The following is a 72,089-nucleotide window of genomic DNA, read 5'->3' as shown; positions in this document are numbered from 1 at the left end:
TCTTGTTTGGTGGATTCTGGATTGGATGATTGAAGTCTGATAAATAAAGACATATTGTCAACAATTGATTTATTAACAATTGATTCATTTAACAAGCAGCCTCAGTAGTGTGTGGAAGAACCGAACACAGCCAAACAGCCTCTCCTCCTCATGCTGTCACCAGCCTGCTCAAACTCTCCTGAGAGGTCGTCCACCCCGTCGTGACTTGAATTCTGAATTGAGCCGTCCCTTATAGATACTATCTCTTCACGTATGATGCACACACACACAATTTTGAATTGCGCCGGCACGTTTTCGGTACAGCAGAACAAATATCAGAAAACATAAAATATGTTTTGTTTTTTTATATTTTTTATTATTATTAAACTGTGAATAATGTATTCACTCAAATAAATACAAAATATAATAAAATAAACATTAAGGTGCAGCATTTCGATGAACTGAAATAATCTGTATTTGAACTGTACTGTACTAGTACCTAGGCAGCCAGTTTGACATTATGACTTGTTTGTCATTGTATTTTCATGTTTTTTTTAAAGAAAAATGTACTTGTCCACATTGCTTGCAGAACGTTCATGTTCTACATTTTTAAACGTTATATTCGTTCGGTACACACGTGTACCGAACCGAAAGGCCTGTACTGATTAATTTCGGCATGGGTACATTTACCGTTACACCCCAAGTGGCATGCCATTCTTCAACCAGCATTTTTTGATTAAGATTTATTGCCAAGAAGCATTGCTACCACAAAGAAATAATCTACCAAACACAAATGTCCTTACTTTTTGTGTTAAGTTTATATACAAAAATACCAAGTGGTGGACGCTATATTCATTATTGTTTATGAATGATGCATTGATCAAAAGTACCTCTATACGAATCAAAATTATAATCGAATATTACTGTTTACTTCAGCTTTAAGTGTCCTCTGTTCTCTAAACATTTACCTGTACTTTCATGGCTGACGAAAAGCTGCACTCGACACCCTTGAGATGAAGACATATTTTCATTATGATGATAGTGATGGCATGCCTCAAATCTTTGTTGGCAGTTAGTCAAGGCGGATTAGAAGTAACACCTGCAGTTCCTCTGTTTATTTAGTCTTCATACTTTTGAATGTCATATTTCAAGTCCTTGTCTTTAAAGCACCGGACACTGTTGTTGCAAGGAAGCAGTGCACTCAACTAAAATGACCTCAATATTAGATTATTGTAGGCTACATCTAGACTAGAGAAACCCAACAACCACTGTAGATGAGTCAACAAATATAAAAGCAAGTCAAATGGTCATATGTTGGGAGTTTGCGGTGGGAGATAAACCTGAAAACAATTCTAGCTAGACTTTACAGGAGCCACAGTTTCCTTTTCCGTGTCCTGGATGCTTTTTATTGCTTGAGTTTTAGCCAAGTGAGTTGCGGTCAGAGTTTTGTAGCATGTTTCAAGACAATGAAAATGCCTCAGCTGTTGTGCTATTTGTTTCTGTGAGAAAATCAACTGCTATTCATGATTTATAGATATAAGAAACATGACATATACACTTCAGTGTTTAATGGCACCATAGATTATTGTGAATCAATACTCATACATCGCAATGCTAATCCTTTGACAAACAAAGTGTGTTGACTACTGACCGTTTTTGAGGACCTCAGAGGGTAAGAATATAAAATCGTCCATAATGTCTCATGTTTAAAAATCACAAACGTCATTCAGATTCCTTATTGTTAAAACATTCAGTCTACCACGGAAAATACACTGATTATAAAAGAACTCTGATTTGCTGGCTTGCATTGAAATCAGGTCACTCCCTGGGGTCTTGTCAATACTAATTAAAAAGAGAGGATACTGTCACGCTAACTGCACAGAATGAACCACTGTGGTATCAGGGGGCTGTGCTAACATATACGGCAGTTCATTTGTCCTACTGTATATTTAAAACATTTATTTATCTTTTAGGACATTTGTAAAATAAGTGTCATTACAAACTTGAACTAAAAACGTGTTTTCCAAAGTATTCAGGTCATACAAATATGTTATGATTACTCGTGAAAGTGGAATAAAAAAAGCGAAATAATGACTTCTGATGTATGTGAACTCATTCGCTAAATACTATCCCTTGCAGTCCATCTCTCTGTTTTGCTGTGAACTATAACTCATCAATCTAACTCACTATTAACCTGTTCTTATGATCCTACTTTGAATACTTCACTTTTTGTGTTTTCATTTTTTTTTGCCCCAACCATTTGGTAGAGAGTGGCTTATCCCTTTAGATGAAGTCATGTAAATTAACATTTAAGCCAACGGTTTTAGTTTTAATATTTTTTTTACCAAATCTGATTGGCTTTCTCCCAAGCGGTGATACTTGTCAAACTGTAGAGTAAATTGGAGTTTTGAGGACTTAAAGTAAGCTGTATTTGCCATTTTTATAGTGCCACTATTTATATTAGTAAAATAAAAAACACAGGAATTGAGTTACTGTGACTTTAATAATTAAAGTAGATATATTTAGTTGACAGAAATGGCAAACTATTACTGTACTATGAGTCAAGAATTCCACATGTCATTATTGTTTCTTTTCTTTTTTTCACCACATGAATCATCTTGCTGGGCTCCAGTGGACCTATTGACACTACTGGATGTGCTTGTTTCCACTTTCCACTCTGTCAAATAATGTGCTAACTGCTAGGCTAAATCAGATTGAGCAATAATCAATAATGTTTTTCAGGAATCAAATAACCGAACAATTTGATTATTATTCAATATTATCAATACTAAACTTTAATAGCTGTTGTTCAATTTAGCAGTATTATTATCTTAAAAGCCATCATCTTCTCAAAAAAAGTGACATCCTTCGAACAGATAGTTTTATTAGTGTTCACTTGGATGAAGTAGTCTTGTTCAACAACTTCCTGACAGGGTCTGAGATCTTGCAGGGCCTCCTTTGGCTTCTTTGTTGTTTAAAGACTCCTGGAGACAAGAGGAACATGTTTATATCCGTTATATAATGAATCAGGTTGCCACAGTCAGACAAAGAGATATACATTGATAGCCTGGTAAATGTCTACAGTGGGCAAGAAAACCTTCTGTCCATGACTTGGTAGAAAAACATTACCTTTTATTAAAAGCTTTACAATATTAGTTAACTTTATCATATCGACAAACGTTTGCAGTCTATTAACTGCAGTGTATTCCTCAAGAGGAATACATTACTAAATCAAGTAGGGATTTTAGATAACTTCCTCCATCCTAAATATTCTAACTAATTTATCAGGGTAAAAAATAGTTTTAAAAAAGCCTTAATATCAATAAACAATGTATTATTGCTTTATAATTATCAATCATTAATGAGATCAACTTTTGGGTTGTTAGTTTGGGGAAAATCCATTGATTGGTGTTCATCCTTTTCCAGCAAGCGTTTAGAAGTGTTCAAATCTGGATCAGTCTGTATCAGATCCGTTGCAGCCCCTTTTTTAGAGATTTGGGTATGGAGGAAAATAAAGAGGGTTGTGTTTTCTGACACTTGGTGAGTTCCCTGGAACACCGGGGACACATATTCATGTATAAAAGACGTACAAAAGTGCATTTTGCATGATAGGTCACCTTTAACATTTCTCTAAATTAGAATGTATTTATTTAGGCTAAAAGTGTTGTGCAGACCTAATACATTTCATTTAGTTTTCCATTTTTATAGCTGAAGACTTGATGAGAAAGTGAGTAATAATTACCAGTCTACCCGTAATAATTTACATCATTACGGAAATTGTTAATAATTGAGAGGATAAACACCACCAGTCAAGATAGTTTAACACAACCTGGTAACCCAAATAAAGAGAAACTATCCAGTAATGCATCAGAATTGTCTCACGCTTCATCTTCCCGTGTGACATTCTCATCCTACAACAACCTGAATCCTAAGATTGTTTTTATAATGAGGTTTATTTTGGCCTCGGCCACCTTTCTAAAAACGTGCTTACATTTCTGCCTTTGACTGCACTAGTTTATTAGCTCTTAAGGCCCTGACACACCAAGCAGTCACCAGAGAACTCGCCGAAACCAGCGCCGACTGTTGCGTCGCCGTGTTCTCCTGCGTCTTGGCCATGTGTCACACTGGAACACACCGCAAAGACTTCAGCCGAGCACGTATGAACTGCGCATGCGTGAGCGGCAATAACTCTCCTTACCAGCAGGCGGCGGTAGTGTGTATTCGTCATTCAAAAGAGGCAACAACCGGAAAACAGAGAAGAAGAACAGACTGCGTGATGTAAACAAACAACAAATAGCGTGTGCGTTCCATTTTCACTCTCGTCCATCGAAAAGATGTTTCGTACGGTAATGGAGCTATCAGCCATTGGAGTGTTGCTTGTGGAAGACATTCTCAAGCAACCGTTTCGCTTCTCATGCCCTGATTCGCTAGCTGAACAGCCAATCAGGGTGATTTCTTTTTCCGACTGCTTGTGGCCAACGCACGGCCGATTCAACATGTTGAATCGGCCGTGCGTCAGCCATGAAAGGCCAAATAAGGCGTGTCATGGCCGACGGTGCGGGACACACCAAATTGAGTTTGGGCGACAGGGCACGCTTCGTCGTCCGACTAACGAAAACGGCCGAATTCGGCCTGGTGTGTCAGGGCCTTTAAAGTACAATTCTGGTGTTGTATGTAAAGTTATAAATTACAGTTGTTCTTTGCCAAAATAAACATCTGCAATACAATCGCAATGCCCTTGCAGAATAAACTCTGCTACTGCTGGCTCCAGCCATGGATGATTTATTGGAACAGCACTCAGAGCTTAGCATCATCTAGTCAAATATTGCTAATTTCAACCAAAACATGCAGAATTGTTATTGTTGGACTCACAATGTACTGATGAGCCAAAAATGCAGGCGAGACGTCTGTTCAAAACACATTTTATACTGATGGACTGTCAGTGGTTTCCCTGGTAACCAAATATTTAAAGAAAATACAGACATCAGCCTTCAGGGCTATCTGATTGACAAAAGGACTTTGACGAGAAAGGACTGACTGGATTACAAGTGAAAAGAAGTCTGGTGTAAATAGAGAATATTAGCCTAAATGATGCATTCTGGTCTCCAGTTGTTCCCAGTATCTAGTCATCAGTGAAATCAGGCCCGTTTTCTTATTGGCCTTTGGTGACTGCTGGAGTTACATATTACTAATGCATCAACATGCACACTGCCTTACCAAAATTGAAACATTTGAACATGTCAGAATTTGTTAGATGACATTTTGCTTTGTCAAACTTACAGTCATGAAGTGACATGATACTGTGAATTTTCAAACATTTTATGTTGACTAGGCAGCATAGTTTTCTTTTGAAAAGCCGTAACCATTGCATGTTTGTTAAATCAAAACAGTTATTGTGTCTTAATTGATCAATAAAATTATGACTAAGCTGTTGGTGCATTTTGAAGCCTCTTAAGTATTACTGTAGCTGCAGTGATGGAGAAATGGAGTCTCAACCGGTTAACAGGGGCGCTGCACCCTCATTCCAAAACGCTCGATTTCCCCTTTATATTTAAAAGTGATGCCAGAAAACCATATTTCTGTTTGTCAAAAATTGTATAAACTCCAAAAATATGAAACTCGTGTCAAATAGACCGTCAGATGGCAGAGACAGCTTTGTTTTTACAGAGCTCTGAATAAATAGGGGATCGATGTCCGTCGGTCTGCCGATGGACGAGTGGCAGTCAGCAGGCTTACACTTAAACTGGGATTTCTGAATTGGATTGTTTCTTTTACTGTCCTTTTTTCTATGGAGGAAGTAAAGTAACCGTAACTCTAGTTTGATTTGTTGTTTGAGGTGCAATTATGACTATGCAGCTTTTAGGCAAGAAGAAACCATTATTTTTTGAAATTTTGTCCGGAAGTGTGACGTTAGTGGCCTCATACTATATTTTTCTAGAAAAAACCCTGGGGTAGTATTTTGGGCAATTTTATATATACAGTCTCTGATTTTGGGCCTGATAAACACATCTGTCTCGTGACTAATGCATGGAAATACAGTTCAAATAGTCCATGTATTCCTTGTAGAAATATGAAGTAAAGTAATGATACTCTGAGGAAACATTTAACACTCAGATTCAGAGAAAGACAGGAAAACTGGTCAAAGTTTCCTGACACACTTATAAACTGTCTTTCTCTACATAACCCCAGAAGTGGAATCACAACCAACATTTCCAGTGAAAGAGCGGGGGCTGTTGTTTTGGTCCTTGAGGTTACATAAGGGTCTATCACTGTCGAACCAGCATGGAGGATTTACTAATGTTTTGTGTTGTTTTCTTAGGACCAGAAATATAAATCAGTCGGTAAAAGATACGTTTTCAAATAATTCCTTTGAGGCTGACTCGTAAGGACATGGATCAAAGGCACCAATAAGAGGGTATCCATGTCTGTTTTACTTCCGACCTGCTCACAACACGAACACAGAATATTTACAACAGAATTCCTTGAACACAAGTCCTATAACTTCGCTTCAGAGAAACATGAGTTATGTGTTCTCATACTGTGCAGGTTGTAAATAAACCTAAGGTCAGCTGGTGTTGTAAAACATTTTTGCTTTCAATTATTTTGCCATTAATCATTTAAACTCAACCCAACCCTTTATTAGCTGATTTTCGAAGAAAACTAAGTATAAATGTTTCAAGGAAGGTTTTTTATTGTTTCCAGTTAAAATTCATAATTTGAAATTCAGGTTATTCATTTCATGACTAATGCAATGCAAGATGATGCTTAGTCATGGTGGCAGCAATATGCTACTGTAATAATGAAACCATAATTGAATCAAAAATGTGATGACATGTCTATTATAGCTAAATAGATTTAGTAAATGCCATTCAAAAGAAACAAGGCAAATACATGTTCTGTGTGTAGCATTTCAGATTTAATGAAGATGAAATCAAATCAATTTAAATGCTCTTGTTCACTGACCAGCCCTGAATTGGGTCTTAACCTTTCATGTGTAATGTGTTTTAAGCGCTTTGAGCACCAGGAAAAGCGCTTTATAAATGTAATGTAGTATTATGATTATTATGATTATTATTCTTATTATTCTTATTATTCTTATTATTCTTATTATTCTTATTATTATTCTTATTATTATTATTATTAGTATGTGTATATTTGACAACCTGCAAAAACAGATTTCAAAACGAGTAAACGGATAAAGTGAATTCCCTATTCTTTAAAAGTTGTTGCCGTTAACTCATGGAGACAGTAGATTATACAGAAGAGTAGACACATTTTGTAGTAAAACTTCCATCCAAGTGCAGGACAGCAGCGTTCAGACGGCGGTCCCAGACGAGCACGCCAGCTCTAATCCCTCTCTGTCTGGAAGCACTGACCTCTTTTGTGCAGTTGATGGCTTATTACCGGTATTGATTTTGGCTCCTTTATTTTGACAGACTTCCTGCAGTGAGGCAGATGCACATATCAGCTACTGTTGGCTACACCATCAAACGCTACACATTTGTTCCGCTTAAGATCAATTAATTGTTTACTTCAATATCTTTTTTTGCTTTTTGCTACTGAATGCTCCGGCTTTATGAATTATGAGTGATGGTTTTGGATTTAACTCTACACTTGTTTTGGGCTTTTTGTTGTCACCTATTGATGGTGGATTCTTCTACAGGACCCATTTCATCTCCTGCAGTTGTTTCGGAGTTAACAAGGGGCACACGTTTTAAACTGTAAGTGCTAAGAAATGATCGGCTGTTTGCTTATGTTTTGGTCTAATTTAGCACATGTTAAATTCTCATTTCTCACCATTGATCTGGGACAATAAATGTGGTCAGTGCTGTGTCAAAAAAGATGTACCAACTAGAAAGTGTATGGATATCCCCAGTCTAACTAGGTACATATTAATCAAATCTGATATTAAGTATAGAACATGGTATTCTTTTTCAGTTCTGTTCCTCTACGATTGACAACAAAAGTTACTAGCTGATATGAATCACCTCATATATTTGGATATATTTTTTTAAATGATGCCATCTAGCAGTATATAAAGTCATTTGAAATGAGTACCTCCCTTAATAGCTGCAACAGTGATAGTAATAGTAAGTGATAGTGATCAGTAATACGTACCTACATGTTGATGGATCACTTATCATAATACATTACTGTATCGTATATTCTAAACTGTACCATCTTTTTTTCAACATGACTTCTGTATTAAAGTCAAATATTAACTGACACTACTGTTTGCTTTTGGATAGTTGGAAACTTGAGTTTTTCAGTATAATATCCTCAAAGTGGATGTAAACATTCTTGTAACATTTATTATTTTATCTACAGTATACACTTGACTTTTTAAATTCAGTTCCGAACAAAAAACATAAGGAAAAGAGCCAATATCCATTCTCTATGTCCAGTCAAATAATAACATTTTTACAACTTTTTTAAGTTTCTAAAAGTATCAAATGAAAGGGACAAGTAGCCCACAGCTGTAATGAAACTTTGACTTTTGTTTAGAAGTTGTTGAAAACAGCAGCTGGCTGACTTGTCAGCACATCTGGTTTAAAGCAACGACATCCACAGTTGAGGACCTCGCTCTGCTGAGCTTTGCCCCATCACTCTCACTGTTTGAGAGGTTTGTGTTTTCCTCACCATGGTTCTAGAGACAGCAGTCACGTTCTCCTGGAGATTCATTGCAGTTTGAGGCAAACGGAAACTGATTCTAAAAACAACCCGTAAAGTATAGTGGGTTTGAATCTCAAATACTCATAGGGACATATGCCAGTTTAAAATGATGACACCTGTACAGAACGACAACTTGTGGACTGTTATTAATTGTGATTAATTGTTATGGAAAATATAGTCTTCTAGTATTCTCTGAGTATGAGACGGGGAATGCATTTTCAACTGTAAAATAAGCGAGTAAAAAAGTTTAAAAAAAGTTACAAAAGTAAAAAAGCTGCAACTAACAATTATTTTCATTTCAAGGATTTGGTTAGGGATGCTCCGATCGCCAATTTGGGGCCATTTGCCGGAATCAGTATCGGCCAATACCGATCGCCGATCCGATCGAGTGGGTGGGGGCTATGGGGATCTTTCATTTAAAGTGATGTTTAAAACTCAGTTTGTACATATTTCCTGGACTGGCTACTTTGTACAGACAAAGTTAATAATAATTGTAATATCCCAGTTATAAACGACATGAATCAAAGATGTGTTGCTGTATTTTAGTGGTAAAAAAATGTATTCATCATCATAATTATTCTATATATACATTTTACACAGTGCCTGTAAACCGGAGGAGAACGCTGGCATTTCTCCTCCTACTTGAAAGACTACGGAGGGATAGGGTCTGCAAAATTAGTTTATTTTGGCGATGGGCCGGATGCTCTGACCGTTCCACTTCCTGCCCGGCGCTAGGCAACGCCTCGCGTCGAAAAATAGACTTGAATCCTATTTTGAGAGGAGCCAAGTGCCGAGACGCTTCTGGGACGCTTCTGAGCCTTAAAGCGGCGCGTCTGGTGGAATAGTACTCATTGACTAGAGTGGCCGCGATCTCTGCGAACGGCGCGGCCGTAACGCGACGTTGCCGTAACGCGACGTTGCCGTAACGCAACGCGGCCGTAACGCAACGCAGACGGACCCGGTGGAATCTAGGAGTTAGTGTGTGTTTCGCTCCGCTCACCGGGACGTCACAGCGGGTGGAGCTGCAGGATTTCTGCTTCACATAAGTTGCATACCGCTATTTTACTGTCTTTTTCGGACATCTTAAAATACTGCCAGACCGGTGAAGCCATTTTGGCGAGCTTGTTTTGCCACGCACAGAGAAAAGTGTCATGTATTTTACGTCCTGTAATCGGCTCTCCCGATCAGCATTTATAGAGAGCACCGATCGATTGGCAGAGAGTGAATATCGGCCGATATCGATCGGCGGCCGATCAATCGGAGCATCCCTAGATTTGGTGATTACATTTCTGATTGTTTGGTCAATAAAGTGTGAGGATATGGTGCAAACACAGTTTCTCAGTGAAGAGCAACACATCTTTATTTCATTAACTAATCTTATGAAAATCAATAGTCACTTCCTGAAACCAGCTACTTATTGTGCAAAAATTCACTATCACCTATGTTTCAGTTAATCCATCCCTGGGGCAGCTGAAGCCTCAACGGCTCCTTTCTGATTGATCAGTTAAAGGTCCCATGACATGCTTTTCCGGTTATTACCCGTCCCCTTGTGTGTTATGTAGCTTTTTCTGCATGTAAACGGTCTGCAAGTCACAAACCCTCATAGTACACCCTGTAGCGAGTAAGACTCTAACACAGAAAATACCTGTCTATGCTGCCCCAGAACGCCTCGTTGGAGATTTCTCTTTTTCCATTTTTTTCTTCCTGAGTAAAGTCACGTGACAATACCCAGGTCCAAATGGACCAATCCGTTGAGCTCCTCACACACACACACACACACACACACACACACACACACACACACACACACACACACACACACATACACTCACTCAGCCGTATCTTTTCTCAGCCGCGGCTTCGTGGATCTCCACTCAGAGTTCGCCACACACTCACAGCCTGGCTGTGAGCGGTGTCTCGCTGTCTCGCAGACCCCACGCAGCAACCAGGAAACAACACCAGTAATGCAGCTCGCACTGTCCGCTCATCGAGCCTCAAAGGGCGGAGCAGTGAGCCCCGCAATGTCCCGCCAACAAGGCACCCAGACCCCACGCAGCATTCTCAACTGGTGTCCTTTTCTGGTTGCTAACAAACGCCATTGTAACACATAAACACACATCAGAGCACAGTGGGCTCATAGGGAGGGGGGGGGGGGGGGGGGGGGGGGTGGCAGGAGCTCCAACAAGGCGTGTTGGACAGAGAGTGAATACACATACTATACAGAGATGCTGTATGAGAAACCAATGTGAGTTTGGAACATTGAACAATGTAAATGTATTTTAGTAGACCTCTACAATGGAATTCTGATCAGTAGAAATGACCATGACAAGTTCAAGTTTTAAGCAGGATATTCATGGGAAAATCATCCTAAGAGTAACATCAACGGAAATGTCTTACCTCCCACATCTGATGGTAGCAGTGTAGTCATGGTAACTGCAGATTGTTTTGGGTGGCTTGGGCGAGGTCTTTTGATGAGGTGGGAAACCCCTTCAGTGAATTGACTCATTTTATTTTTCCAATAATTAATTTCTCTCAAAGCTTAGTGTTTGATCTTCTTTTTGCTCTCCCGTTTCAACTCTTTGTAAAGCGTCACTTCATCCATATTACAAAATACATATTCAACCCCAATTTCTAACTATTTCCCATGCTTTCAGTCCAGCAAAAGAAATGCTCATCCCTTCCATAACATTTGGTTGGAGACATAAATCCCAGAGACAAATGGCTCCAAAGCTCAACAAATCATACAGAACTTATATGCATGGTTTCATACCAGTAGGGATAATTTAAGATAATGTTTATTTTTGCAATTTGGTTGACCTGACCCTTTTATCAAATGTATGCTGCTTAAGCCAGCTTCCTGGCAATCCTCTGGTATTGCTGAAAAGAGGACTATATTAATATGTGAAATGGATCAAAGATGTTGATTGGCGTGCATAAGTGAAGTAGTCAATGAAACAGTCTGACAACAGGTTTGTCAAACATAAAAGTTAACACCACAACACATGTTGGGTGTCTGTGTTGTGTTAAACACTTTTTCATGTTTTGGACAGTTTTGAAGAGAACAAAGATTTCTCAATCGAGTTACAGATCTCTTCCCCAAGGGCTTAAAACCAATAAACATGTGACTTCATATTTGGAAGAACTTTACTCGTGTTCAGCAGACTCGGTGGTTTGTTGCTTGCCACAGTCTATGGCATATTCACTTTGTGGTTGACTGCATTTCCATCCTTGCAACAAGGCTTGGTTTGGCCCTGAGAAGTGTTTACATTGGAACGTCAATGTTTTTGAAACCTCAAGGGATAAGTTTACATCTTTTCTGAAGAGATTATTTACAAACAGCTTGTAATTTTAAGTAAAAATTCAGCTGGAGGTGATATGAAGCCTCAGCAATCACATTAGGCAAAGCATGTTGGTTTCCTGGACAGTGACACCTTGCTCCTTGGTCCAATACAAATAGGAGTTTATGGCCATGCTAGTGACTGAGCAGCGAGACATGCGTATGGCAGAATTCTGAAACCTACTGGCAGCACTAGAGTAAAAAGTCAGAAGACCACTAAAGGTATTGTAGGAGCCTTGGTGGCGGAAGTTTAGCTGCACCGGGTGTATAAAAGGGATCATAGGTGACAGGAAAGGACACAGGAGGAACGGACCGTCCACACAGCGGCGTGCGTTGACGCTTGGCGGTGGGCGTGTCTGAAGCTTGGGAATTTTTTGCGACCAACAACCAATCACACGAATCTCCCGCCCCCGACATACAAAGCAATAGCAATGTTAAAACGAAGTAAACTGGATATAAACTCCCCAAACAGGCGAAAACCTACCAGTTTCACCCACTGTCTCTGCCACCTCCGCTGTGTGGACGGGCCAGAAGAGCACACCGATTCCACCAGCCCAGGAGATGCTCACCACAACTATTGACTGTAATTAAACCTTGGTATGTAAACGCTAAATAAAACATCATGCTAAACTGGAGCAAAAGACCGGAAAATCATCAGTTTGTGTCTGCTTCTGGATCACTCCAAACCCTCCTCTGAAGTAATGGCAAAAAATTGCCATTACAGGTATTATAATTTATCCCGGGGTGGAAATCATTGGGCCCACAAAAATGTTATGGCGATATCAACAGTTAGTAGGCTTTGTCCTCGGAGCATCATAAACATATGAACACAATCTCATCTCATTCCACTTAATGGTTGTTGAGATATTTCTGTCTGGTCTCACCAACATTGCTATAACTTTTTTTTTTCATTCTACATGCATTTCTAAAAGAACATACTTCATTAGCATTGGTTTTGACTGGGTAGTTTGACCTACATCTCTCACATTGGAATAGTTTGAGAAAATGATCTCTGCACTGCCAATATGGGCAGCAGGAATATTGACAGCTAGTTATAACTTTTTTATGTAAAATAAAAATGTGAACCTATCTTTAAACGGTTTTCTTGCTTATTGTTATGACTAAATTGATATAAAGTTTTGATTACATTCCATTTGCCTGTGAGTAAGAAGTCCAATAGACACATGGCATGGCGATGTTTAACTTAACGTAGACATGTTTATCCAGTAGTTTGATCTGAACTAACATTTTCAGATAAGCATGACATCAACTCTCCTCTGAGGCTGCGTGCAGAAGTTTACAGCAGACACTTCTTGATAACTCTTGGACTTCTCTGTTTGAACTGAACTGTCAACACAACACACTTTTCGTAACGTCGACATGTTTATCCAGTAGTTTGACCAGCACTGAACTAGTGTTTCCAGTGACCAGATAAGCATGACATCACTTTGCTCTTCCCGGGTGTGTGCACAATCAGAAAGTGTGTTTTAGATCACAGAGCAGCCGCTTCTTGATAAACTCTTAGACTTTTTAGTTTGAGCTGACCTGTCAACGGAAATCCATCTTCATCTTAAATCATTCTTCTCACTTTAATGGTAAATCAGTCTGCTGGAAATGGTTTTAAGGTGTCTGTTTGGTATTTAGTCTTAAGTACAATAAATACAGCTCTTCAAGATAAAGATCTCTTCTGCAAACAAAACTATTTGAAATCTTAATCCTGTTTGAAACCAAAACATTGTAGTCTTTTTTTCTACTTTCCAGATTTAGAATGACTTATGAGGAACAAATATTGTTAACATATTTTCTATTGACCTCACCAACTCTTTCCTGCAAATGATGCTGACTGTGCTGTATTGAAGTGGTAAAAATTTGGTACAAATTGTGCATTTGTAACTACGATAGAGCTTTCTGGATATTTGCATGAGGTTGTTATGGAAACACACTCTGCTGATAGGCAACTTGTTTTCTTTTTCTCCCTTTTCTGAGTTTGTCTGCAACACTTTTGTAAATGACATGACCTCATATAGTAAATATTTGGTTGTACCCTGTGTTTCCTTCCACATTTTATACAAATAGAATCATGAGCAAAAAATGTTGATGGCTTTCACGCATCAACAGCGCTGAAGAGAGATCGTCAAAGTGACCCTTAGCAAGACAATGATCCCCTCAGCGCTCCTTGAAGCCAGGTTGGCACCCTGCATGGCAGCCTCTGACATCAGTGTGTAACTTATTGTATAATTGGGTGATTTTGGCATGTCGTGTGTGCAAAGCGCTTTGAGTGTTTTGTAGACTCCAAAAGCACTATAAAAATGCAGTCCATTTACCATTTCATTTCTCCTTTAGTTGACTTTAGACTGCAGCTTCCTCTGTGGTACCCTTTAGTCTAAGATCCTGAAAGAAGTGTATGAGCTGATGCATTGATATAATTCAGTCTTTGTTGCAGAATTGAATTACTTTAGTGACACCTGGATGCTCAAGCCCCCAGAAAGAGCTCCAGGCCTTGAAGCCCATCTAAACCGGCAAATTACAACTTCCGGGTCTGAATAGGGATGCCAATGGCCATACAAATATTTTTTTTCTTTTTACATACCTCGGTAGAGAGGCATCTGGAAATCAGCAGATATCTTTTTTAGGTAAATCCACTTCCCAGTTTGAACACGTAAAGTTATTTGTGTTTATGTTTATGTGAACGAGCCCAAGGCACTAACTTAATAGGCCAATAGATGCGGAAAATCATCGGAAGAGCCGGGTGACTTTATTACTCTGCATTTAAGGCCTCTTCAGATTAAGGTGCCATTAAGCAACTTTTATAGTAGTAAACAGGGCCGGGGCCTGCTTTTAACGACGTATACAGTTCAGGAATTGACCAATTATTGGCCACAGTATTCAGCATTTTTATAATGTAGTGAGGAACCAACAACACTTTCATCAGGGAAACCATGGACAGATCAGAAGAGAGGCTCAAACCCTGTACACATTTACAGTATAGAAGTCAGACCTGCTTAGTGTAGCTGAAGAAACACTGATGCCAAGTTGTTATAAATAAGTAGACAAGTTTAATCTTTGGTGACTTCAGTGTGCATATTTGTATAATGGATTAGCAGCTGGGAGTGTTATTGTCAGGGCTATGGTGTTGGGGGTGCAGATGATGTGTGAAGTTGACGGCTTTACTGCAGATGGAGGGCCACTGCAAAACATCTTCTCCATGTAACGCTAGCCACATTGTACACATGTTCGGTTTCCATTGTTAATCCCACAGATGAGCCAAATTTCATTCATCTCATCCGACGGAACATCTCATTTATGAATACCCAACCTGCTTTTATCAGACATGAAAGGATCTCAAAAAGATAATGATCAGTTGCAGACAACTCTGTTCTTCCTGTCATCTGCAGAGAAACGGTGTGCTGTGCTGCCTCAATGTGCCCTGACAGCTAGTTTGAAATATACTGTATCTCTCTACATTGTGTATTTATTTTAAGCTAGCTGTACACTTAATGCCCTCTATGGAGGTCAGAATTCTCTCACATCAGATACATAATTGACCTCTGTCTGTTCTAGTGTTGTCACAATACCAACATTTTGGTTTCGATACCAAGTCAAGAATTGCGATTCCGATTCTTTTTCGATACTTTTCTTAAAAAAAGGGAAACAGTCTTAAATGTAATTATTGTGCTTTATTTCACACCAGAACCATAACACAAACTTTTAAACAATGAGAACAATAAATAAAGAAATGACAATAATTCGTATTAAATAAAATTAAGCATCATCTCAAACAACTTTTTTGTCAAAATAGATTTGTATATTAAACAACAGAAATGACATTCAACACAATGAGGTCTCCGACAAAAAATAAAACATAGCCCTACTGTTTAGCAGCATAACTGGCTTGATTATGTCCCTACTCAGACTAAACCTTAGTCCTAGGGTGGCAGGCTGGTTTTCATTTTTTATTCAGCCAGTTATTGAGAACAATAAATAAAATAAATGACAAGAATTCGTATTAAAAAATTAAGCATCATGTCTAACAACTTTTGGCTCCCTTGGTTTGCAGGGATCTAAAACATTTCGTACAGACAGGCCTCGTGGTGTCCGTAGGCTTGCCCTCACTGTAGGGCTGCTCGATTATGGCAAAAATCATAATCTCGATTATTTGGGTCAATAATTGATATTACGATTATTAAAAACGATTATCCATTTAATTTACTATCCAAAATTTGAACAGTATGTTTTTAACAGTTGATTACCCTGAACTTGAAGTATAACTCAACTGAAAAAACTATTTAAAAAAAAAGTAATTTGAAAAAAAAGTAATAATAATTAAAAAATAATCGTTTTATTTCGATTACGTTGTTTTCGTAATCGTTGCAAGCCATAATCGTAAATGCGATTAAGATGCGATTAATTGAGCAGCCCTACCTGACTGTCAGAGATATCGCTAAAATACTTCCAAATTTAGCTTCTGGTGTCTTTTTTGTCAACAAGCCGAGGCGCAGCGGCAGTTGCACTCCCACTTGCAGCCATGCTTCTCGTTTTCTCACATGCTCTGGCAGCTAGCGCGTGCACGAGAGAGGGGAGGTACTTAGAGTGTGCTTGAGATGGGAGGGACTGCAGGCATGGCTGCAGTGCAGGGGGTGGAAGCAGAGCGCTGAACACACACGGCTCTTATTAAAACGGCGCTTTCTCACCGGAGTACTTTCCCCCGTCATTCTTAAAGTACCGATACTGATGAAACGGAGGAATCGTAACATTTTTAACAGCAGGGTATCGCGGTACCTTTCAAGTATCGGTACACCGTGCAACACTAGTCTGTTCCCAGTTGACTATGATACCCTTGTAAGTGCTGCCATATTCTACTCCACTTAGTCATAGCTAGAGTTGTACCAAAATATACAAATAAAAAATACTGTTTTCCTGGGAAATTACCCTGATATAAGGAAAGGGTATCATAATAACTTTTTTGTAATAATTTTAAGAATTTTTATAGACTAGCCACAGAGGTTTTTTCAAGCCTATTGCTCAAACAGAAGAAAAACGACAGACCTCACAGTGATAGACGTCACAGCAGGAGTGAGAACGATCACTTTATGTTCCCACACAGTTTCCATATATGATGTCCAAGGGGAGACCACAGAGTTCCTGCAGCTGTGTGCATGAAAGCGCTGAGTAGCTGCTAACTAAGGCCAGACTGAGTAGCCTCTGTGAACAGCGGCCATCTCCCACCGCGGGAGAATGTCAGCTGAATGGAATGAGGCAGGCCTGGAAGCCGGGGAGTCCCAGCAGCTCAGCAGAGAGTACCCGTGTTATAACTTATCAGGAAGCGTTTTCAGCCGTGTGCCATACCTTTTGGAGAGACTATAACTTTGTTTGGATTCAAAATATTAAGCATCCAAAAGAATAGAATCAACAGTGCAGATATAAACTAAAGAGTAGTCAACAACTTCTGTTGAACCAAAGAAAGTTTTCTATTGTTTTAGGATGCAAAGAATTGTGTTCTAGGCTATTCAATACTGCATTTTGGAGGATGATACTGATATTACTTTGGATTAAAAACAAATTTGATATTGATACTTGCAGTCCTAGGATATTTTCACTTCAAGAGCTTAATCATAATGATACAAATGTGATATTCATGTTAAAAACTGCTTTAGAGACACACTTTATGTTTTTGCAACTGTGCAAGTTGTAAGAAATTTAATGTAACAGTTTGCAAGTTTATATCCTGCATGTAAACATTTTACGACTTTAAAAATAAATATTTCCTCATAATGTAAATTGTGGGACTTTCAGAAAGTTTTTACTGATGGCAATTAGAAATATACACCAATTATCCTGTTGAGCCCCACGGCCCCGCGGGCGGGGGCAAAAACGCAACATCTGCAAGAAACAGTGTCTGAGAGCTTCTTAACATTGAACAAACTATGAATGTGTCATACCCACCTAACGGGAAGAAACTCAGCTAACTGACGATATGAACAATTTTTACCAAAACAAAACACAAGGTTAATACCAAGCCTCTGAACGCACTTACCACAGAATTCAAGGTAGAAATACTTTATTACTTATCGGATCTGCAAAAACAAGATATCAGATTAAAGCTGAGATTCACACACAGATAGAGGTATAAGTATCATCACTGTGCGACCAAAACTCAGGGCAGCGAAGGCAAAACCAGACAACACACAGCGTAGCTTTACTGAGCCAAAACGGCAAATATGTCTTACCTTTGCTGTTTTTCTGATCAAAGGTTGTGTTCAATGGCATTGAAAGAAGAAAAACGCTGTTGAAGGTTAATCCAATGTGTCTGTGTCACTTTGAAATAATTACTGATAATCCATCATTCAATTTTTGTCAAAAACTGAGATTTCATATTAGCTGCTATTAGCTGTTATTAGAGCTACAACCCAGCTTCCGGTTTTGGGCAAACTGCGTACGCATCACTGTCACTCCTCAATGGTAATGTTTAGATGGATTTTTAGGAAGTTCCCCTCGATTCTATTGGCTCTAACGGTTCAAAAGAGGTGCCAATCATCAAAATCGACCGAGGGGGGCCAGAGATACTTTTTTGTTTTTGGACGCACACTACAATTTACATTTTTTTTCCATTTCTGGATATTGATCGACGGGCCACCGCTCTACCTCCTGAGCTACAGCCGCCCCCTACCACAGCCACTCGATGATTCATCTTTATTGAAGAAAGATTAAAAAATACTTGCTACCTACAACTTTCTCCAATCTTTTCATAGTGAACTATTAGATAGTGCTATTTCTTTAAGAGAAAAATACAGCGTGCATCAAGGGCAGTCATTGCTTTGCTTGCAAGGGTCTCAAGCCAAAAAGCAAAATAAAACTTGTTTACTGCATTCAAATATATTTAAATATTTCTTCAACTGTCTGTTATTTAAAAGTTGGAAGCTGAATTGTTTCATAGAAATGTTATACAGAGCTTTAGCAGGATTGCGATTGGCATGAATGTCATCAACACCCGAGAGGGGATTACGTTCTAATGCAGTGATGTAAACAACAACAGAGCCTTAGCATGAGTATTTTACATGATATCTGAGTCAACACGTTTACAGCTGCTTTCTGCTGTCTGTCGGCACTTTGCTGATGTATTTTGGAACAATGTGTATTGCTTGAAAGCCTAAGAAGATTTGTTGAGGGGGAAATGTTTCCACTGTCTTCTTTAGTTGGCACACTTCAGTGTTATTTTGAGAAAAGTATTGTGCACATAGTAGTTGGAATAAGCTAGACATGCCATTGTCTGCAAAACACATCAAAGAGGAGCTATGAGAATGTACTTTGTCATTGGTTGTATTAAAGATTATAAAGTTATTTATAGTTGGGTAATGATAAAGTCAAAGGAAATTAGTTTAATTTAAACTTCTGACTGCGGCAGATTATATCTACCGTCAAATGTTCTCTTTTCATTTCAGGACACTCTTTGTGTTGTTAATAACCCCTCAACATCTTCACTTTACAACACTGAGTGCATTGGAGCATGCAGTAATGACAAAAGACTCTCGATGCAGTCAATGCATGTCTTTATCTTTCTTTGTGTGTTTTTAATTGACAGCGATAATTTCTCTCCCACCTGAAAAAGACAATTAACTTTAGAAATTGGATTTAGTTGACGAGAAACGATTCCTTTTGAAGTTCGGCAGTGTTTTACATCTGTTTAGGTGTTAAGTAATGATAAGGTTATCTTAACAAGTTTATGTGAAATTGCCTATCTAATATGAATTTAGACTGATTTATTTGCCACGACTTTGGTCTAAAACTAAATGTCTCTACAAACACAGCAGGAGCCCAAGACAATTATAAAACTTGTCATTATTTCAGTACTGTTCAATTGGTTTTATTTTCCTAATTGGTTATCAACCGTTAGTGCCAAAGCAGTAGGCTATAATATATTAATTACTGCTGTATAGGCTACAACCACTACATAAACTCAACAAAGCTAGCGTTAGCTGGCTAACTAACGTTATTTTGCCGCTAAACTGCACGATATAAAACGGCGGTCTTCATAGCGGATTTAATCCTCAATCACAATAATAATATTTAAAGTAATACTGGGGAAGTAATGGGCAAAACTTGATTGACGCGCCATGTCAGCGGACTGGTAGCGACACGGACCGTTAACCCCGCAGTCATCCGGTTCGACCTGACCCGAGCCTCGTCGTTCTGATAGCTCCGCCCCTTCGCTCCAACCCCCCTCCCTCCCCCCACATCTACAGGTGAAAATTATTTTTGCGACACATTTATCACAAGAAGTGTAGCAAAGGTCAAGGCCGCAGATTCCTCGATTTATACTGCCACAGAGCAGATTCGTGAAGTTGTAATGACTGATTTGAGAGGTTGTATTAACCAAGTTGCAGTTGTAATGGAAAATATATTTTAAAAATATATATCTTTCTGCAAGTGAACATTTCATCACTAAGTTAATTTTTTTTCTATAAACTACAAAACATTTTTTTTCCTTCTGTGACTTCAAATTTGGTTCACAGATACGTGGATGTTTTATACAAGTGTAAATGTATGCACACAAGCTCGGATTTTTTTCTGCAAGTGCTCACATCAGGTTTTACACGCTCTCGCATTTTGCACCATATCTACCTTCATACCTATCCTGCTAGTTTGCGCAGCTTAGCACAGCCAACATGTGACTGGTTGGCCATTTGAAAGGTCAGCAGCAATCCAGGTCAAGTTGACATAATTTGAACCTTGAGTGCCGCTTGAGTGTCGCTTGGCAACAACCACTGATGTTTAGGTCATGGGTTAATGCCTGGTCATTTTCAGAAGATATAAACATGCTGTCCATAAATCCAGGATAGTCACCTAGCATTGTCATTGCGAAAAAGTTAGCGTGATGACATTAACATTTAGCTCAAGCACTACTCTGCTAAAGTGCAGAGTTGTGCTTAAGTGCTAGTTTAAATCTTATTTTAAATTCACAAAAAGTAAACATTTATTGAATCACCACTAGAGGTAGCTTTAGAGAAGTGTGTAGATGTTTCTATACCGATATGATTGTGCTACATTTATAATGCAGCTAGATGTTAGGCTTATCTAATACATTGATGATATAAGTTGTATGTGCCTGAAAGCAGCTCTGTATTCCTTCTCATCACTATATTAACTGTTGTGATGAATGACTGATCACTTATCTTATTAGTAATATCTGGCCCTGTGGTTGATTAGGCTCTCAAACTCAACCCTGCCAAACACAGCTGTTAACAAAGAGCCACATTCAGTAGAGATCATTCACCAATGTCACTATAATCCTTAAACTAATGCCCGGGAGTGCAGATCCTCTAATCTGTAAAGCGCAGAAGCTCATTAGAGCTACCACACGGAGACAACAAAGGGATCTCCGTGCAGAGTTTGCCGTCCGTGCTTTTGGTTAAAGCTGCACAATCAGCAGCTCTCAGCAGATGTGCTGGCATCCTCCGGAGGGAGCAGAGAGGGATTTGTGATGCCTTCAGAGCCATATTAGTTCATGTTTGTGTGAGCTGTGACATCTCTGGTCTGCTTAGTGTCTGCACATGGCCTTTAGCTGACTCAGAGTCAGACTGATGACGATGTAGCACCACATATGAGGATGCATTGCGCTCCATCTTTCTTTCGTTTCTCGGTATGTACCACAGTTATTTTGTCAATTTACAGTAATGTATTCAGTTAAATAACTTGTAAACAAAAGCTTTCTATCAATGTTGACCTTAAATAACAGGCAGTTTTTGACGACCAGCTGTTATCATGACACAAACGGTTGGCAGTTTTTACAAGTGACGTGTAAATGCCATTGGGTACCATGAGTTAAAGTGGGTTGTTAAAAACGAATGAGGTCTTCAAAGAATGCGTTGCTGTGTTTATGATTACTAAGCGCTTGTTGATAATAAATCAGATGACCTCTGCTGAATGCCAAAATATAAAAGTCTGAACAAACAGATATAACACAATAAGATTTTGATCTTTAAACATGGTCTCTATTAGAAACCATACAAGGCGAACGCAAGTTCTTAATGGCCTCCTTTGTGTGTGATAACACTATTTTAACTTCCATATAATACTGTTCCTTATTCCTTCTTTCTTGTAGTATTGTACTCTTCAACTAGAAAAGATCAGACAGTAGCCTACAGTTACCTCCTATCTTAGAGCATCTTGCAAAACACACCCTATAATTGTAGAGCAGCATAATTAAACATCAAGTAAGTTACCATGTAAATATTCCACAGTAATCCATGTATACATGAAAAAAGGACTCTTTCATTGTAGGTGTCTTTTCGGAAATGTTTGGAAACTCCCTGACAGTCATGTTGCAATTTATTTTTTTAAATGTTCCATTCGTAACATTAAAACATAGTATTTTGTGCAAACCCAAAACAATATAAAGGTCCAGGTTAGGCAATTATTATCCGTGATTAAAACTATATTTTCCTGACCTCATTGTTTATTTGAGGTGAACAGTGGAGCCTGAACTACCCATAACATATTGAGCTCTATGATTAAAACCCTGTTCAAAGGTCAGACTGGAGACACTTTGTTTTTCTTTATGCCAGTTCAGTCTGTTAAGATTATAGAGAACTCGACCAAGTAGCAGCCAGAACAACTAGATGGATTGGATGACTTGGCAATCCTTTCTAAGAAAGACTGCCACTCTTTAAACTACCAATGAATGTTTAGTCTTTAGAGGCTACAATTATTTTCACTGCATAAAAGGAGAAAACTTAATTTGATGTATTAAAACCTGTTTATCTAAAATGGTTTAGAATGGCTCAGTGGGAGAGTCCTTTGACATTTCCTTTACAACCACCATGAAGTAGACATTTTTTGTTCTGAGTCAAATGTATTGACAACTATTGGATGGATTGGCTGGCCATTTGGTACAAACATTCATATAAAACGTGCAACACCCTCATCTGAGTCCTACTAGAAGGTGGAAAGCGGCGCATAATAATAATAATAATAATAATAATAATAAGACCTACAAATAAAGAACAGACATCACATCAAAGACAACAGACATATTTTCCAATGGAGGACCAGAGTACATACACTTCTTCACATTCCGCTTCATATAGTCCCATCTTTCTTAGTTTATACAATTTCTTTAACTGAAAAATACATATGCAATCTTTAGATCCTTCTGTTGAAAATTCCACAATTTCACACCAACCACCGAAATACACATTTGTTTTAGAGTAGTCCTCGCATAAGGATGCTTAAGATTAAATGTCCTTCTGTGGTCTTCCTTGTCTGATCCAAAAACACACAACTGTTGTAAATATACTGGTAACATTCTGCTTTTTGCCCTGAGCATTACTAATAATGTCTGCAGCTCAGCTATGTCTTTGAGTTTCAAGAGTCCTGACTTAAAACACAGTCAGTTGGTGTGTTCTCTTGAATCAGCTTTATGTATTATTCTTACTGCCCTTTTCTGTAATATTGACAATGGCTTTATGTTGATCATATACGTGTTACCCCACACTTCTATACAGTAAATATATGTTTTGGTATTGTTGTGTTTTTGTTTTATTTTATTTCCGTTAACTGTCAAGTGGGAAATAAGTATTTTTTTGTGTTTCTCTTATTATCCTAAGATACCGTTATGTTTGGCTGTGAATACGTTTGTCTGTGAAAAAGAAATATGAAGGACAGACCATCTATTTCTATATTAAAGGTGCTAAACATCAGCATGTGAACAGAATCATAGTGAGCGGCCTTGCTTGGCTGTAATTGTAATTGTTGTTGGTAGCAGACGTGGTTGCTTAAATGTCAGACATTCTTCAGATTGCCTTGTTGTAATCATAACTTCCATTTTGTTTATACTGTAGCTGCTATAGCAAAACCTTCCAAATGTTCTGTGTTTTTGCCTGAACCACATGGGTTGCGTAGTATGCGTGGAACACATGTGAAGTCTTAAATTAAAAGTGGCCACCGTGTGACCTACTGTATTTACTCTGGTCCATACACCATATTCTCATTCTTCAGGGCTCCCCTTCGGACCACATCCCTGGGGTCTTCTGGAGCCGAGTAGAATATTTGAATTGGATGAATGGTGACAGATTTTACGAGTGCACCTTCTGCCTCTGTGAGGTACTTGGACTCTGTTTCTAACATGCATACATTTCCTGTTTTGCTTCACAACATCTTGAAAAACAGACACTTGTTGTCCTTGCGTCTTGTGGCTTTGTTTACCTGACCCGACCATCCTCCAATGAAATGTGACAAATCTGCTTAGCTCTGTTGTGCCGTTAGATTAGTCAGGATGTATTGTTTAAGTTTGAGGCTCCTCCTTTTTGTGAGCTCATAAAAAAACAAGGCGAAAGCAACATTTCCGATTGGACTTTGTTTATTTTGCTTTAATAATACCAACGTGCAAGTCAAGTCTTAGATGCGCTATTTACTGCTTGATTTTTTGTTTTGAAAGGTACTATGACAAACAATTATACGTTAGATTATTAGATGTGATAAGGAGTAAAGTCACAAGGTGACATTAAGGTTGAATAACGTTTTAGTTGATGAACCGTTTAAATCGTTTTGTTTTACCAAAACTCTTCTCAAATCTGAGGATTAAACAAAGAAAAAGCATCAGCAGATTCATTGATAATAACAATAAATATTCGTTGCCTTATCTGAATTATTTGACTCAATCTACTGGGGTTTTACTCTAGTTTTCACAACATACTACACACCAGCATGTCTTGAACATGTAAACCAGTCTCACAGAATCACTTTAAAGATTTAAACCTCATCCTGATCTAATCATATTAAGATTAAACTGTGTGGCCACTGCGTCCGTATGGTGACATGTTGCCTGTTTCCCCTGCTGAGCTTCAAGTAGTCCTGCAGGTTTAAACTCAGGATTGGCCACAACTGAATCACATACTCCCTTACAGCTTGCCTTCCTTTGAATCCAAGATGTCTGGTTCATAATGTGTCTGTTTCCTGGTCATCCCTGCTGGCAAATGTATGAGACATGAACTGTCTGTGCAAGAAATATCTGTGTCTGAGCAATGAAACATTTACTGAAGGAGTAAGAGATGGGCTTCACTGTTTAACATCCACTTCCACACTTTGAAGTCACTTTTAATAAAGCATCACTAGATAATTACTGGAACCTTCAATCAGGTAGCGTGCCACAGATTTATTCAATTAGGAGTGCTTGCATGCATAATAAAAATGTGGTTTCAGCTGCTGCATATATGAATCACTGCAACAGAGCTGGGGAAGGATTCACGCTGATGAAGTATGGAAATAAGTAGGGATGATTGAGGAGAGGGCTTTCCTTGAATATATTATATTTCAGTACATTTGAACAAAGATTAGTATTTATTTGTGCAGGTCAAAATTATAAATCATTATTGCAGAGTTAATATGGTGAAAGAAAACCGTCTGTCCACTGTCTGTCTTCTGACTTCACATTCCTCTTGTTCCCGGTTCTCCTTACTCATTTTCCTTCACAACCACAAGAGACTGCTTGCTCTGTCATGGCTCCCAGTAACACTGGCATCTCATTTAAAGGCAGCAGCCCGACTCTGCATCCATTAGTTCAGGAGAGGGAGGGAGGAAAGGCTTTGGAGGGAGGGAAATGACGGCTATTTAAGGGTTGGTGTTTAAGCAACGGGGGTCTGACCTAAACTACTCCTCACACTTTAAAAGACATTTACTCCCACTCTCTCTCCCTCTCCCTCTCTGTGATTCTCCCTCACCCTTTCTCTCTTTCAGTGAAAGAGCTCCAGTGTGAGCTGTGAGGAAGATAAGGAAGCTGAGGGAGGATTGACTGACAGAGCTGCCACCTTGCTGAACAAGCTGCAAGACGGAGCAGTGACACAACAGAGCAAAGCATCATATATCTTGGCTTCAATGCATTTGTGACGACCCTGAGGTGTGCCTCATCTTACCTGCACGGGCGTGGGTCAAGAAGATTGCAGAAACACAGGTAAGAAGATACTTTCATTTGGAAATCATGTGACAAAAGGGCAGTTTTTCTGACTTTTCTTTGCTTCTCTGAGATGAATTCCCTTTCAAAAGTAATATTTTATAAAAATAGTAGTAGCATACCTTTTTACATTTTGGTTGAGCACAGGTTACTTCAACACCAGAGGGCTTTGATTATAGCTTAGCGGTACATTCTTGGTGTGTACTGCAACTTCTTCCCCAGTCAGACTCGAATAGCAGCCAGTGCAGGATCAGAAATGATGACTGACTGCTGAGGGAGTACATGTGGAAGCTTTGATCGTCTTAGTAGGAAAGGGCCAGCAGCCAGCACGCTTCATGCCAAAAATGATCCTGTCAAGTTTTTGTGAGGTTATTGATCAATATTCCAAAAACTAAAAATAGAAAAACGTCCATCTGCGTGTGTTTGTGTGCAAGTATCCCTTTGTCTGGGTAGCTTTTGCAGCCTGATGATTCATCACATTACTTTCTGCAATGCAATTTAGTTTTCATTGTGTGTCATTATTCCATCATAGATTAAATTAAAGGGAAAAACGGGTGGGAGGATTTGCCAACGTGGGCAAGGAGAAAAAAAGTACTTCATCCATTCAGTCCATTAGCGCTGCTTAATTGAAATCCAAGTCTGGTTTATGGTGGTTTTCACTCGTGAGCATTTCAGCCGAGGAAGATTAGAATCATTTATTTCCTCTGGGCTTTTTGTTTTATCCCACAGCACATCTATAAATGATCGTCCCATTGGTAACTTTTCACTCCAGCTTTACTGCTATGTGTCTTTGCTGCAGTGAGGAAGGTGTCTGTGTGAAACAAACCTCTGTCAGGGACAGCTGGTTTAGTAGCTGCTGCGCTCTAATGGTGTGTTGGTTAGGGCGGGAGGCTGTGCAGAGATGGCTGTTTTGTAATTAGTTTAATTTCTGGCTGATTGATATTGGCTTTTTTTCTCTTGGTCATTCACAAACAACAACACTAGAGCTGCAAAATGTCAAAGGATGTATTCTTTTTTTGTTTAGCATTACAGCTACTGTATAGACTAGTGCTGAAAACTATTTTTTTTGTATTGACTATTTAATTAAGAATTCAGTTCTCTTTGGAGTTTTAGACCTTCAGAAGTGCTATGGGTCTGTTTTCCTATGAGAGGGACCTCCTTTATTGGGATAATCCAACCAATAGTGTAACATTCAATAGGTGGCTGTAACACACCAAGATATGCTGCAATGTGCAACCTAACCAAAGATATTGTGTTGCCTAAATGACTAAGAAAGCAGCAAATTATCCCATTGAGAAGCTGGAGCCAGCAGACATTTGGGATTTTTGCTCGTAAAATTATAGTTTCTATTGATCTGTATATCGTTAATGCTTTTTTTTTAACACGTCAGAAAAAAAACATAAAACAATAATAATATATATATATATTCTTTTATTAAAAAAAAAAGATGAATTATACATTTTTTTTCTCAAATAGTCTCTGTCATGTTCAACAAGGGCAAGGAGAAGCTTTAAAAATCTGGTCCTACCCCCTCTAGCATACATTTTCCTTTTTAAATAAAATATTAGGTCATCATCATCAGCGACATGTTTGTCTTGTTAATTTGTTTGTTTGTTTTTTACAAAACAATCAGAAAGAAATTACTTTTACAATCACAAGAAATAACAAATGGGATTTTACAGGTCCTGTTCATAACCATTCATGATTCCTCAATAATACTTTCAGTTTAGATAGACTTGTACAATATTTCAGTGCATCAGTACAGTTATTCCACAGACTAACACCTTTTGATGTGTTGCAATGTAGTTTGGCGTTTGTTCGTACGGGTGGTTTTTTGAAAATGCAGTGTCCTCTCAGAATGTGTATGTTTTCTCTCAGTGTGAAAAGTCCCTGGATATTATGAGGTAATTGTTGATTCGCGGCTTTGAACATCATTTGAATAGTTTTATAGTCAACCAGATCTTGTAGTTTTAGTGTTTTTAGTTTGATAAATAATGTATTTGTTGGTTCTCTGTACGTAGTTTTATGTACAACTCGTATGGCTCTTTTTTGCAGGATGAAGATAGGATGTGTATTTGTTTTATATGTGTTCCCCCAAACTTCCACACAATACATCATGTATGGAAGTATGAACTGCTCATATGAAAGGAATACAAATGAGTCTCCTAATTCAAATGTTTAAGCTTTTTCTTGTTGATTGAGAAGAGACTCCATAATTGCAAATGGAAACTGAAGTCTGCGCCCTTTTCAGGCTCACATGGGAACACATAAAGCTCAGGTTTATTATTGTTAAAGAACCGCTTCAGGATATCTGTGCAGCAGTGGGGGAATGTGCAATCTGCTAATGGGGTGTTGCAACTTCTGTTACTGTTCGGCTACACCAACTAGTCCAATTAACTTTTCTTAAGATGATTTCCAGCTGTTCCAGATGCTATGAGAATCAGACTTTTCCACAAAAAAAAGAACCGGTAAATTATCACAGATGGACAAACAAGCAGATTCACAATGATGACACTCCTTTATCAGCCGCACATGATTTCCATGAGTGTGTCCAGACATGCTGCACTTGTGTTGCTCTTATTGATGTGAAATAAAGACCAAAATCAGCCCTTAACTGCATAATTGCACAGATACAGATGATCAAAGACGACAAATGATGCATGATGGGACACTTTCAGTTTGTGTGGAAACAGGAGAAGTAACTCAGTGCCCTTTTCTTTGACTGAAAGAAACAGATGTCTTAAGACCAGGGCCAAGATTCCCGGTTTCTCTTTTCCACGTGGGAAAGTTCCCATCCCGCTGCCAGCATGGGGGAAGGATACTAAAGCTCCAGCAATTCTGGATTATAGCTTAGTGAACAGTTTAAATTGATTTCAATTCATTTACCCACATTTTCTTTCCATGTCCAGAATTCACATGTCCTTAGTCAACCCATGGTCGATGTATTCTTGGCTTTTTACTGTAAGCACTCTGTCTACAATATAGAGTCATTCTTGTATAAAAATCATATTTGTAATGCTTTACAACATCTTCAGCTGAAAAAAGAGTACAGAGGATCTCAAAGGATTCTTTCTTTACCTCTAAGACCGCAAATGATCAGTCTCTCTTTCTTGTAAAGTTTTCTAGGGAGATGCAAAACATATTGACAGCCCAAGTGTTTAGATTTACAACACCAGCCATAACATGCCTTTATACTACCACTCACCAGATGTGCGAGAACTTGTGAAACCCAAACTGAGTTTTATATCTGTGTCTTAGGCAGTGAAGGCATGCAAAGCTGCTGGTGAGGAGAACAAAAGGTCAGGTCAAATGTCAAGAAGAGAAGGAAAGGAAAGAGTGTTGATTAGGGGTTCAAAGGCACTGAGGGTAATGGAAAATATGTGTCGTTTGACTCGGGTAATGCATCGAGCTGCATGTCAAATATGACCAAATGAAAACAAACCAAAATGGAAATGACATCATTCAGATGTCATGGAACTCCTGATCTGCATACAACTGCTACTGTCGACTTGCTGTATTCAAAGACCGTAGGTCATTAGCCCACAACTTCTGCTCAACTTCTCTCACATTCTGCTCTGATATTTCCTGCTGCCTAAAGTGCTTTTTCCAAAATATAAATTCCTAACCGAAAAATGTATTACATCCTGTTTATAACTTTTCATATTTTTGACCAAAGATGAAAACAGAGCAGACTCAGCCTGCCCATTAATCCCAAACCTTTCAGTCGTTAATCGTAAAAACAGACAAGAGACTAATTTCTCACTCAGAAGTTTACTGAAGTTCTGATAATGTAGAGGATATTTAGAGCCTGAGGTTTCGGGTGAAAGGTAGACACAGGGTCGAGGCATGGGTTTACATTTTGAAAGCGGAGGGAGGCTAAACAACAGGTATGTTTGTGCACATTTTGGGTCCGATTTCTTTCATCTTTTGACCTTTTCTAAGATCTGTCTAAATCTGAATGGATTGCAAAATTATGAAGCATGTTTGGTTCTTGGAAAAAGACAGTTTTCTTCTCTCCTTGTAACAACTTCATATATTCTTCCCTCATGTTTTAACTTATGATGGTTATACTTGTTTCCTTACTTCTCTTCCTGTTTAGAAACTCGTTTCATGTAGGCTTTCTTGTGTCTCTTTGACTTCCTTGTGTGTTTTTGCATTTGATGAAGTTGCTTTTTCATATGCGGGTGCCATGACCTGTTTTGATTGTGTGTCTTGAGTATAAGATATGTTCTTTGTTGAAATAAGAAGTAGTAGTAGTAAGGAAAAGGTGACTGCAGTCGTGGTTACATTGAGATGCACTGAAGCTGAATCGTTGTGGAACATCTGCTTTTGTCCCCTGAAAGATATGGTTCAGCTTTGTCTCAATATATAGTTTCAAAAAGTCTTCATGGGAAACTAAATCCTTGTGCTCCACATGTCTTTTCATAGCTATCACTGCCTGAACAACCCCCTTCTGGAAATCATTTGTGAGCATGTGCAAACTTCTGTCAGCCACCAGTCAAAAAATCTGGACAAAATCCTGCATCACTTACAGAGATGATACCCGATTTATAGGGGTATAGTTTGCAGCTTCCCAGACATAGCAACAGACGTGCATTTGAACCTGAGGTCGTACATCCTGTGAGGAAGAGTCCTGTGCACAGATACATTATGTCATTTGCACTCACTGCGGGGCTTTCTATTGATTTTCAGTATTCTTACTCAGGTTTTTCGGAAACTCAGTAATCCAAAGAGGCTTTCCCACTCTGAGCAAGCAGCCTGTCATTAGTTCTAGTTTTGCCTCCCACGAATGATAGCGTTCTTGGTGTCCAGCTGATTAAGTCATTGTGGGTGAGAAGGAGATCTGTGCATGGGATATATGCTGCCTATTTTGTTATATATGCTGTATCATGCAAAACAGCTGAGACTTTCGAACATGTGCATTGCGAAAGAAATTGATGGCCCAGAACAACTGTAAATTCCTTGGTGTTGCAAACACTCTATTTCCATTGGATAATCTAGAAAACACAAATGTGAAAGTGTGAACACATGGAATATGGGCTGTGTCTGCTGTTGACCTTTTTTAAAAGTTCTGCGAATGTGAAGACTATTTGCAAAGCAGCAGTGTCTTTGTTTACCGTAGCAAAATCAAACAAAGATGATATCACTCATTTATCTCTATGGGTTACCTACAGTAGCTTGTAGTATTATGTTGAGTGCAGTGACTCAGTTATTTATGTTGCACACACTGTAAATAATAATCACACTTACTTGTGTGGTCCACGCTAGCCAGGAGTTGGTTTAATTAGTGTGAAGGGATTCTGGTACTTCTGACTGGACTCTGCCGTTTTTTCCGAACTTCCAGTAAACATGTGTTTATGTTTGTTGCATCGTTGAAGTGGAATTTATAAAGATGTAGTTAAATCTCCAAAACAGTGGGAAAAACACTTCATAGTAATCCGTTGTTTAGCAAACTACAGTGCAGGTCAATTCTCAGACCCTTTTCATGTTTGTATGAGTTTATTCTAACACCAAAATATGGCTATTTACAAAAGTACTGGGCTTAAAACAACGATAGGCAAGAACCTGGCAATAGGATTTATGATACATGTTTTTTTTAAATCTGTTTTAAACTGGAGTTAGTCTGTGAAATGGCTTCTCAGTCAGTTTGGGTCATATATACACATCAATAAACAGTTAAACATTGACCATATTTACTTATTATTCTGTAAAAGTTTTACTTTTAAAGTTCTGCTTTAGGTGAAACATGGTTTTTTGGCTTGTGACCTCATTGCATCTATGTGCATTCCCTTAACGCAATTGCATATCAGTCAGTAAGTAGAGAGCATTTCAACCAATGTATGTATTTTTTATATTAAAATATTAGGAAAAATATGACATCTATAGGGGCCTATAACTGTTTCAGTTATCCAAAGAAAAATAAAGCAAAGATTATTGGCAAATCTGGTGTTCTATTCTGTTAACAGACAGAATATTAGGTTCATAAAAATTAGTTAACTAATTGCTTGGTTGAATGAAGTTTGAAGTATTTGTCTATTGTTGCAGCTCAACATCCCAATACAAATGCATCTGTAATAAAATGCTTTCTTTCTGTTTTCCAGAACTTTCATCTTAAATGAGGATTGGCCTTTAGTCAGAGTTAAATCGGATATTTGTTTGAATACATCAACGTCCCACATCATCTAGCATGGGTGCACGAGGCCTTCTGGGCTGCCTCCTCCTGACTGCTTTGCTCAGCTTATCAAATGCCGGGCTCGTGAAGAAAATCCTCCGGCATCGACGACAGACTCTGGAATCCCCTAAAAAAGGACATAACATCACGCTCCCCAGTGCGGACCGCCCTGTAGTTTTCAACCATGTCTATAACATCAATGTTCCTGCCAGTGCCCTGTGCACGGTGGATGTCGACGCTCCAGAGAGTACGGACCTCCACCCTACAAATGCAGCAGTCGTTTCAGGCCTTCCCGGGACTGAGCACACAGTCAATGGGGAGAACCAGATCGTCTTCACCCACCGTATCAACATACCACGACGGGCCTGTGGCTGTACTGACGGCATGCCCGGCCTGAAAGAGCTCCTAAGCCGACTGGAAATGCTCGAGGGAGAAGTTTCAACGCTTAGAGATCAGTGCGGCAGTTCACAGGTCACAGGTAGGTGTCATTTGTCTTTCATGCTTTGTCTGGTATGTAGATTCTAGACAGTTCGGTAAAATATTCCTTTGTTCCTAAAAATGTCATTGTAAAGTGCTAAACTAAGAATACCAAATGTCACATCTGTTCAATTCATCTTTTGAGGAATTCCTTGGAGTTCAATGGGGGAGTGTGATACTTCCATCCTCTTTAGAGTTGAATGGGTTTTTATTTCTTTTGATTAAATGACATGACATTCATTCTGACTATAAACTAATGTCTTAATAATATTTGCTAAAATAAGCTTTGGACCCTTTCTGACTAATGCAATCTTAAAGGATTGATTTATTATTCTTATTCAGTTTCTTAGTTAGAGAGGAGATGGATGCCACTCTTAGCTAGAGCCAGCCACTGATTAGTTTAGCATAATCACTGGAAATAAGGGACATGGAACGAGTCAAAGAAGTAATCCTAGCGATAACCTGCCTTTTTAAACTGTTTTCTATTTTTCCTTTTACATTTTTAATTCATCAAAAGCAGTACATACATAGAGCGGTATCAATATTCTTGATACTTGCTAATTCTCAGGAAAGTGAATAAGAAATGTCTTTATTGAAAGAAGCAATCTTTCAATAAAGATTATGAGCTGATTGTATTCAAACCTTTCAAAAATGTAAAACAAAAGAGATGATATTCCAAAAAACGTTTGTTAAAAAAAAACGTTCTACTTTCTTATCAAAGGTAAGTTGGGAACTAAACCCTACTGCAGTGGTCATGGGAACTACAGCACTGAAACCTGTGGCTGTATATGTGAGCCGGGCTGGAAACCACCCAACTGCTCTGAACCCGAGTGTCCTAATGACTGCCAGGACCGGGGCCTCTGCGTTGGCGGAAAGTGTGTGTGCTTCAAGGGATTCACCGGAAAGGACTGCGCACTCGACGACTGCCCTGTGGACTGCGGTACATACGGCCAGTGTGTGGGAGGTGAATGCATCTGCTCCTATGGTTACTACGGCGAAGACTGCTCTCAAACCAAGTGCCTCAACAACTGCCAAGACCGCGGCCGCTGTGAAGACGGAGACTGCGTTTGTGATGAACCCTGGACTGGCCCTGACTGCTCTGAACTCATCTGCCCCAAAGACTGCTATGACCGTGGACGCTGCGTGAATGGCACCTGCTACTGTGATGAGGGGTTCACCGGGGAGGACTGTGGAGAGCACACCTGTCCTAACAACTGCCTCAGTAATGGTTACTGTGTAGATGGCAAATGCGTGTGCGCTGCCGGCTTCAATGGAGAGGACTGCTCTCGAGTTATTTGCCTCAACGACTGTAATGACAGAGGTACGTGCTTCAACGGGATGTGTATCTGTGACGCGGGCTATCAAGGCGCAGACTGCAGCCAGTTAGCATGCCTCAACAACTGTAACAACAGAGGCCAGTGCATAAACGGGCAATGTGACTGCGATGTTGGTTTCCAGGGAGATGATTGCTCTGAGCTTTCCTGTCCAAATGACTGCCGGCACAGGGGGCGCTGTGTGAACGGCCAGTGTGTGTGCGAGGAGGGCTTTGCTGGTGAGGACTGCAGCATCAGGACCTGCCCCTCAAACTGCTACGGCCGCGGTGAGTGTATCAAGGGACGTTGTGTGTGTCATTCAGGCTTCACCGGTGAGGACTGTGCTGAGCTTAGCTGCCCTAACAATTGCCAGAACCGCGGCCGATGCATCGATGGGCAGTGTGTTTGTGATGAAGGCTTCAGTGGGGAGGCCTGCGGTCAGAAAGCTTGTCCCAACGACTGCCTGGCCCGGGGTAACTGCGTCGACGGCAAGTGCATCTGTCCGGAAGGCTACTCAGGAGACGACTGCTCTGTGCACACCTGCCCAGGTGACTGCAACAACAGGGGACGCTGTATCAATGGAAAGTGCACGTGTGAGGCTGGATATGAAGGGGAAAGCTGTGCAGACCTTAGCTGCCCCAACAACTGCCAGGACAAAGGCCGCTGTGAGAACGGACAGTGCGTATGCGATGAGGGATACATCGGAGAAGACTGCTCAGAAGGTAAGAAGCCATGTTAAGTTCACACACCAAAAAAGATTTGGCAATCCGCAAATCCTGAACATTTCCATGTGTTAAGTATATGTACTATTCATTTAAATCCAGAGTGATGTCACTTCCTCCCTTTCTCCAATTTCTCTCACCACTCTTGATATAAACTATTTAAGTGATCATAAAATAGTTTTCATAGTCAATGTCTGCATTTGTTTGCAATCTATGGCAGTTCTTGACACCACAGCTGGTTTTTGAATTAGCTCCGCTTGGTGGATTGAGGGCATGAGAAACTGTCAAAGAAAACACACCCCTCCTTTCTTTCTTTTTTTCCAGTGTCTCCTCCGAAGGACCTTACTGTAGGCGAGGTCACCCCTGACACGGTGGACCTGAACTGGGAAAACAAGATGCTGGTAACAGAGTACCTTGTGACATATGTGCCCACCAGACCTGGTGGTCTTCAACAAGAGTTCATTGTGCCAGGAGACAAAACTGCTGCCACCGTCAAAGAGCTTGAGCCTGGCATCGAGTATCTGATCAGTGTCTACGCTGTTCTAAGCAACAAGAAGAGCATCCCCGTCAGTGCACGGGTGGCAACAGGTATATGCTAGTTTATTGTAAAAAAAAAAGAAGATGTATCCTAGCTACCAATAATCAGTAAATAATGTATTTTGTTCATCCCTGCAGTGCTTCCAAAGCCAGAGGGTTTAATCTTCAAATCAGTGAGAGAGAGCTCTGTGGAGGTGATGTGGGACCAGGTGGAAATCTCCTTTGATGGCTGGGAGATCTATTTCCGCAATACGGTCAGTCTGCCTATCTCCTTTAAAGGCTTGCACAGGATTTTATTAAGCGACAGGGGAGAATGTGATAAAGCTCCTCAAGCTTATTGGAAGTCTCAGCAAAACATGGATTTATTTCAGTGCTAAAATTGCTTTGACATATGGGAAAAACCTCAGAGAGGGCAAGTCCGGATGTCATAAAATTGCGGGTAAATCTGCTGCTTAGAATCCCAGCCAGTAATTCTTCGAGAATAAGTTACTGTGTCAGCTGATAATTCAGAAGCTTTTTCACATTTTGTAGCTGCTGCAGAGTATTAACCTATTTCTATATATGCATGTCTTCTCCTGACCATGTTCATTTTGATATTAGGCTTTGGGATGTCCACACAACCAGTCTCTGTACTTTCACATTCCTGTGTGGCGTGTTGATTTGTTTTGCATTGATGTGCCAACAGTGCTAATTTTTTTGCATGCAGCTTAGTTTTTTTGTATGCTCTCTACCTGATTTCTAACTTATTATTACAATAAGGAACTTTAAACATGAGTCGCAAGAGCTGGTAGTGTGGCCTCTTAAGATTTAACTGAGTAAATATTACCCCAGGTTGATTTCTTCTGGAATTAGTTGCACATTTTCACAACAAATACACAATAATAATAATTCAATCCAAACTTTAATTTGACAAAACTCTAATTTCCCTATTTCAATTCAAATGTTCAAAATATAAATATATAATTGTCACTGCTGAAGAATACACCTTGAACTCAACTGCTTGCACACAGAGAAAGTAATGTCTTCTCTACCATTACTCAGCATGCTGTCACATCACAATGTTTTTTTTAAAATACATATCAACTTAAAGGAAATAATTATATATTTGTAATAATGCATTTATTTGTTTCCTCGATTAGATTTAGACAATAAAGATCCAAACCGCTTTCCTAACTTTTTGAATTTTGAAATGCCAGCATAAAAGCTAGTAAGCATTTTCCAAACAAAAAATGCCATGACTCTAGATAGTAACCTGCTGGATGTAAACTTGACTATAGTTCAGCCTACTGCAGTTAGTGCATGTTAACCTGTTTTTCTCCCAGTAACCTACAGTATGTGCTAGTCCTGAACCGGATGTTTCACATTCGTTTGTGCATTATGTATCCTTGCAGAAAGAAGAAAATGGAAAAATCGTGAGCACCCTTCCACCTGATCAAAACCAGTTTATCCAGTCAGGACTTGGGCCAGGACAGGAGTATGTAGTCTCTGTTAACATCATCAAGAACAACACAAGAGGACCCCAAACAACCGAAAAAGTCATGACCAGTGAGTTTGTGGCTGTAAACTTAATTTATTTGTGCATTATTAAGAGTGAACAGATGAGATTAGATGTTAAAAATCATGCAGTTTCTACCTAAATCAAAGTTCAGACTGTATGATTATGTAATTTCTCTGTTCCCTTTGGCAGCTTTTAACAATTTGGTACTAAAAAAACCTTCCCTTTCCTCGAGCACAGAGCTAAAAAAATACATTAATGTCAAAGAGGGAAATTCCATGATGAAAAGAAGAGTAATAACAGGAAATCCCTTCTGGCTTCGTCCATCGTACAGATTTGAGCTTAAGAGTAATAACTCGGACAAGTTAAATGTCAGCCTCACATGATTTTTCATTTTCACTAAATCTTGCTTTCAGCTCTTGTCCTCTGCTTGGTGAAGTTTTATAGCTGTGTTACTCCATACATTAGGTTTTTTAAACGCTTTAAGTATGCAATCGATATGTCACGCCAGACCAAACAACTTTCATTGTGCATGGAAAAGCAATTTAGTTTAGACGTTGGTGTGCTTTTGCTCTCTGGGTAACACGCCGTTTCATTTCTGATGTCATTTATTTGTCTTGGCTGAAACTAGACACAGCCCCCATAAATGAATAATAGAAGTCCCGTTAATCCTTTCAGACCCTTTTCACCCCCAGTTGTCTGTTTAACACTGAGAAAAGATACCGCCCCCACATGTTAACACAGGAAATGTGTCAGGCAGTAAACATAAAGCCAGACTGAAAAGGAAGCACATTATATTTCATTAAAGCCTTTTCTCAGGTTGATCCAACTTATTGCTTCATCTTATAAGAGAGCCAAGTTCAGGCTTATGAGAGCTCTTTTACTTTTAAAGGCTCAAAATACCATGCTAGGAGTGACAATGTTTGCTTTCAATATTGATCTCACACCAATGTAAGAGATTTTGTCTTGATTGTTTTTGAATTCTACTATTGGCAGTTAAAACATTCCTACAGAGACGTATTCGATCTTTGCTGAGAACAACTTTGCAGACCCTTGTCTGCTTGATACCAATAAACTGAATGATTGCATCATTTGGGAAATAAGCTTTTTTGCTTGCTGACAAATAGAACTACTCCACTCTTACAGTTGTCTTTATTACTTTTCATCAACAAATGTAAACTTTTTTTATAACAAACAGCACTAAAACTTTTTGTAACTGTTTACTGAAATATCGGTCTACCAGTTTAATATATTTTAAATATATTACATTACATTACATTACATTGCATTTAGCTGACGCTTTTATCCAAAGCGACTTACAATAAGTGCATTCGACCATATATATATCTTAAATATTATGGTTCCCCTTTAGTGCTAGAAATTATTTATTCTGCACATTATTTATTCTGCACATTGCAGATATATGTATGACATCTTTTAAGGACTGTCAACCGAATTCTTACTTAATTGTAAGTTTCATAATGAATCAGACATTTCTCATGCCTCCTTTCCCCTCACCCTTTTCTCTCTCACCTGAATCCCTCCCCAGAGATTGACGGCCCCCGGCAGGTGGAGGTGAAGGACGTGACGGACTCCTCTGCTCTGGTCAGCTGGTCTCTGCCGGTGGCTCCGATGGACAGACTCACCTTGGCCTACAGTCCTAGCTCTGAGCCTTCACAAGAAGCCATAGTGGGGGTTTCCATCCCGGAGACTCAGTACAGCATTGACAGCCTGAAGCCAGACACCGAGTACACCGTGTCGCTCATCTCCAGGAGCAGAGACGTCTCCAGTGACCCTGTCATCGCCACGTTCACTACAGGTAGGCTTATGATCAGTCACTGCAGATTTACATCTTCTTTCATTCTTAAGCTGCACGTACAGTATTTGCTTGTGTGATTTGCATGACATAATACAAGGCTATGTTTTTGTATGTCAACAAATCCCAGAAAAAGACCAAAACTACACATTTATCCGACTTAAGTATCGTGTGTATATCAAATAATAATTTATACCTACCTCCTCTGTGCCATAGAGCTCAGTTGTTGTTCGAAAACTATTAGAAATACCTATTTGAGTCACACTGCTACCCTGGATGACATGTTCCTTTAATATCAGACAGTCGATGTGTATTTTGAATGTATGTTATTTAGACCTAAATACACTACAGAACCAAATCTATCCGAATCAGGTTTATTACCAGGTAGGTTGACACGTACGAGGAACTTGACTTGATGTCATGGTGCATACATAAAAGTTAAAAAAAAAACATTTTAAGAAAACTATAATAACATTACAAAATATTAAAAATAATACAAAATATAGTGAAATGTAAAAATATTTACATAGAAATAGAATGGAATAAAATATGAAATACAATTTGGCAGTAATAAAAAAAAAAAAAAAGATATTGTGTGCATTAATGTAATGCATGTAGATTAATTTGCTGTTAGAAATTGGCCCCAATAAATGCAAAATGTCCTCTTGTTTCATACATTTGTCTAAAAATACAGTCACAGGCTGTTTTAAGTTATAACCAGTGGCGTTTTTGTATGTAAAAAAGTGGTGGGGCACAATAAACTTAGATGTCTTCTATATATAAGCTTCTGCAGTGACGTGCAGTGAGGTTCGTGGCTGGTGAGGCACTGGCACTTCAGGTTTACAAATATTATGTTTTGAACTAAATCAAAATATAATATTTTTTTCAAAAGCTTTTTTAGTCTGATGCTTCGATTAATTTTAAACAGACTGTTCAACAAAAGGATACCCAAAAAAGGTAATTGTATCATTTACATATTGAATTGTTCTCTCTTAGTAAGATCCCATTCTTAATAAAATTGTGTCCAGATGAAGGCCATTTGCCTATCCTTCTGGAAAAAAATCTCTATTACTTTTTGTAAAAGTCCTCCTTATCTTCTTGTAGTTTCAAAAGTCGAATCATAAATCTAATCGATAGATTAGATCTAATCTAATCGAAAGATTTATGATTAGAAAATTATAAAAGTAGGGTAGACATGTGGATATTATCCGGCTGAACAAAACGTGCATTTATCAAACAGGTACGTTTCCCACAGATCTTATTTCGAGCTATTTTCTAAAATCCTATGGAGAAATCTCATTGCTTTTTTGTCGAGGGAAGCCATGCTCAGCTTACTTCCAGGTTTTAGGACGCATCACTGCACCTCTCTTGTCTCCTCTTCACACACCACACTTACTTACAGCCAATCAGCTCTGAATTAAGTGAGATGACGTATGGTGGGGATGGCAGCTCACTGCCCCTATGGTCATTATTTTTTTGCTACACAAATTAAATAGGACAATACTCTGAGCATGCGCTGTGTAGTTTTTACAGTCACCATTCAGTTAGACAGTGAGAGGGAGGGGCATGATCGGGTTTTGTCCCACATGGCTCTAAACAGCTCAATAGGCACACACTGTAGACACTAATTAGAATAACACAGACTAAAACGGTAATGTAAAGACGAATCAGATGATTAAACATGATCTTAAAATATATTTTATATATATTTGTATTTATTTATTTGTAATCATTATTTGTAATACTTTCTGCTGACACGAGGTGGGGCTGTGCCTAATGACCAGTCGCCACCGGTTATAACTGACTTAAAAAATTGAACTATCTCAGTAGACCCCCTTATCTAGATTAAACCATTCAATAGGAACCAGTGGGTTGGAAATATAACAAACATAGGATAGCGCATGCTAGTCCGTGGATATATTGTACAGAATGTATATCCTTGTTTAATGATTTGAAATGTGCACATCAGTTTTTACACTGCAATTGGATTGGCCCAATTTCCAATATTTGCCGAGATAATAAAGTAAATGTCTAATAAATCTTAAGTTTGGGATCATAAGGTGGATTCTCCTAATATGATTGTAAATGTATTTACGTTTATCAGCCCTGGATGCACCCAAGGACCTGAAGGCCGTGTCACAGACAGACGAGACCATCACCCTGCAGTGGACCAACAGTCAAGCTGATGTTGGCAACTATCTGGTGAAATACACTCCCCTCTCTGGAGCCACTCATGGGGAGGAACTGTTTCCTCGAGGGCCAGGAGACACCACAAAAGCTACCATCACTGGTGAGTGATACACATACAATAAACACAACCACATATGACTTGTGTTAGTCATACCACCTGGTCATTAATGTCCTCCCATCCCTCTGTGCGGCAGGGCTGAAGCCAGGGACGGAGTACGGGATTGGTGTGACGGCGGTGAAGAATGACAGAGAGAGCTTCCCTGCTACTACAAATGCAGCAACTGGTGAGGAGAGAGCAGCTGTCCAAACAGTCCTTCTTCACACCCCTTCATAAATACACAGACAACCATGTTTGTTGATACAAATTGGGTGATGAAATGAAACTAATGGGGGGGGGGGGGGAAACGATTTTTGATCTGTGCTGAGCATGCTGCAGAAGTGAGAAAGTTTTACCATCAGAGGTTTTTGACACTTTCTTGTTTTAGATATCGATCCTCCCAGAGATTTCAAAGGAATGGAGTCAACAGAGACCTCCCTCACGCTGAGCTGGCAGAAACCCCAGGCCAAGGTCGGTGCCTACAGTCTGGTGTACGTCTCCAGGGATGGACAGGTGGAGGAGGTGGAGATCCCGCCCACTGAGACCAGCCATGTCTTGTACAACCTGATTCCTGGAATGAGCTACACCGTCACTTTAGCTGCTGAGAGGGGGCTCAAGAGGAGCACACCGGTCACATTATCTGCAACCACAGGTGGGTAGGGAGCAATTTTACCGTCATACAATCTTGAAAAAAACGTTTTCAAAGAGGAATGATACCGATTTATTTGTGCAAAACCATTTTATTTTTCTGTTCATTTTTCATTCATGTTTATAATCTCAATTGTAAGTCACTCAGTATTCTATTGGTATATTTATATGCTTAAAAAAAGCTAAACATTTAAACTTAACAGATTTGATGATTTAACTACCAAGAAACACAAGAAATGATATGCACTTGCACCAAAAATAACGCAGTCTGGGTTTGTGCCTTTTTCCCCCCCTTGTAGCCACTTTCACATTTTATTTAGCAGACTCAGACGACCGTGATCTAACGACTCCATCAGGCTCGGAGGACAATGTCATTAGCTTTGTGCATTTAGATCCCTCAGAGTCCCAGTTTTCAGTTGAGACGGAGCCCGAGGATGAGCATGGGAAGTTGACTATCTCGGGCATCACGCCTGACGGATTTGACCTCTCTTGGGAACTGAAGACTCATAGTGTCTATGATAGTTTGGCAGTAGAATATAAAGACACTCAGCGGTTATGGGATGTGAGAGAAGTCCAACTTCCCGGAGATGCCACTGGCTTTAGAATCGAGGGACTGAATGCATCGAAAGAATATCAAATAAAACTTTATGGAAATATCAATAGCCAAAGATCTTCGCTACTTGAAGCTGTTGCAGTCACAGGTATTATACGCTTTACTTTTAGTTTATAGGGGACATTTGATCCTGTTTGAAAATGTCTCCTTTTAGTGCAAAATGTTCGTTCGAATAGTTGCTTGCATCCGAATAGCCATATGACTTGCATGCTGGTTTCTCATTATTTTAGATTCTCAGCAAGAAGATTTCATTTTGTCAGAGCAACCATCCTCGGTATAGTCGTTGGCATGAGACAGTATGAAGACAAACCCAACATAGATGATATTATCTTAACACTTATCATCTCATGAGCATTCAATACTGTAGCTTAAGGTTGCTGCCAAACATTTAAATACAAGAAGAAATTAACACTGGGAATTGGTGGGTCCTCCCTGAGCCATTGACGCCTTCAGATGCAACGGGTTTCAATACTCTATCTGTCCCAATTTCTTCCTGCATTTGAGCTTTGAAATGCAACCATTTTGCTCTTTGAAAGCTAAGTCCATCTGCATCATTTATCGCCTTCAATCGCATTAACAAGAGCAGTCTCAGAAGATGTCACTCGCATGTCAATCAAGTGACTCAGACCAGTTATTCTTTTGGACAGCAGCAGCAGAAAAAAGCCTATGCATGGCTTTACAACATATTTGAAGTCAACTTTGTACTTCCACTCTGATGGACTACTCAGATGCTTCAAAAATTAATAGCACTGACTCAAGTGCTATTAATTTCTTAGCTGATGCTTGATGATAAACTGTGGGCCTGGAAAAACACGGATTAACCCACAAAATCTTCACAAATAATGTAAATGAAGGACGTAGCTTCAAGCGGACTAATATGAATACTACAATAACTTGTATTCTTCTTTTTTACCCAGTTTCTTTTTCACAGGTTTTCTTTCAGCAGAGCCGGTAACATATTCATTATTTAACCTGCTTTTATTCACTGTAGCACCCAAACCTACCTCTCCAGATGTTCTTATGATGAGCGTCAAAGATGCTCCAACAACTGCTCTGGATACTGAAGCAGTTCGAAACCCAGATCCCCTCCGTCCCCTAAACACTTCTGATACTGAAGTGATGAGTTCTGGGGCTGAGCCTGAGAGCTCCATCCTGGAAGTATTGGGAGACCTCACAGTCAATGTGTCTTCCACCGGCTTAAGCTTGGCGTGGTCGGCGCCTAACGAGGCTTTTGAAAGCTTTTTGGTGGAGCTCAGAGCTCCATCAGGGCCAACAGAGGCTCATGTAACCACCACACTACCAGGAAGTGTGAGAAAGGCTGAAATAGAGGGATTGTCCCCCTCCACAAAATATAATATTACAGTTCAAGGGCTGGTGGAAGGGAAGCGGTCTTTACCTCTCACAGTTTTTGCTACCACAGGTACATGGAGCTAATATTTCTTCTTTTGTAGGCATTTACCACCACCCATCATCTTCATCATCCCATCCATTGACTTTTTATGTTCTCATATTTCAGGATGATTGCACAAACTGTTGCTGTTTTATTGTAAAATACATTCATCTTTTTTCCCTTATATTGCTTTACTTTTTTCATGGCGGAGTATTGGGGCCACAAAAAAAATGACCAAGATTTGGATTAATATTTCCAGAAAAATTCCTTACATTTAAATAAATAAAGTCTTAAACTTTTAAGATGAAAGTCCTGATATATTTAGGGAAAACATTTTATTTCAAGAAGATAGTTCTGATATTTTATTATTAATTTTTTTTTTACAAAAGAATGACACCATAGTTAAAAGTGAAAGTAAAAATATTTTGAGAATAAATTGTATTATTTCTAGATTAAATGCATAATATTCTAAGAAAATTGCAAAAACGTTTGAAGTAAAAAAATATTATAACTTTTTTCTGGTGATTTTTCAACTTTGTTTCTGTTTTGGTTTGACTTCCTAAAATCTAAAACACTTGTTTTCTATATCAGTGGCCTAAGTGAAAAAAATGTGCCTTTTTAAAAGCTTTTTGAGAGATTTACAATCCATCTTTCCATTCAGTTGACCCGCTCTGATCTGTCTATCTAGCAGAGGAGCTGAAGCCCATGGTGGGGAACCTCACCATCTCTGACATTACATGGGACGGCTTCACTGTGTCCTGGAGCCCCTTGGGCGGGGAATTTGAAAGCTTTGTCATTGAGGTTACAAACTTGGACAATTTCGAAGAGAGCCAGAACCTCAGTCTGTCCGGAGATGCTTTCAGCCTGGGCCTCTCCAGACTCAACCCCAACACCAGCTACATGGTTGGCCTGTTTGGGATGTATCAGGGCTCCTTCCTGGAACCCGTGTACACTGAAGCCACCACAGGTACCTGCAACTTGCAGTGTTGCAGTGTTTTTGTCCTTTAACTCTTTAACTTCAACTCTTTCCTTTTTTTGGTTTTTAACTTTCTATTTTAGTCCATGTCTGTGAAGCATACACTGACACTAGAACCTCTGTGGACCATCCACACCTCGCTGCATGAAATCAGAACAACATAATAACCTAATTCTGTGTTTTTGTCATCTTAACCAACATGCCGTGAACCATTCTTTACCCTCCAGCCACTGTTTCTGTCTAGCTGAGAGAGGGCAGGGTGATGGACCCATGCCGCATCACTGAGCAAAGCAAACGCCCCTCAAATGTTCACCCTTACCCCGAACGGCTTCCTCCATCCCAGTTACAAAAGTGCATGAAGCCCCCTCCCCCACTTCTTCTACCATCCCCTGCATTGTGGTGAGGTTTGACGCTGATGTGCTGCAATGATTGCAAAAGCAAAACCAATAACTTTCACCATCACACGCCTGTCACACCATGACAGCGTGACCATCTCATTTCATCCCATCAACACTCATTCAGTGTATAATTGATTAACCTTGAGGGATCATTTGCTCATGTATGTGCACGTCAATTTTAGTGAGTTCATTTAGTCTTTGTGAAATAGTTTGTAGAGTTTGATGCAGAACGTCAAAGTAAATATCCTTATTTCCTTTTGAACTAATAGGTAGCAAATAATTCAATCTTAATCAAGACCGTTATTAAGGTAAAAAGCTAATAATATAATGTGAGGTTAACAGTAATGCCACATTGTTTTACATCTGAAAGATGGGCTATTTTATCTGCTGCATGTTTGCAAAGCAACTGACTGATTTGTGACTGCATGTAAAAAAAAAAGTGTAGCTGTCCTCTTTGAATTGCTCTGGTGCAACATTATGCAGAATTTGTCTTGTTCATAATGTTAGGACATCAACTGCATGATCAGACCTCCCTATACATGCATGACAAATTATTTTAATTTATACTATTCAATTTCTTCCTTCACCATATTTTCAATTTTTTATCAACACTTTTAAACTTGCAGGCAAGTAATCTTCAGCTAGTTTCCCTTTGCCATTACATGTTTCTCCATCTAACTATTATCAGTTTTTCAATAAAAGCGATAGGCGTAACTGGTTCAAATTCAAGCTCCTAAGTTAATGTTGATGGCAGAATAAAAGCATGTATTTAATCTTTTAAGCTTCAGGAATAACAACTTGGAGGGTGGTGAGTTGTCTGTAACACTATACACAATTCTATCAAGCCAACCATTTCCTACTTCAATCAGAATGTATTCTGCAAAAATGTTGCAAAACAAAATGAAAAACTAATAATGATTTCTCTCTTTAGTGCATCTACCAGTGCTTGGAGAACTTTATATCTCTAACTTAACGTCAGAGAGCTTTACAATCTCCTGGAACGGCACTGATGGCAAATTTGATGGTTATATCCTGGAGATAATTGATTCTGATTGGCTAACGGAGCCAAAGGAATATAACATTTCCCACAATGCAAAGTCCCATGACGTCAAAGGGCTCAGGCCCACCACTGACTATGTAGCCTACTTCTATGGGACATACAAGGGATCCCGAACAAGTGCTGTCAGTATTGTTGCATCAACAGGTATTTTGATTTATTTTATTACAAAGGAAAGGGTTCAATATTATTAGTTTTTAAATATTCTTATTTGTACTTTAAAGTTGAGTTGGGCCTGGTTTAATATAGACTCAAACATGCTTTCTATGTCAATAAATGAATATATCTTATATTTTTCTCTCCCCTTGTAGCTGAAGAGCCTGATTTGTCCAGGCTAGTTGTTTCAAACATTACCTCAGACAGATTTTCTCTGTCGTGGCGGACAGGAGAGAAGGCTTTTGATAACTTTATAGTAGAAGTCAGAGAGTCTGCTTTGCCCTCGCAGGCAATGGGGCGCGCTCTGCCCGGAGACGTGCACTCCACAGTCATGGCCGGGCTCAAAGCCAGTACAAGCTATGACATAAAGCTGTACGCCAGCGCTGGTGACCAAAACACACAGCCCCTGTTTGAAGTAGCTACAACAGGTACCCCTCACATGTAGGCCTGTCATGATAACTACTTTTGTTGGAAGATATTGTAAAAGTCAACTTTATTGCCAATGTGTGATCCAAACAGGGAAATCAAAATGCTATTTCCCACCGTCCCAAAAAATACAAATTTAGGAAGATATATAATTATTGGCATTAAATAATATTGTAATTTCAAGGCCATTTCTGGCCACTGATATAAGCGAAGAGCCCACTTTGGCTTTAACAACTAATTATTTAAAATGTTCAGACATTGAAATATATAAGTTGATAACATACAATGATCAAGTTTATTTCCATAAATTGAACAATAAGTTGATCATAATTAAATAATTGATCTCATGTAAAAACCATAAAGGATATTTCCCTATATATATAGATAGATAGATAGATAGGTAGACAATAAGCTGACATCGTAAAAAGGAACAAAATGATTGATTTTAGTCAATAAGACAATATTGTGAAAATGATTACTGTAACATCTACATATTCTACATTACTGGATTATGTACAAAATATCAAGGTGATGTCATTATATCGTACAATTCAAAAAAAGTAATTATCGTGACGGGCCTAATTACATGCTTTCTTTTACACTTCATGTACCAACCACATTGTGATTTAGCACCACAACATAACTGAAAGGCTGTGTTTCCTTCTGTTCAGAGGACGTACCACTGTTGGGGCCCCTAGCTGCTTCATCCGTGAGCCCACATAACCTCAGCCTGTCCTGGAGCACTGTGTCAGGTCACTTTGATGGCTTTGTTATCCGGGTCAGTGACCCTGAGCAACAGTCTGATACACTGGAGTTCAGACTGCCTGGTGAAGCCTGTAACTTAACGGTCTCTAAACTGATGGATGCCACGGGCTATGATATTGAACTGTACGGTATCTCTCATGGGCGCCAAACTGCCACTGTATTAACCCACGCCGTCACAGGTACGACGTATTTTACTCATATCTTAAACTCTTCAGTTGGTTTTTGATCAGGTTTTTCATAAAAACTCTTAATGGAATTAAGTATGTTTTGGTCTCCTGCTATACCAAAATGACTATCTTAATGCATTTCAGGCCTAAGATCCACAGATAACAAAAAAGTCCTGCATTAAAAAAAATCAGTACTTGTTAGCCAGAACTGTGGTAAGATGCAGCAACACTTATAGCCATTAGATGACTGTGATTTGCTTTGTCATTTTTGTCATCAACGGCTTTAAGCATCTTTAACATCTGAGAAATCTCACCGTTATTGCTGTACATTTTTGCTAATTTTCACCCTTTTGGTTTTGTGGCTCCAGACAGGATGTGGAATTTCAAACGATAGGTTACATACTTTTTTTTAGTCATTTTTATATATTGTAGAACTACATAAAACTTTATGACGCATGCAAAATGTGCCCTTAATGTGTTTCGGCCCTCAATTTCAGGGGTATTCAAATCTGATTTTCACATCTTAAACTTCATTTTGCCTCATTTAAAACTCAAGAAAAGGAACAGCTTTTATTATATGCTTTTGCAACCATTGCACACATTATCCACCTAATAGGAAATTGTTCCCCTTCCCACATGTGTTCCCTTCTCACAAAAAAAAAATCAAACCCACTCCTCTCCAGCGCCTTTGCCTAGAGTGGAAAACTTGAGCGTTTCCAGAATCACCCCCTACGGCTTCCGTGTGTCGTGGGAGGTGAAGCAGCAGGAGGCTTTATCCCCCTCTAGTGGCGGCTTCAGGCATTTTCAAATAGTGGTGACAGACTCCGGCTGGCTGCTGGAGCCTCAGGAGTTCACTGTGCCGGGAAACCAAAGTCACCTGGACATCTGGGGCCTCATCACCGGCATAGGCTATGAGGTCAGGCTGACCGGGGTGTCAGAGTCAGGGCTCCTCTCTCGGCCTCTCACTACAGTGGCTGTGACAGGTACCACACAGTGCACTGCAGGCCCCTGCTACTAAAGAAGTGTCAACTACCTATTCTGAAGTTTCACCATTACAACTTGGCAGCTCCATAAATGGCATAATTTGTTTATATAAATGTTTTTGTGTTTATATAAACTATAATACTAGAAGATTTGATTCAACAAAATGTGCTTGGGGATGATACATTTGGTAAACTGCCATGTTTTCAATGGTGAGGCTTCAGCTCCTGTACTGTTTGTCTAATCCTAACTCGTATTTAAAACAGATCTTTTTCAGAATAATCTCACCTTTCTTCTGTTTTAAGCATTTGCTTCGTCACCGGGGGAAGAGATGTGGACCTCCGCCTGTTTTCTTCTTAACTCGAAAATATGAGCAAGCAAATTAGCTTGTTTTCATATTTTAAAAGTGTTTTCCTTCAGATTTCTGATTGGTGCTACACAGACGTCTTTGGGCGTCTTTTTAAAGTAACTCCCACCATGCTGCTAACTCATGCTGGTTTATTTATTTGACTGGAGTGAATATTACAAAAGGATCAGACTTAGGAAAACACTGATTAATCAACAAGACATTTTCGGCATGAAATGTCAGTTGATTTATTTTCTCTTCTCATTTGTTTCATCGTCTTTGAATGCACTGAATGCATCAAGGCTGGCCTTGAAGACGCATGGGGACCTTGTCTCAACTGGTGTTTGCGAAATCAAACAAATCCTTTAGAGCCTTTAAAGGACTTTGACCCTGTTAACTGACATAAATAAAGGTTTACAAAAAGTATCTTGTCTTTTCAATTCCCCCAAGCCTTTGTAGCCCGTGTGCTGTGGTTTTAACTGATTTACACTAACGGACGCCTCAGCATGTCGGATTGGAGGTGACAAAAAGGCTGGAATATAACCCTGTCTTCCACCTGGACACCTTCTTGCCTGATTGCCTACTTCTTCCATACTTCAGAATTTGATGAATATTTCTGGGAAAACTTCAAAACTTCTGCATCGTTTTCCCCCTGTCTAATCAGAGGCTGAGCCGGAGGTGGAGCATCTTTTTGTGTCGGACGCCACGGCTGAAGGTTTTCGTCTGTCATGGACGTCTGATGAAGACTTGTTTGACAGATTTGTGATCAAAATAAGAGACAGTAAAAGACTAGCCCACCCTCACGAGTACAGTGTCCGCGGTGATGAAAGGACCAAGGTTTTAACTGGACTCATGAGTGGCACCGAGTATGAAATAGAACTTTCCGGTGTCACATTGGATCGACGCTCACTACCTATTTTCGGGGTTGCTCAGACAGGTATATAAAACCACAGCAGTGTGCCGTTTAAGACTAACTACTAAACCTTTTTGTGTGTGATCTGCTGCCTGATAACTGAACCCACAGTCCAACTAAAAATCTTTATTCCTCATATTTAGGCTTAACTCCATGTCCAATGGAATGGTCTTTTGGGATCCTTCATGTTTATAGCTTTCCTCTATTTACGCAGTGTTATTAGCCATATTTTCCTTCAATAACTTTTCTTCTTCTGCTTATCCGTCTGCACATTTCTATTTGTACTTTTCTAGGCCTCAGTACTCCAAATGGACTGAGCTTTTCTGAAGTGATGGACTCCTCAGCTGTGGTCCACTGGTCCATGCCTCGCTTTCCAGTGGATAACTACAGAATCACCTACGTGCCCTTTGAAGGAGGTAAGAGGTCAATCTATGTTTTTCTGTTTCTATAGATAATGGTGGATATAAATCAGTATTTCGGGTCTAGATTTGAATATATTTACCTTGTTTAATTTTGTTATTTGATATTGAAATTATAGTTTACGGCAGTTTCAAGATTCAAGGCTTTTATTGTCATACATAGCTACAGTGTAGTTATGTCAATGAAAATCTTAGGTCACAGGCTCCACCAACAGTGCAACACAATAAAACAGATCAAATAGTGCAAGTAAATACAAATAAATCGAAGTTGAATGAAATTAAGCCTTGTTAGTGGCATGGCTCGAGGGAGTGTGTACTGTCAATCCACCATTTTGGTTGAGGCTGAAACTTCTCAAGAACTATCCCATGGATTGCAATAAACTGTAGTGAATACATTCTACAACAGAGCTTAGTTATAGATAGAAGAATGTAGGTAAACCGTCAAATCCATGTACAGTATGTTATTTGGTTCTTATTGCAGGACCCATATTTTGTTATGTATCTCCTGCAGGAAGCCCGCTGATGGTGACTGTGGATGGCGACGTGTTCGAGGCTCTGCTGCCCAATATGAGCCCTGGCAGAAAGTACCAGGTGACTGTGAGTGCTATGAAGGGCCTGGAGGAAAGTGACCCCAACACTGACACTGTAATCACAGGTTGGCTTCTTCGTCTTCTTCTTCTTTTTTTTAAAACTTGTGCGTGCCTGTCTGTTGATGACGTTGGAGTCGGTTCGTGGAAAATGTAATTGTTCTTGTTTGTGTGTCCTGCAGCTCTGGACAGACCTCAGGGCCTGACTGCAGCTAATGTCACTGACACGTCCGCCCTGCTGCTATGGCAACCGTCTGTCGCCAGTGTGGATGGCTACATCATTACTTACAGTGCTGACTCGGGTGTGTCTCTGTTCTCATTTATTTATATAGTGCATGCAATATCCTTTCATTTAGTCAAGAAGCAGAATTAGTTCATCTTTAAAACCCATCTATGCTAATAGATCGTTTTTTTATATATTTAGCAGGATGAGGAAATGGCACAACCTTTGTTCTCATTAGTTTAAATTATTTAAATGCAGTACAGAAGTATTTTAGGACAGACTTTTACATCGTCATAATTTTTGAAAAATAAGTACAAATGCATTCTACAGAATATCATTTGTTTTTTTTAATGCTTCGGTTTACTTAATTTTTTATTGATATTGAATTGATTCTACTATATTACTATCGTTATGCACATTGGTCTACTTTTCCCAAAACTGTAATGAAACATATAATACATACATACAGACTATAGTACATACATCTTTAACCTAAAGACCAACCATTGTATCATGAGAAATTTCACTTTACAGCCAGTAATAGTTTTTATCAATATAAAAAAAATGATTGAACGAGTGCAAAGGGTTATAAACATACAACCTATGACTAATTTTGCTTTATTCTGATGATGTGATTTGGATTATTGACGTGGGAGTGTCCTTCCTCTCAGTGTCCCCCGTGGTGGAGCATGTTTCTGGGAACACGGTGGAGTTTGAGATGGGCTCTCTGGTTCCTGCAACCCACTACACAGTTGGAGTTCACGCTATGAGAGACGCTCAGAAGAGTGACCCTGCTGACACTGAATTCACCACCGGTAGGCTTTTAGAGAGAGAAAATGTGTAAAAATTATTGTCTATCTTGAAGGAATGCTAAATCCACGGTGTGATTTTGTGTTTTTAGATGTGGATCCTCCTCGTGATCTGAGGGCTATTAACGTCCAAACTGACGGTGCAACTCTCACATGGAAACCTCCGCAGGCGGCAGTGACTGGTTACATTCTCACCTTTGACTCTGCTGATGGAGTAATCAGGGTGTGTACATTACTGACGACACTGAGGGTTTTGGGTTTAAACAAATACAACTTTAGACTGCATAAACTCACTGTTACTGAGGTTTTCCAAAGCACACCATCAGGTGTTGGATTCATTTCCTACATTCTTGGCAGCTATTGTTTTTCTTCTCACCTGCCTCTCAGGGATACTGTAATAATCACTCAAAGAAAAGCCGAAAATATTTTTATTAAGGTGTCCATCATGATTCAAGAAATGTGACATTTTATAACAATATTCCTTCAAAAATGAAAATGCCCTTAAATCCTTTGTAAACAGGTGTGTAATATCTGGTATCGATTATGAGTCACAAGGTCATATGACTATTGAAAAGAAACAAGACTTTTCCATGAAAATCTTGCACTCAAATCTTTAGTCTAGTAATCCTAAATGCCTAGTCTAGAAATGCTGTTGTCATTGGGTCACATGATACAAAGATAATTAAGGCTTTTCAATACAAATCAGTGGAATTTTTACAACAGAATAACTCTAAAATCCTAGAAGAAGGCGTGTCCTACTTGTACAGTGTTGCATTTATTTTAGTTTTCCATACCAAAATGAAATGATGTATGTTTACATATTGCAGTCAACTCTCCAGTGTGGTCTTGCTCTCTGTAAATGTTTTTTTCTCCATGTGTGTGCACGGATTCAGGAAGTGGTGCTAAGCCCGACAGCGTCCTCTTATAACATGGCTCAGCTCACCGACTCCACAGAGTACAATGTGAAACTTCAGGCCATCGCTGGACCCCAGAGGAGTCGTTATGTGACCACCGTCTTCACTACCAGTAAGGACCCAAAGAAACACGTGCATGCTAACACTGTCTCCCTTTTGTTTTTCATTATTCTTCTAAAAAGTGACGTCATTGATGGTATTCTTGTAGCAGTTAAAGATCTGGTGATTTTTTTTTTTTTTAAAGCAACCCTCCAGATGCACTTTGAAATGTATTACCTTTCTTAGCGCAGATTCCTTCCCTTCCATTTGATACTGCACCTGTGATTATGTTTCTTTCTGTGTCACAATGGAAAAAGCTTTTTTTCCGTTCTTCTCTTTTTCAAAACGTTCTTTCTTTCCAAAGTCCATACTCACTCACGACACTGTATACTGTCTTGAAGGTTATCCTGCTAAGATGTCTTTTTAATGTGTGCTGCCAGTTGGACAGTTGTACAGACAAGCTAAAGACTGCGCTGAGATTTTACTGAACGGAGAGACGACCTCTGGGCTGTACACCATCAGTGTGGGAGGAGAGGAGAGCCAGCCCATCCAGGTCTACTGTGACATGACCACAGACGGAGGAGGCTGGATGGTGAGTGACTCAGCCTGCTGGACTCCATTCAAAGGCACTTTTGCAACCTAGACTGGCAAAAAAATCATATTGAGAGAAACAGTCATATTTAATGCAATAAAGGCATAAAATGCTGCTTTCAGACTCTCAAACGTTTCCCAGCTTTTTTCTGTTTTATAATATTAAAATAAAAATCTTTGGGTTTTGGAATGGCAAAACAAGACATTGAGAAACTAGGATGGACATTCCTCACTATTTCCTTTTTATAGGCATGGGAAGGCACGTGTATTTATAAAGCACATTTCAACACCATGCAATTCAAAGGGCTTTAAAACAAAAACATTGAGACATAGTGCAAAAGAAAGAGCTTATAAAATGACATTTAGAAAAAGTCACTAAAACAATAAAAATTAAAACCAGCGATATAAAATAACCAAATATAAGTCCAGTGTAAGATATGAAAAACAATTGTTTAATCTAGAAAACAATCAGCAGTTTAATCCATAATGAAAATAATTGATTTTTCCAGCTGTAAAATGATATTGAATCTGATATTATCATACTGGCTGTTTTCTCTAATAATGATAATCAGAAACCATGGTGACCTTCGTTGTTCTTTGTTATGATTTATATAATGCTGTTGTGACACTCTGTCCTCTTCAGGTTTTCCTCAGACGGCAGAATGGAAAGCTGGAGTTCTTCAGGAACTGGAAGAACTACACTGCTGGCTTTGGAAACATGAGCGATGAGTTCTGGCTGGGTACGAGCTCCCGTCTTCTAGCCTCATCTCTCTGTCTTCCTCTTCTTACTCAGTACCTTCACAACTCACACATATTATATTACTCCAGGTCTTTCCAACCTTCATAAAATCACAAATTCTGGCCATTATGATCTGCGAGTGGACATGAGGGATGAAGGAGAATCGGTCTACGCTCAGTACGAAAAGTTCACGATTGCAGAACCAAGAACCCGCTACAAAGTCTACATGGGAGCGTACAATGGAACAGCAGGTGGGTATTAGTTTAAAGGATAAGATTGCCTTTTTGTGGATTACACCTATTTGTGACTTTTCTTACGCCACTTAAAGTGGCTTAAGAAAAGTCACCTACCAGCGTCACTAAAGCTCATTTATTAACACTTTATATCTTGTTCGGTTCATTTGTAAAATAAAGAACTGCAAATTGGGCTTCATGTTACAAGCGTACATATAATATGGCACAAACATCTTTGTATAACCAAACCGTTATAGTTTTACACCTCAAGTTTTTAACAAATTAACTAAACGAGATATAACGTGGATATTTAGTAGACAGATTGTGTTAGCTTTGGCAGCGCTAGGCTAGCTGGTTTCCCCATTTGCATTCTCTATGCTTAACTAGGCTAATAGTTCATAATCAGCAATACATTCTTGAAGGTTTCCTTTAGGATAAGCCTCTATAACACAATTTACTCAATCTTATCAGACTGCTTTTAATGAATAAACTCCCGTTCACATGAGCTGTGTGTTGATGTGTTCACCAGGGGACTCCATGACGTACCACCAGGGTCGACCTTTCTCCACCTACGACAACGATAACGATATTGCTGTCACCAACTGCGCCTTGTCCTACAAAGGAGCCTTTTGGTATAAAAACTGTCATCGTGTCAACCTCATGGGGAAATATGGGGATCTCAGTCACAGTAAGGTACGTGTGTTTTATTCAAGTCTCATGTTATCGCTTTCTTGATAAGGGAAACATTTTAAAAAGATTTGCGACATTAAACATTGAAGGTAAGAAAAGGAAAGTAAATTCACATATTATAAATCGTTCAGTCAACATTTTTGTTAAGGTTTACAAGCCAGTGGTCCTTCAACAGTGGGGCTATCTACCCCTAGTTCTTTGTACTGGCGATATAACTTGCTATTAAAAGTATTTTAAATCATAATATAGTATTCTCTGATTTAAAATACGGTATTTTCTTACATTTCTGAAAGGAAATGGGTGATCTACATCAAATATTCCACACTCTTCCCAACATTTCTGACTTTTTTGGAACGGTTAGCTGTTAGGAGTTGTTAAGAAACAAATCAGATATTTATTTATGTTGGATGTACGGTGCAGGGGAACAGCTGACATGTCAGATATGTCTCTATTGAAGGCCTTTGTACCTTGATTTGCGTTCTTTTTTGCAGGGGATCAACTGGTTCCACTGGAAGGGCCACGAACACTCAATTGAATTTGCAGAGATGAAGATTAGGCCGGCTAACTTCAGAAATGTGGAGAACAGAAAAAAACGATCATAGACTTGTGTGAACCCCCTCCTCATCTCCGCCCCATTAGTCATAAATACAAATGTTTAATGAAATACTCACGAAACAAAAGACAATCACACTGAATGTAATGAAAACATTTCCACCTAAGAAGCAAACAGTGTTTTGTACAGCCATCCCAGACTGGCACTGTTGGTATGTGTGGTTATAGATATTTGAAGGCAGCACTAAGTCTGATGAGCGTGAATGGACATGCATCACATGTGTTATTTGGATAAACATCTGTAGTGAGGAATTAATTGTAAAAGTGTGTAAATTCATCCACTGATCAGCAACATGTCAAAGGCACATAGTCAGAATCACACCCCACAAGACATTATGAATAAATGTTGAATCAGTTAAATCCCTCTGTCAGAATCTGAGGTATTGACCAGGATAAATTAAGAGAATGATACATCATATTTAATATACTGAAAAATAAACGTATGTAATGTAAAACCAAGAGACCGTTTGGAGACCACTAATGCCACTACATTCATATTTAAATGTTTAAAGAAAGATGCTCTGTAACCTTCAATACAAATAAAAAGGATAGTTTGATAAAAGTCTGTGTGAGCTGTTCTTTTAATTTTTATAAATTAGTCTTCATCTTTTTCATAGTCCTTGCCAGCAGATGGCAGTGTGTACTCTCTAAATGTTCTATGTGATGGATTGTATGTTGCTGCGTAATGTATTTTAGAAGTGTATTTTACAGAGAAACCAACTATGAAGTGTCAAAAATAATTGGTCTTTAAAAGCAGCAAAATAAGTCCTTTGGAGGGTATTAAAGACTTTATTTAAATGCAACACTTTTATTTTAATGTGAAAAATGTATGCGGTGTTTAAAAAAGTCTTAGATTTTTCAGGTCCAAACTAAGTTAAATGCACATTTTAATTCAAAAGAAAATCGGTTAAATTCAAGTTATTTTTATTTATTAAACATTTGTACAACAGCAACAATGCATGATGAAGTGTAAAGTATAATTTTCTGGATTATACTTGGGTATTTTATGCATTTATTTCATAGTGACCCCACTTACTGGCTTTGGAGCAGCCTAAAATGTCTGAACCAGGATCCAAAGTTCAGTTTAAAATCAGGGTTATCTTTCTTTTTTTGCAAGTGGAGCCTATTGTGCAAGCTGCACCAAGTTTAAATAAATCAATATGTTTACTCTTCAGTTGTCATCCAATCCAAGTATTGCATTGCTCAACAAAGACAGAAATAAGAGTTTTAAATTAGTCATGATTTAATTAAATATGACCGATCTAAGTGTCCTACTTGTGTTGTATTTTTAGTCATTTTAGTCTTGAACAGGTGGCAGTGTTCAGATCCTATCTCAAGTTGGATTTCATCTGCAGCAACATGTCCTCTTTGCACACGTCTCTGTTTGTTTGTTTTGCAGACCAGTTTAATGGGGACATGTTGGCCTTTTGCATCCGATCCTCCTGGGGGTCAGTGTGCATGTTTGGTCCTGTCATAATCACAGCAGAGGTTTTTTGAATATTTTCGTGCTGTTCAGAGAAGCCTGACACTCTCAGCTGTCGAAGGATTAGGGTGTTGGAACATTTAGTTTGAAAATGACAATGAGGAATGAGGAGATGTCGGCTGGCATGGAGCGGGGAGTTTTCCCCATGAAGGTTTAGAAATAACTGTTGGCCTGGATTTCTACCTATGCAAATTGTTGAGATCAAATTTCATCCTGAGACGTTTCTAAATTAGGACCCTGAGGTCAAGAGTCAAGTGTGTAATAAAGCCCCCCAGAGTAACAGTACTCTTAGAAATCCCAAGTCTACCCCTCAATGTTGAGAAGGAGATTATACAATTGCCTGACACTCATGTTTGTCAAAATCAGCTCAATATTCCCCCTGACCCCGATCACCTCCTGTTGTCAGGTGGACAGATAAGAGCCGATAACAGCGCATGTTAAGAGATTATTAGTATTGTGAGGGGTTCACTTGGTGAGATAACTCCAAATCAAGGAACCAGAGAATGAATCAAGGAAATGGCTAGATTTTAGGTTGCTAATGTTTTTAGACCTGTGTCTGTTGGTGGTTTGCCAACACTTTGGTTGAAACTGAAATATCTCAACAAATATTTGATTGATTTGAATTGTGAGCAAACATCCATGATGCCCGGAGGATGAATGACTTTGATGATCATCTTTTAAAGAAAAAAGATAATCTTGCCCCACTAGCAGGTTCTCATTTGGATTTGATTTACGTCATGTTTGGTTCAGCATTCATGATCCCAAGAGGATGAATAATATAAAGGTTAATGATCCCTTACTCTTCATCTAGCGTCCATCATCAGATCAAAACATGCATTTCTATTTTGTGTTTTTATATCACCAGAACTACTGACATTTCCATCAGCCTCATCTCTAATTCGTGGATAGTGAAAATGTTCATTTGAAACAAAATAAAAAAAAACAAGTAGTTGCAGCTTTTGCCCCTTAATCTTGAACTCACTAAATTCAAGGTTTAGTTATTAGTTATCTAAAACAGGGTTGTACAATGTGTAAATTACTAAGTGTTTTTTGATTTTTTTTCTTTTGCATGTTTTTCCTTTATTTGCTAGTGAAAGTGGAGAGAATTCTACAGGAAATGTGGTGATAAGACCTTAATACAATCTCAAAGTTCATTATAGTTCATTAATCATCCTAGAGAGCAAAAGCACTTGTAGAAACCATATTTCCTAGAGGCTGATGTATCCTTCACTCAGCAGGCTGCAGCTGAAAGTGGGACCTGCCTTAATTCATGTGAACCAAAATTAGCCAACCCTTCTAGGAACTGACATGATGTTGCTACACGTTGTGATACTCTCAGTATTTGCATACTGTTATATCATTGTTTACACAAAGAGCTGCCTCAAATGTACACAGCTAACTCTCCTGCTGTTGCAACGACCTACAGAAAATCTTTAAAGTCTGTTTTTATGCAGTAATACAATAACATTTGATATGTTTTGTGCATTGTCATGTTTAATAGGGTGCTGTTTCCCCAGCATTCAGAAAAGGGGTTCTAAAGTATTCTAAAGACTGTAGTTTACTTCATGGGTCAAAAAAGAGGCGATGAAAATGGGATTTCCGTATGTGCAAAGGTTACTGTGTTGCCTAAGAAAACCTGTTTGCATTAGTCACGCCATGCAGCCTCGTTGAAGCATGCTGCTCTGCCATTAATCATGTTTTTCAAGGAAACCTTTTCCCAAGAATCTGTGCTATATTTGAATTGGCTCTGCTCTCAGGTGCAGAGTCCCTGGCACTGTGTGAACATGTATCTAAATCGTCTGTTCACGGCCCTGTCAAAGCACACCGCACTACTTTCCATCCTGCCGTTAAACTTATGTAATTGAAAAATCTGTAATTTCACGCCCAGTGTGATCATTCTGTGCTGAGTGAGTTTCTCGTGCATGTGCTCTGAATTGCAAATGAGTGTGGCATAAAAAAACACGCTGCAATTCTATATATTAGGATTAGGAACAGATACTAAACCTAGTTTGGGGTATTTTCCATGTTAGTTTTCAGGATTACAAAAGGTTAGATGCTAAAGAAAAGCAAATAAAATAAGTTTGATTCAAAGCTCACCGTAAATCATGTGACATTGCAAACTCAAAACTAACTTTAAACTGTAGGCAATGCACACACTGTAAACTATCACCAAACATTGGATTAATAAATAATATACAGGGTGTCCGCGGGGTCTTAAAAAGTATTAAAAGTTGTTAAATCAATTTAACGAAAATTAAAGGTGGGGTAGGTAAGTTTGACAAACCGGCTCGAGATACACTTTTTGTTATTCCATGGAATGCTCTTAACATCCTGATAGCAATGAATATATTAAGTGCTTTGACAAAAAATCCATTAAAAAAAATTCATCTGTGGAAGCCGTAGTACTGTAAAAAGCACGACCAATCATTTTAGCAGGCCCGGCTAAAATAGAGTGGTGAAGTCACGCCCATCTACTTCCGGTCCATGAGACCTTATTTCGGAAAAATTATGTATTGAAGTCAATGGAGAGAGAAAACCAGGAGAAAACGTATCTTTTTGATTCCGTTTGAATTGTGCCATGAATTACACGTGTTTGTCAATCTTAAAAAATAATTTCCATGTCAAAAAAGTCACAGTTTGTCGTAAAACTGTTGAAATATAAGACTATGAAAAATACGCAACTAGAAAGACTACAAATCCCGGAATCGCTTAAGTGATGTCACAATTGTTTTCCTCCACTAAGAGATAGCTAAAATCAGCGCCATATAGATATAATCTATCTATATGCCGCTGGCTAAAATAAGATAACTTTAACAAGATGCCTGTTTGCTAGAACCAGTTATCATACCAGCAATGGGTCTTGTTCGTTCTTTCGCTTCCCGTCTGATGAAAGGACCAGGAGTGGCTGGATCAAGTTAGCTACCTAGCTAGTAGCTAGCACGTTAGTTAGCATTACAGCCTTGTCATTTGTATTAGCCTTAACATGAAGTAACGTCAAGTAACCCAACATGTTAAACAGTAAGAGTAGTATTCATATTTCGTGAACCCTTTGAAGAGTACTGTCACCGGTGTGATCATTCTCTAATACACCATTTAAGCCCGGGGGAGAGATGCTAACGCTAGCATCGGCGATCGCCGATCTTTTCTACTTTGTGCTATCTGCACAAATGGTTGACATTAAACATTAAAAAGACCAGGCAGTTCAGAGAGAATCAAAGGAAGGCAGGCAGGCAGCTTTGCATGACATTCTTCTTGACGTGTTGTTTCATTGTGGTGATATTGAGGGTATGCAATCGTTTTGTTGACAAGACAGCAGTGACTGCCATCTTGGTGACGTGTGTTGTTCTGCGAGACCAGAGATGTAGTTCATTGAGCGTTTCACACAAACAAATGTGTTACTTCACAGTTTTACGACAGTTTTTTTTTTTACTTGCAAAATTGTCTTTTAAATTGACAAACATCATGTGTAATTCGTGGCACAACTCAAACGGGATCGAAAGATAATCTTTCTCTCTCCATTGATTTCAATACGTTTCGAAATTATGGCCCTTCTCACTTCGGTTAAATTGATTCCTTGCGTCCCTCACTTGCGTCGTTTCCCTGTGACTAGTCCCTCCCACCAGGGAAGCATGGAGAGATGGAAGGAAACCACGAAAAGCAGGGTAATGAGTTTTAAGAGCAATGGGACGTCCTTTCCTCCGGAGCGTCACGTGAAGCGACGTCCGTTTGTGATGACGCTGCACAACTGATCGTCTGACAGCAGCCAGCTGTGTCCCCGTTATTTCCACACACACCCCCGCCTCTGTTACTACACATTTACTGACACAAACATTTGTATCATCTGTTGTGGACCCAAATAAATACAAATAAAATAAGAACTAATTCTCAAAAAAGATAAACGCCATTCTTAAAATATATAAACGAACAATAGTTTGATTAATATTGATTAGAGTGCACAATAGAAATAAAATAATTGAGAGAAGAAAAAGAGATATGTTATCTATCAAAAGCCAGTTACATTAACATTCAGTGGATTGCACACTTTGTTTGTTTGTTTGTTTGTTTGGATATGTAGCAAATTAACATTTTAAATAGCACTTAATGACTGACTGAATGGAAATGACAATAAATGAAAATATAAAACGAAAAAAAGCGATCATGAAAATGTTTCCAAAAAATGAATAAAAGGATTTTTGAGCACTTTGTTGTTCAGATAATTGAAACAAAACACGATATTAAACTGAGGAGTGACTCCCGTGAGGTTCATGTATTTTCTTCACTCCGCTGGGAAACTGCTCTCATGTTAAGAAGCATCAGAATAGTGCATGCACTGCATCGTCCAATCAGTGAGCGATACACAGTAAGGGGGCGGGGCGAGTGTCTGAGGATTTCATCGGAGGATGGTCTGGTGGTTCCTCGATTATAGCTCCTCCATTATCGCTCCTCGCTCCTCCTGCAAAAATAAGGCCATTGGGACGCTACTCAAGATGGCGCAGACAAATCAACTTCCGGTGAGACCGAGGAGCGAGGAAATAAAAAATAAGAGAAGTGAGAAGGGCCCAAGGTCCCATGGAGGTCCACCGGAAGGGGAGGGACTTCGCCCCTCTATAACTGGATGGCCTACCTGCCGGTCAGCCTTCCATCTGTGCACAAACTTATCTCGTGCCTTCATTGGTCATGTGCGCGTTCGTGTGCTATTAAAAAGTATTAAACGGGATTTCCCAAGGTATTACATTTTGTAGCTTGTTTTCAATAAGTATATAAATTGTCCAAAGAGGTTGTATTCTAAAGTTTGCCTGAATGTAATCATTGCGTAGGTGTGTAGTGTGATTCTGTGTAGTTTAGTGTGAATGCTGATAAAGCATTCCAACTATCTGTTATGCTACGCACAAAATTCTTTATTATTCCGCCGGGTTATTCGCACCTCTTCTTCTCCCACATTCCACATCGCAGAAACTCCGTTCGAACATCAAAACGTTCAGCTCGGTCAGGAATCGATGGCTATTACTTTTCTCCTTCATAACTTTCATAATTCCAGAGGTACATCCCATAATTCATCCCATTTTTAACATGGAAGTCAATGGAGAAACTCTTCAGACTTGAACAATCTTCTTGCAACTTCAACTGCTAACTTTTCCTTCATACTTTCACTCAGAAACCTCATTCCAACTTTAAAATGTTACACATCTTTCTGACATTATTCGTGTAACACAACTTTTAAATCTGATTGGTATTTTTAGAGATATTAAACATTGTTCAGACCTTGGTAAAGAGGCCTTCTTCAGATTTTAGAGTGTGTGATGTCACAGAATGGAGGACAGATTTAATTTTGCCTTCATATTTTCTTTTAAACCTGCCATAATTCCAAAACCCTACATTCCTGAGACGTAATTGTTAATGGGAAACGTAAGAAAACATCTTGTAGCTTGAAAAATAAAATAAAATTCATCAAAAATAATTAAACAAAATGCCTTTTGAGGGCATGAAGTGACAAAAACTTTCAACATGTCTCCATTAAACCCCATTGTAAATTCAGCCTCATCATTCCCCACCACAGCAGCCGCACACCTTTAGTTAATATGCCAAAAATATGGGCTCAGAACAGTCTCATAATACACACATGCACACAGAAGGATTCAAACTTGTATTTCATGATCTGCAAAAGGATTCAGACTTGTATTTCCGGATCCACACTTGTGTTTTTCAATGCACACACAAATGTGTTCCGTTTCATATACATGTAAAAAAAATCCAAATACAGAAAAAAGTTTGACATGTAGTTTTGATCCTCACATATTTTTTTTCCGTTTAAATCCCCTGAACCTACAAACACAAACCGCTTTCTGTGCATGGATCGCTGCATTCGTGTGTGGGTTTTTTGAGACTCCTCTGACGGTCACCCGATTCGTACTTGTAATTTTTTCTATCAATAGCCAATCAGATGTCTCCTTCATTCTAAGCCAATCACATGAGCGCGCCCCCACGAAGGTATGATTTATTGCGTTCATGACACTTCATATGCGCATTTTGCGCTGTCCGGTCAGCTCACTAAACAGAGGGCGGAGCATCAGGTGATCATGCAGAGCTGCGTGTCTCCGTCAGACTCAGTAGCTGATCTGATCTCTCTCTCGCGTCCGGTTATACTTCACTCGCGTTTATGTCCATATCGATCAGATCAAGCTCTCCTGATCGGCCTTTATAGAGAGCACCGATGAAACTATTAAGAGTGAATATCGGCCGATAATGACCGGCGGGGCTTCCCCTCGTTGACAGTTCTCTGTCTTCGTAGTGCACTGATCGATTAGGTTTAGCTAACCTGTAGCTGCTCCCTCCACACTCACAACAACTTCATACAGGCATAAATAAAGCAGCTGTATTCGCCATACAGGAAACACACATTTAAAACGGTTTTGCCTGCCGTATTCAGCAATGGTTCGGAAAGTGGCGCTATACCTTAATAATATAAAGGCTTATATTTGCGTGCATTTCCTGCTCGAAAAGTGGCAATGTACTGAGAGTGGGGGTGTCCTGAGATTAGCGCCTGCAGGCAGGCTCCATGGACCTGTCAGCCCTGGACAGCGCAAAATGAGTACATGAAGCGCTACGTCACGAACGCAAGAAATCTACCCTCGTGGGGGCGCGTTAATGTGGTTGGCTTAGAATTGAAGAGACATCTGATTGGCTATAGATAGGAAAAATTACAAGTATGAATCGGCTGACCCAGCGCCATATAGATAGAAGAGTTGCGACAGCAGAAGTCCAAAATGCTTGATCGTCACGTGGTTCAGGGAGACTCAATAGTTCCCCGGAAGTTCGTGGCGGGCCATTTGAATCACGATTTGAATGCATAAATTACAGGATAGAAACGCGATTTTTGGTAATTAGTGGTCAATAAAGGTTTTGATTTGCAATATTTATACAACATATCGCTATGTGTATGTAGTTACATCAATGTTGTTGTTTTTTTAAATTAACATTTGCTAATATTTGAGGATTAAGATAAAAAAAGAAGTACTTACCAATTGGGTAAATGTTTACGCTGCAGCAGCAAAAGACAAGGCATTGTACATTAGACAGTTAAAAGACTATAATTAAACAATCGAAAATGTAAACATCTTAAATAGAAATAAAATAGCATTATAAAAAGTAAGAAAATATACATAGTGTGAACAGCTATCTTACCTGTTAACATATACATGTTAGGCTAACGTTGCCTTGGTTAAAGAGCCTGTTGTTCATTGCTTTGAATTCTTTAAAACAAATATTATCTTCTTAAACCTGTTTGGTAGTCAGGAGCATCACATCCTAATGTTTATTGATATATGTATAGGGAGGGGATGGAAAGGAAGGTTTCAAAATTCTGATAAGATACATTTCTACCATTTCTTTAATTCATGGTGGTTTCAGTAATCCCATGGTAATTGAGGACATAAGTAATCTAAATGACTGATGTCTGACTAATCTTTATGACTTTCAGAAAGGACAGGAGACCGACAGGTGCCTATCAATGATTGTCAACTGACAGCCCAATGAGTCAAAGGACTAGCAGCAGCATGATGATGTTAAATGTGTTGTTTTAGGAATATCCATTGTAAATGAATGGAATTCAATAAACATTGAATATCATGCATGCAGTTTGTCTGTGCCTTTTCCTCTGTGTTTTCCTGGCATATCGTCTCCCCCATGGTTTGCTGTGCTGCCTGGGGATGCTCCAATCGCTCAGATAAAGGAGTACAAATGTACGGCTTACCCACTGATACAGAGAGAAGGAAAGAATGGCTGGCTCAAGTCAGCAGGAGCAATTTATCACAAAAGACAACAACAGCAACAACAACATATGTATAATCATATTTTTCACAAAATGAAGACCACACAATTGGGAAGCTTAACGTTTGTTTAATCAAAATAAGGAACAGGGAGAGGCTTGCAAAACTCTGGGAGTTGAGACTCAGGCTCAGGGTGAGGTTGCAGGTCATTGCAGGTCTTCAGGCTCCATTGAATCCCCCTGGGGTCCTTGTGCTGAAAGAGGGAGACAAAGACAGGAGAAAGGGTTGGATACATCTATATAGCAACCTATAGGATGGGAAATTGTTGACCTATTTTAAACTTATCTTGTGTTTTCACTCTCACTTAAGTCCCTCTGCCTTTGTCATCAATCCAAAATCAGCTGAGCTGCAACACAATACAGAGAGGTAATAATCAACAGAATCACAAGGATATAATATGACTGCTAAAAACACTCACCCATAAACTAGGTTTTTGTTTACTGTTTGGAAGTCTCAAATGTGCACTAAATCCATATCAATAGCGATGTATCACAAAAATAGCTCTCTTCCTTATTATTGTGTAACGTTAACTATATTATACTAGCTTGAACTCCAAGATGGATATCCTCATTTCACCACCTCCACCCACTACAATCACACGCCCCAATGTTATATTTAACGAATATTTAACTCCCTCCTCCCCAGATAAAAGTACGTTAAGAAGCCCCTTTTCTCTAATTCCACAACGTTGGGTTGAAATAACACGAGGAGAACGGATTAATAGGCTGTTCATGGTTAACGTGTGTTGCTAACTTTATCCAGTATCCTAGCCTAATCTGTTATCTGTAAACGTTCCCTAAATATATTGATATAGGGATAATCCACTAACATCCTTTAATACACATGTTAATTTGACTCAGATGTGCTGATAATATCCGCAATATAAATCTTTAAACGTCTTCTTACCTTTAAAAGTCCAACACGAACGGTCTATTATGCTGCAACTCTACTGCGCTGCTAGCCGCAGATAGCCTCAATAGTTCCCCGGAAGTCAGCGGCAAGCTAACTTCCGGGGAACTATTGAGGGCTCCGTGATCCGCCATTGCTGTAAAAAAACTGGTCCATTGGAGTGAACGGAGATGTCGTAACTCTTCTATTATTTGGCTCTGGGCTGACCGTCAGGGGAGTCTAAAAATACCCACACACGAATGCACAGCGATCCATGCACAGAAAGTGGTTTGTGTTTGTAGGTGCAGCGGTCTTAAATGGAAAACAAACACTGTATGTGAGGATCAAAAATACATATGTTAAAACTTTTTTTCTGTATTTGGATTGTATTTACACATGTACTGTAGGCTATATGAAATGGAACACATTTGTGTGTGCATTGACAAACACAAGTGTGGATCCGGAAATACAAGTGTGAATCCTTTTGCGGATCATGAAATACAAGTGTGGATCCTTCTGTGTGCATGTGTGTATTATGAGACTGTTCTGAGCCCATACAAAAAAGGCCACATTATTAACCCGAAAGCAGGGCTTAATTTGAGCCGGAACACGCCGGAACATGTTCCGGCACCTCTGAAATTGGATCCGGAACCTTTTTTATTGGATCCGCCACCTCCCGTGTCACTATGGGAAAAAAAAACGCCCAAAAAAAAAACCGACTGTTTGTTCGGTGTTCAATGTTGTTATATGTCTTGTTAGTGTTTATTCCCCATTGAAGTTCCTCAAAAATCTTGTGTTTGCCTTTTTGATGCGTTTACATTTTTAAGGTTTTTAGCGGGAGAGGGGGGAGGGGGGGAGACTAGAGGTGTGACACATAGCCTACGCTTGCGCTGGTTGAATACATAACAGTTAGCTTCGTGTCTACAATGTCAAAAAGACAACAAACTTTACTTAACTTTTTCAAAGTCAGTGACCAGCAGTCAGATCCAAAACGATCAAAAATAGTTTCCGAAAATCATGAGTGTGAAGACCACGGTGGACAGAGCAGTAGTATGCAGCCTACCATCGATGCAGCTAATGCACCTGTCGTTAGAGGGGATATTAGCGACCCCCACGGGGAAGGAGATGAAGGGGACGAGACGGATGATGTGAACTTGGAATCTGCGAGAGATAGTGATGGCGATGAAGCAGGTATTGTCAGGGACACTCACGATGGGCAAATCTGGACAGATGCCCAGTTTACACAGAAAAAAAAAAGTTATCCATGGCTGACAATGGAAACCACTGGACTGGGCTGTGCCATTTGCAAACAAGTGGGATCACTGGGTCCGGAAAAAACTGCAGGTGTGAAACTTGCAAAAGAATGGATCTCGGGCTCGGTGACATCATCTGCGCCCGATTAAAAAAAAAAGCAAAGAGCCTTAAGGAAAAAGGTTTTTGAGCATGGGAATACCAAAGCACACGCAATGGCATCAACTATTTTGGATAAGGCAAAGGCAAATGTATTTGTTAACACAGTAGTCAATGCCCAAAATGACCAGGTGCAAACGACTGCCAGAATCTTTCGCACAGCTTACAAGGAGGCCAAGCGTCATAGGCCATCTTATGGATTTGAACATGAGATAGACTGTCAGGAAATGAATGGTGTGGAAATGGGGAGGATTCTCCACTCAAACGTCGCATGTTCTCATATACAACAGCACATTGCAACTGACATGAAAAAAAAATTGCTTGAAAGGATTGTCACTTGCGCTCCAAAAATCGGACTCATGCTGGACGAGGCCACAGGGTTGAATAAAAAGAGCGCATTAATCGTGTATTTACGAGTGCAGTTGCCAGAGATGGATTCACCCGAGAACATTTTCTTTGAGCTCGTGGAGTTGTGTGATTTTGGTGCAGAAGGCATTGCCCGCAAACTGCTGGATGCCTTACAGCACGCCAAGTTAGACGAGGCCTTCCTCTCAAAAACTCTCGTCGGTCTCACATGTGACGGTGCGTCAGTGATGCTCGGGCGCCACAGTGGGGTGGCAGCTCGACTCAAAAATCTCTTCCCAAACATCATGGTGTGGCACTGCTCTGCGTATCGACTTGAGCTTGCAGTTGGTGATGTGATGAAAGAGATGGGGGCTATGAATCATTTCAAGATCTTCATGGATAAGCTTTACACACTTTACAGCACATCAAACAAAAACCGGCTGGAGCTCAAAGAGTGTGCTGTGACGGTCTGAACATTCAATTGTGCAAAATTGGCCGGTGTTAGACAACAGGTGGGTTGCATCCAGTCTCAGAACAGTCGAAGCTGTGTGGAAAAGTTTTGCTGCCCTCAACACACATTTTACACACGCAGCGGAGGATTCTGCTCGCGGGAGCACATCTCGGGAAAGCTACCATGGCTTGGCAAAGCGCCTTTCATCCCATGCCTTTGTTTCCAATCTAGGACTTATGTTTGACGCACTGCAAGAATTGTCAGAGCTATCTCTCGAGCTCCAAAATCGAGAATGCAATATCATAACGGCTCATAAAGCCATTTGCCGACAGATCAGGGTGTTCGAGGCTATGTCTGAGCGGCCCGGACGACACAGCCTATTAAGCCAGCGCGGGGTCGAGGAAAACACCTTTCAGGGAGTACCCCTTCATGCAGGTCGGCTCACTGACAGAACCCTGGACCAGAGGACGTTTTTTGGGAGTCTGGCAAGAAACTTGGAGAAACGCATGCTATCACTTGGGGGAGATCAATCAGGATACAACAAGCTAATTGAGGATTTAAAAGTGATTTATCCACAATATTGGCCACAGGATCGTGACGCAGACGCGCTGTTTGGAGAGAGTGAAGTTGAGACGCTCTGCCAGCAGTTTTGCATCGAAAGCCCGCGGAGGGTCATCAGGGCATTCAGGGAATACCGTGACAATGATGGGACATTCATCCCAGATGAACTGAAAGACCTCTTGGCTGCGGTCAACACGATCCCCATCTCAAGTGCTGAGTGTGAGAGGGGCTTTTCCCAGATGAACCTAATCTGTTCAGAAAACAGGGCGTCTCTTCTCCCCTCAACTATCTCCTCCCTACTCTTCCTTTGCCTTGTCGGCCCGCCACTTACCCGGTTCAACCCCGTTCCATATGTGAGGTCATGGATGGCAAAAGGACATCGAACTGCACTGGACACAAGGTGCAGAGACAGAAGCAGGAAAATGGAGGCCGGGGGCTCTATGGCTGCTGTATGGGCCGTTTTGGACAAATGATGGTAGGAATATATTTGTCCATGCTGTGTTTGATTATTGGGTGGTCTATGGTTTAATATGTCTGCAAATCTATATTGAAATCGTAACTTCGTAGAAATCGTAATTTTCCCACCTGTTGTTTTGTTTCTCCCGTTAATTTAACGGACAGATATAATTGCTGCTTGTTAAAATGTTGCAGTATATATATTTTTTACATTCCGCACTCATTTGGTGCAGTGTTACGTTGTTTTGTTTCTCCCGTTAATTTAACGGACAGATATAATTGCTGCTTGTTAAAATGTTGCAGTATATATATTTTTTACATTCCGCACTCATTTGGTGCAGTGTTACATCGTTCTGTAATCTGAAGGCTAACAGGCTACACAAATTTTTTTTGACCTGATGTAGAAACATCGTCTGTAAGTGTATTTTTTTGTTTGTTCCCTTACCTCTAACCCCCGTACTGAGCCGCCGGATCCACCCCCCCTCTGCATTCCGGCACCTCCCACTTTACAAATTAAGCACTGCCCGAAAGTACACAAAAAGTACACTTCAGATGCTCAAGTTCCTTGACATGCTTCACGCTTTGAAATTTCACCGATATCTGTTACGGTTCTTCAACAAAACGTTCACATGTAAGAGGTTTATCTCTCATTCGGAACAATGAAAATGCTCTCCTCTCACTGATTACTGCACATCGCCATGGAAACCTGGACACGTCGTTAGCTCAAATATAAACACCTGTGTCATGGAACACGATGATGTCATAACTCCAACTGACATGCTCAGAGCAGCAGAATTCAGATAATGGTTAATGGTCCTGCCCTCAACAGCTCTACGTCAATTATGGGGTGTCATCATATGCCGTTTCCATGGAAGTTACAGCGACATCGTGTTTTATGGCGAGGGATGCGTATCCCTCGCCATAAAACACAATGTCGCTGTAACTCCAATGGACATGGTCCGATCGTCCCCCAAACTTTGCTTGTATATCACCGGTCCATGCCTCAACAGCTTTACGCCAAATCTGAGATCTCACCATAGGCTGTTGCCATCAAAACGCATTCCTCGCCATAAAACACGATGTCGCTGTAGCTCCAATGGGCACGGTCCGGTCGTCCCACAATCTTCACCTGTATATCACATCTCCATGCCTCAACAGCTCTACGTCAAATCTGACATCTCACCATATGCTGTTTCCATGGAAAGAGGGAAATGAGGGATATGTATCCCTAGCCATGAAACACGATGTTGTCGTAATGCCTATGAAAAGGGTCAAAGCAGCACCACACTTCATATAATGGTTAACGGTCCAGCCCTCAACAGCTCTACGTCATTTATGGGGTTTCATCATATGCCGTTTCCATGGAAACGCATCCCTCACCATAAAAGACGATGTGGCTATAACTCCTATGAAAATGTTCAAAAAGTGCTCAAAATTCACCTGTGTGCTAACAGTCCAGCCGTGAAGACGTCTACGGGACAGTTATGAGATTTCTTCAAATGCCGTTTCCATTGCAACACAATGCTCACCATGAAACACAGTTTTCTCATAACTTCAGTGAAAATGCTCCAAACGGCCCAAAACTTCACAGGTTTGATAACGATGCAGCCATCAACGCATCTAAGTGTATTATGGGATGTCATCAAATGCCGTTGGCATGGCGAAAGATCATTCGCCATCAAGTTAGTTCAAAAGTTTGCAGCTCAAATATTCTGCTGCTTTTCCAAGCCTTTTTACTTTCTTTTCTTCTCTTATCACGCATTCAAGCCCCCAGTGTTCATGTATCATTTCAATCTAAATTATTCACTTTCTTCTTACACATTACATTTCAGAATAGCAGTTTAGCGTCAGCTTTTCAGCATAAAGCATTCCCACTAGCAATTTCTTCAGGAATTGCATTCTCTAGTTTATTTATGGCATCCCGTTGGATTTGACATCATCTGAACAGGACATCGCACGCTCACTGCTTGATAGTGCGCGAAAGTCAGTTTACGCTGGTTGTTAAACAACATCGTTATGGGGAAGGAGGTGTGTGGCGCAGTGGATAGAGCCTTGGTGTTAGGATCAGGGAGTCACAGGTTCAAACCCCACCGCAGTCAGCATATCATTGTGTCCCTGGGCAAGACACTTCACCCCAAAATGGCTCCTGTGGGGATTGTCCACAGTATTGAATATGTAAGTCGCTTTGGATAAAAGCGTCTAACAAGTGACATGTAATGTAATGTAATTAAATGCAAGTTTGTGTCCAAATGGTTGGAAGATAAGGAGGAAGGACAATCAATACTGTATATAGTAAATGTGAGGTAAAGTGTGACGCCAATGTAACCGGTTAAAACTCCAAGTGGCGATGAGGTCTTAAAATGTATGGAAAGGGTCTTAAAAAAGGTCTTAAAAGGTATTACATTTGACATCAGGATTCCTGCATATACCCTGATATAAGAACTACTTTTGTTCTGTACACAGTAGCTTTTCTTCCTCTCAGCCCAAATGAGGTGATCTTGTAATCCTTCACATTACAGTGCATGTTCATTCCTCCTGTGGCTTTATGTTGCGAGCATTAAAGGGAAAATAAATGTCATGTCCTGCAGATTTAGTGTAAGAATAAGTGCACGGCTAGTTGTGGGTAAAAGAGATACAATTAATATAGTGTAATAACTGTTAAATGTTATCTTCATTAGACCTGATTAAACGTACATGGTGAAAAGTATAATTTGTTATATCCATATATAGCTTTGTGCCATCTGCTATATGTACTTATGTCTTTGTATGAGTGTCTCTATAGATTACAATTATATTTGTATGGTTGTTATTCATTTATTTATTATTATATAAAGGCATTTTAACAATTTAATAATACCTTTTAAAGTAACTTGAGTATTTTGCTGTTTTACTGATGGAGTGCTTGTACTGCTCAGCATCGCACCATACACACATTCAACTTGTACTTGTAAAGAAGTTATCAGATATACTTCGGTGTAAAAAATCTGTCCTACAAAAAAAAGACCTGCATTCAAAGTCTTATTCAACCCTCCTATTGTCTTCGTTCCCCCCCCCACTACTTTGGTGTTCATGGTCAAATTTGACCGGTCCTGTTTTAACTGCTATTACGTTAACACAAAAACCATTAATCCTTACCAAATGTAATTTAACACCCTTTCAAACTGTAAATATTGTATCAGACTACTGGCATACATGAAAAACTGCAGTAAATATACAAAGAATAG

At 39.5% G+C, this 72,089-nt stretch overlaps 1 protein-coding gene and 1 long non-coding RNA gene across 5 annotated transcripts; one reads left to right on the top strand and one right to left on the bottom strand.

Annotated features, from left to right (window-relative positions):
• The first annotated feature begins 25,670 nt into the window (after window positions 1–25,670).
• Window positions 25,671–56,007, top strand: LOC307024493 (tenascin-like). Of its 4 annotated transcripts, XM_079658668.1 has the most exons (29): window positions 25,671–25,934; window positions 32,036–32,584; window positions 33,305–34,618; window positions 34,943–35,206; window positions 35,294–35,409; window positions 36,547–36,700; window positions 38,200–38,469; window positions 40,571–40,756; window positions 40,851–40,940; window positions 41,142–41,405; window positions 41,701–42,102; window positions 43,006–43,434; window positions 44,093–44,371; window positions 45,710–45,982; window positions 46,147–46,419; window positions 47,089–47,361; window positions 48,033–48,332; window positions 49,341–49,613; window positions 49,883–50,005; window positions 50,520–50,663; window positions 50,778–50,897; window positions 51,490–51,633; window positions 51,720–51,850; window positions 52,521–52,653; window positions 53,021–53,172; window positions 53,815–53,911; window positions 54,000–54,161; window positions 54,673–54,836; window positions 55,325–56,007. In XM_079658668.1, exons 2-29 carry the CDS (start codon window positions 32,122–32,124, stop codon window positions 55,433–55,435), a joined length of 7,104 nt encoding a protein of 2,367 aa, XP_079514794.1. In that variant the 5' UTR covers window positions 25,671–25,934; window positions 32,036–32,121; the 3' UTR covers window positions 55,436–56,007. The 4 variants fall into 4 exon arrangements, with proteins under 4 accessions (XP_079514794.1, XP_079514795.1, XP_079514796.1 ...); XM_079658669.1 differs by lacking the exons at window positions 41,701–42,102; window positions 43,006–43,434 and having other exon boundaries at window positions 25,672–25,934; XM_079658670.1 differs by lacking the exons at window positions 45,710–45,982; window positions 46,147–46,419; window positions 47,089–47,361; window positions 48,033–48,332 and having other exon boundaries at window positions 25,673–25,934.
• Window positions 56,008–64,808: 8,801 nt separating this feature from the next.
• Window positions 64,809–65,749, bottom strand: LOC307024506. The gene is made up of 2 exons (XR_013803911.1): window positions 65,661–65,749; window positions 64,809–65,100 (listed from the first exon to the last, which is right to left on the bottom strand). It is a non-coding gene; the product is annotated as an uncharacterized lncRNA (long non-coding RNA).
• Window positions 65,750–72,089: the final 6,340 nt, after the last annotated feature.

Source organism: Notothenia rossii (genome assembly GCF_949606895.1).
Source record: "Notothenia rossii genome assembly, chromosome: 11".
Taxonomy (NCBI): Eukaryota; Metazoa; Chordata; class Actinopteri; order Perciformes; family Nototheniidae; genus Notothenia; species Notothenia rossii.
Note: the sequence above shows the minus strand (reverse complement) of the source record. Positions and strands in the feature narration are given on the sequence as shown.

Bases quoted from the DNA above. Each gene is read 5' to 3' on its own strand.
- LOC307024493 (XM_079658668.1), top strand. From the start codon at position 32,122: ATGGGTGCACGAGGCCTTCTGGGCTGCCTCCTCCTGACTGCTTTGCTC. The intron at 36,701-38,199 runs GTGAGTTTGTGG...ATCCCTCCCCAG, and splicing joins AACCGAAAAAGTCATGACCA to AGATTGACGGCCCCCGGCAG. The intron at 49,614-49,882 runs GTATATAAAACC...GTACTTTTCTAG, and splicing joins TTTCGGGGTTGCTCAGACAG to GCCTCAGTACTCCAAATGGA.